Raw genomic sequence first — 71,832 nt, 5'->3', positions numbered from 1 at the left:
TATCCATAAATTTTACTCCACCCGTCATATTTTGCTGTTTATCAGAAGCCCAACATTCCAATTCATGTAAGTCTACAATTATCAACCCAATATACACTAGAGAAATTGAATTATGATATTCCATGGCCCTGAAAAAAAAATGGCTTTGTATTACCGTAAATAAATATATGAAAACTATGCAAATGCTCTGGAAGTTTGAGAGGGAGTGAGAGAGATGTGACCATCCCTCCCTCCGCCACAGTATGGAGTTACTGCCTGCATTGTTACGGGGCAGCTGCCATAAAATTTAGAATATTTATAGAAGTACAGTGTAAAACAAATTATTGTGAGAAGGATTATAATTTTTAAAGCTATTATTTTAAATTTTATATATAGAATGTGAATTGATTTCATAATCCAATCGATAAATTCATAAAAAACGGTTTAATAAGTCGAATGGATTCAACCCGACCATCAGACCGAAATATTGTTGTATTGTATAAAATAATAATATAACGTAGTAATTAATATATTTTAAAATTTTTAAAACCTTAAATATAAATATATAATAATAATAATAATAATATATACTTACCAAAGTTTAAAATCTAAACAAATATATATATATATATATATATGTGATCAAAATATGAAGTATAATTATTATATATTTTATAAACAAAAAATAAAGCAAAACAAGCTCAAATACTATTAATCAAGAAATAATTTTCATTTAAGTTGTTATTCTTGTGTCGGAGTACAATCTTGACATCTATTTTGACTTCGGATACATGATCAATTTTTTTAATATCACATTAATGTTTTACCATGTTGGATGAGTGAGTCTAATGAAATATGATTAAAACTCAATAAAAATTATAAGAATAAAACACAACATAATAATTAAGAGGGGAAAAATATCCAATTTAAAGGACAATCGGTGTCACAACGATGTGGTGAAATATAATAAATAAAATCAATGAAAAGAAAATTTAGATGAACTAAAACACAACACAAATAATTTGGACGAAATTAATGGGTTGCTCATGCATGTATTGGCATCTAAAACTTTGTATAGTGGTTGTTCTTTTGTGTTTTTTGATTTTTGCCCACCGTTTTTGGATAGACTTGTAATATGTGACCAGAACAAATATATATATATATATATATGTTTCCGAATTTTTTTTATAAAAAGATAACCGATGCTATATATTTCGATAAAATATGATTAAATTCAAAAAGAAAAAAAAAACAAAATTCCATGAATAAAACACAACATAGATAATTTTTAGCAAGGATGGAAATGAACCAACCCAGAAGAGGATTATAGCTATATCGGCGCGCTTGCTAAGGATGTGAATGATCTAATGACTTCTCGTCATTTTATTAAGTTAAATCATTGTCGTCGATCGGCTAATATCATAACGCATACACTAGCTTCTTTTATTATTTCATCTCCCTCCTCTTTTGTGTGAGAGTCGGGATGTTACGGACTTAGTAGATCTTGTAATAGAAAACTTAAACCCTTCTTAATAATATTACAAAATTTACAGTAAAAAGAAAAAGAAAATGAACCAACCCAATCGTAAACTTAAACCCTTCTTAATAATATACAAAATTTACTGTCAAAAAAAAAAAAGAAAATGAACCAACCCAATCGTAAACTATTCGATAAATACTCGGTTGGCAACCCGAATTGACATCTTATTCAAGATTCGACTTCCCTTCTCAATCCCTCGCAAAAAAAAAAAAAAAAAAGACTTCCATTCTCAATCACCTCCATCCTCGTGCGATTCTCTGGTGTGCTTAATCTCCAGCCAATTTTCTATCTGGGAAGTGGGTTCTTTATCTTATCCCAATTTTATTTTTCTTTGATATTCAAACGAATGGTATTGTGAAATCAGAAATCGACTTCAAGAAACACGTTCTTCTCGTCGCCCTTGTATTTTTTGAGGTAATTAATATCTGTAATCTTGTTCGGCATATGGGAATTTTTGTTTTGGCCTGAAAACCCCTCGCCCTCTCTCTGGCGGAGTGCCTGGCATCTGTTTGATGCACTGTGTGCATGAATCTTTTATTTGCATAATGGCGCCGATTTTATCCAATATAATCAAGATCAACAGATAGTGTAAGCATATGATAGTACTATGCAGAACACCGATTGGTAAAGTATCGGAGAAAGTAGTTGCCTTTAAATGACACGCAATACGTTCGTCATTTTGTAGCTTCCACGTTTCTTTTTGTGATATTCCAACATGATGTTTTTTGTCCACCATGTGTTTGTTCAATAGAAGCTCCATATGCTTGGTAGCTTATGATTTTCCTATCTTTAAGTTTTGTTCTAATTTTCAGTTTGTATGTTTTAAGGGACAGTTTTCTGACTGTACTCAAAGTTTTGCTTTTATTTGTATCTGTATGCTTATCAGTAGGTGAGCAAAATGAATCCGTTTGAACTGAATGCTCCTTGTACTTTTATGTTTGTGCTAAAGCTAAAATTTATTGAGATGGTTTGGAACTGGCACCAAAGCATGAAAAATTAGCTTGTTTTGAGCTCGAGTTTAGTTTGAAATTGAGCTCGATTTTTTGGGTTCATATTTATTAATCAAGAAATATGAATAATGTCTCAAATGTTTACCTAAGCTCGTGGATTGCTTTAGTTTCAAGTATATTTAGTTATCAAAAAGTATAGAGTACTTATAGCTTGGGTGCGATTCTAGAATTATCAAACAATTTGACCTCGCACACAGTTCAATAAATATTTGAATGTGTTTAGCTTGGGGTGATATTTTTTATACTTTTGATTACGAATTGAATAATATTCAAGTCGACTTAAAATGTTAGCAAAGTGATTTGATTCATTTGCACTCTTACTTATGAAACACATAAATACTTGTGAACCTTTGTTTTCTGATAGGGCTATATGAACTGTTACTTAGCCGGATCTATTATATATCAATATAGATCTAATGAATGTTATTGGCTCTTGGCAGTGTATGGAGAGGGAACATATCTCTGAGAAGATTAATGGTGAAGAAGAGGGAAAGGGCAATAATTCTGTGGAGATCAAGGTTTTATTCTTTGCGCGAGCAAGAGATCTAACTGGAGTGTCTGAGATGCAGCTGGCCGTTTCAGCTGGTAGCACTGCTCATGATTGTTTGGACAAGCTTATTGTTAAATATCCAAGCCTGGAAGAAATTCGTAGCTGTATGGTCCTTGCATTGAATGAGGAATATACCCCTGAGTCCGCTGTTGTGAAAAACAGAGATGAATTGGCCATTATTCCTCCTATAAGTGGCGGGTAATGCCTGCTTGCTGAAAATGCAGATGCATTGAGAAACAAGATGCCGTCTATTTATCTATCTTAGTTACCTTGTTGAGCTGTTTGTCTCTAACGTTCGTGCCATATCATATCCAGTCATGTCCGCGACATTACGAAGTTTGTGATACCGTTAAATGAGGAGGTAGTGTGTCCCTTATGTAAGAACTTGATGATCAAGAAGATCAGGTTTATCTAAATTTGGCCATATATAGTTCCTTTTGAAATTTGAAGCTTCTGATTGGATTGGAACTGCAAAAGGGTTCGGAAGGAAGTGTGTGATTTTTACAACACTGTGAATATAGAAAACATAAAAATCATAAATTCAACTTAAGTTTTAAGATCTCGACTATGTATCTATTATCTAGTCTAGTCTATCTATTTCTATGTGAGTTTTATATGTGAATTTCATCATTACACAATTGATGTTCTTTTCTTTTTCAATTATTTATTTATTTATGTGACTTTTAAAAATTATATCAGACACTCGTTCAAATAAAAAAATAAAATACTATTAATATTTTTTAAATCTTTTTTACCATGTTTGGTAATTTATTTTATGTGTAGGTTTTTTGTGAGACGGTCTCAAGGATTTTTATCCTAGAGTTGAGTCAGCCAACCCACATTTACAATAGAAATTAATATTTTTGGCATAAAAAGTAATATTTTTTCATCGGTAACTCAAATAAAGATTCGTCTCACAAAATTAACCCGTAAAACCGTTCTACAAGAGTTTTTGTATTTATTTTATTCGATTTTATAATTCAAACATGAACAAGTACATGAAATACTAATAATAATCTTACAAGATAGTACATAGATACTTAAAATAAAAAGTCGCATAGGGATGTTAATTTTCCCAGTGGATTCTAGGCCCGGGGGAAATCCTATACGAGATAGATTCGGGGGAGTTTTTTTGAGTATGACTTCAGATTTTGAGATTTTTAAATCACATCAGGGAAGACATCAAGATGATATCCTTATCCATTAACTCGTCCTGATAACAACAACAACAATAATATTTAAGTGTAAAAATTTTGTATTTATCAAATTTTATTAAATCTTGTAATAAAGATATAAATTATATTAAACATTGCAATTAGAGTAATAGTATTCGCTAATTTGTTATATTTTTATGCATTATATATAATGCATCAACTTATAATAATATATTTTTTATAATATAAAATATTATTTGAATTATTTATATTACATAAACACAAATAAACTATTAAGATTAATCAAGTACATTTTATTATTTATTTTAAGAAATATTTTTTAAAAAATATATTATTGCTAAAATTTTGATATATAATATGTTTACTTTAAAATACAAGTTTTGATTTTCTTAAAACAAATTGATTGTTAAAAATATTTATTTTATTTTAGATATCCTGAATAATTTTACAATCAATTTTTTTAATATATAATTTATTTATAGAAACGAGGATGAGGACTATGTCCCAAAAATCCTCGATATATAAAAACGGGATTGAGACGAGTTTGCAATGAGAAAGACATCTCGCTTGTCTCATAGTGACGTGTATCCACAGACACAATGTTTTTTAAAAATGGATCGGACTGATCACGAGTTCGGTCCGAAATAATATCAAAAACCATTTTTCTCCATTAAATCACTCGAAATCAGTCAACCCTGGTCAAAAATCGGTCAGACCGGCCTTGAACCGGTGAAAGAGACCTAAATTGTGAAAGCACGACTTCGCCATTCCACCTTAGGTAGATCCCAAGCAATCCCAAATAAAAGAGGATTTTAAAAATGCTGCATGTAAGAAATTTAGAAGTATGGAGGATAAATTTGTAATGTTAAGACACTTTTATTAGTTAGATTAGATAACATGATATGCAACTGTTCTTTTTCTCTACTCCAACATTGTCACGGTTAGGTATTGAAGATGTGCTGAAAAGTTCCACCAAAAATCCATTCCAACTCAGAAGTTGTCAAGTGTGCTCGTTGGGCGAGATGGCAAACTGCTTCTTTTGCTTCCTTGTAACCACACTCAGAGACAACGAAAGGAAAGTCGCTGTAAATGGTTGAAGCCTGGAATGAGACTTTGATACGTCTGATGCATTATATCTTATACTACACAAGGAGTGTTTCTCTAGATATAACTTGTAAATGCATACCTTCCCCACATGACACGGTTGGCACCATATCCAGAAACGAGTTTGGATAACATATCTGACAGATCTTCATATGGGTGTGGGTTTCTTGATACTCTGAATAGGGCACTGAATTTCACATAAACCTGTGTCACGAGATATATGATCCTTATTTTTTTAGCAAAGGAGTGGAAGATTAATGAATTAGACTCGATAATCATCAAGTTACCTGCGGAAACCTGGAGAGGTTCAGCAATTTTGAGAAAAGTTGTGCTTCATTGTCGTTTCTGATTGAAGATAAAAAGGAGAGGATCAGTACATGGAATGGACAGATTCTTGAAATACTAAAATATATTACGTTGGGGGTTTACAGAAGGCGATATGGTCGAGCAACACAACAGTAGAAGGAAATTCGGTGCACAGTTGCTCGATTTCCATAAGATGGAGATCAAGACCCTGAGAATCAATATTAATATTATAAGCAACCAAATTGAAGAACAAACGAATGAATCATAAGCAGTATAGCATTTGCAGAACAACATCGCATTTCACCAATAAGATGAGAATTACCTTCATGCAGATGAAACCAACCGGCACACCAAGCTCTCCTGCTTTGGAGAACATGGCTTTCCCAACTTCATTTGTCATCTGCAAGGCCATGACAGGATCATTCATTTATTGTAATAGTTGAGACACATACACACACAAGATCAAGATGAAAGGACCGAGATACATCACAAGAACATCTTGAACAATTTCTTTGCATAGAATTTAGAGGCGTTGGTTACCAGTTGACCAGATGGCCACAAATATGGATTGAAGCGCACAGCACGATACCCATCCTATGGACCACGCATTACCAAAACATTACATCAACATCATTTCGATATACACATATTATAATGAGACAAATCGAGCATTGATAATGGCATTGTTTAATGAAAACCTCTGTAATCAGATTTTCGAGCTGTTTGATGCCCCCTCCATCTTCTGCTGGATTTGCAAGGCAACAACCAACAAATTTTGATGGATGTTTTTTCAAAACACTGCTCAAACATATATTCATCTGCATAAGCCATCTTAATTTCTAAACAGTTTGCAATTTGACTATGCATCGATACATTAAACTACTCGTCGTTTTTTTTTTTAGAAAAAAACACAAATCAGCACACTTTTGACATCTATCATGAACTTGAACTTGAACTTGAAAAGTTGCATTTATATGGATGAAAATTATGTCTTGAATCCCGCAAATAAAATTATGTTTTGAATCCCACAAGGATTGAAAATTGGTGAAACTGTGTTGAGAAACAAATTAAGGGTTCAATTTGACTATTAAGTTTTATGATTGAATTTAATAAGAAATTCATGGAATTGAACCTTCATCTTCCTACATTTGTCATGTTTACAACAGTAGAAAAGTGTAGTTAATCATCATTACTAAGAGAGTGTGCATAAATATTAAATCCATTAGCATGGAGTTAGGGGAAGTACTAATTCCTCATGTTTAAGCCTATAAATATGAAGTCGGTTTTCACAATTCACACTCCTAATTTTTTAGCATTCGTATTTTAATTATCTCTGAATTTGCTAAATTGCTTCTCTATTTCAGTTCTGTTCATTCTACAGTGATCGTATTCAGTACATATTTAATTGGTCTAAAGTTGCTGGGTTTCAAAACTCGTGTGAGTGGGCGAATTCATTTTATGGAAACCATGAGTCTCACATGTTTTAATGCTAACAACATGTTTTATAAAATTAAAATATATTTTGTCCTCTACCAAATTGGGTTTTTCATTTTTTCTGGAATGGATTTGGTAATATGAAACATGATTTTGTTCTCTCCTGAACCAAAGCTAAATTCTCTCCGGCAAGGAATGGATTTAGTTCTTTGCTGAATTTTCTTCTACCAGTTGATACTTAAGAAGTCCTTAACGACAAAGAGGAATTGTTTTTCCTGCTTGACTGAAACTCAATGGACCAACTTATTACTGGAAGAATCGATCCTACTGTCAGATTTGCTGACTCTTCGAGCTGATTACTTGGTATGCCAGTCGACCACCGGTTCACTTGGTCTACTGACATTAGTGGGATTTAGGTGCTGATCAGCTAATTACTGTTCTATTAATTCATTTGATTTGTACAATATTACCATACCTATAGTCCTAATAATTGTATCACAAATGTATGAACACTTAAAACAAACAACTACTCAAAAGAAAATCGCCAAAATCGTGCCCACAAAATCCATTCTTGGGCAGGGTATGGAAAACTTGAGACCATCCAACAACTGCCACTAAGCTGCGCAATCAAACTTGTGGTGCAGCTTCTAACTATTATGATTTTGTATGTGTGTTTCCATTGAGAGGAACAATTTATAATTATTATGCAAGAAGAGCGGTATTTAGTTAAAATAAATGATCCACTTAATTAACGAAATCAAGAAACTAACCTGCTCACATAAGAATGATCAAACTTGTGATTAATGGGCTGTACTATGAGTGCACCATCCACACCAGCTTCCGCCATGTTCTGTAGAAAACCAGATATGAAAGAATCAAGTACAAGATAAAGATTACGCTTTTATCCCACCCATCATTCGAGTCGATCACACATATATACCTCAAGCAAGAAATCCGCATGGCCAGTTAAAGTGGGCTCCTGCCCAGGAAAATATGGATACTTTTCTGCAGCCTGAAAGGGATCCAACGTAAATACAATCACCTACATTTCATCGACTGAAAAAGGGAAGGGAAGAAAAAAAAAAAAAGGGTCATAATTGGAAGATTCAAAACACCTGTTGAGGTGATGCCCAAACGTGCAAATGTGAGTCAATTACTTTGGGTGGACGTGGGGCATCGGCATCGGCATCGGCGGCACCAGTTTTCATTTGGGCTGCCGCAGAAACTCTAATTCTTGAATTGTAACGCGCGAAAGGAGCTGGTGAAGAACTTAGTTTAGCAGGTAAAGGTTTCAGAAAACTACATACTCTCCCTACCATCATTCACTCCTTAATTCTCAGACACGGCCCAATTCATTTTCAGTACTCTTCGAGTTGCCAAGAAAATGGAAATGCCGTGGTGTGATTGGTTACCACATCAATCACAGCGCAATCTCACCTTACCAGGCCCCCAAAGAGACGGACTCCTTTGGATTTGGTTGGGACCGACTGGACTGAAAACATCTTTTAGATCCATCCACCACTTAAATTTTATTTTTAATTTCAGTTACGATTTGAGTAGGTCGAGATATCATTTACCACCTTCATATCAAATGTTTTATATCCACCAGTAAAATGATTCACATGTCTTGCCTGTGTACAATAATCAACATGATTTTATAAGATAAGTTATATTTTAGATGAAAGAAGTTATAGTGGTGAGTGGCAAGTGAGAAGTGGAGAGTTAGACTACATGTAAAAGAAGAAATGGAAAAAGAGGGGTAAAATAGGAAAGAAAAAATGGTGTTTTCAAAAAATGGTTTTTCTATCATGCTTAAGTATTATATAATAGTAGAGATATAATAGTAGAGATAAACAATCCACCACTTAATTTTTTTTAACTATAAATAGATGAAGAGTTTTTTTTTAATCTATGTTTATTTTATAAGATATCAACCAAGGAAGCTACTTCGCCATCAATTTCAATATTTTTAAAACCGAATCGGACAGTTTGATCGCGAATCGGTCACGGGTTCGATTCGAAATAATCTATAAAATTATTTTTCTATTAAATCGCTCGGAACCGATCAAACCCGGTCAAAAACCGATCGGACCGGCCTTGAACCGATTCAAAACCGGTTTGACCGATAGCCTTTTTTTTTTTACAAAAATAATTGTTTAAAAAATGTAATTATTTTTTTTCCCATAAAAATATATTTTCCATATTTAAAATTTAAAAGTTTTATTTTTGGTTATATACAGGATTATTTTGAAAGAGTGGGTGCCCGGTTAGCCAACTTGTGGCTAAGGGCTTTTATGACTCTATGTATAAACAATCTTTTGTTTAATATAATTTACACTTTTTATAATGACATTTACTTTATCTTTTATCATGTTATTATGTTGTGACGTATTATACGATATTTGGATAAAGACCTTGAATATACTATAGTGTAAGTAAGATGAGATAGTGAATAAAGAGAGATCACTATCATGAGACACATCTTATGAACACTGTATATTCTAAACAGTTCCTAGTCAATTGAGCCGTCCGCAAATAAGGATAAGGATCGCTCGAGATTGAGACTAGCATTTGCGATGTCGAGTACCACGTTTCATTGGTATGAAACATAGAGATGTTCAAAGCATGCAAATGGATATTCATATGATAAATGATCGAACTACCCTATTCGCACTTTCCAAGTGGTTATTATTTATTGAGTGGATAAGTCCGCGGTTTTGGTTGTACACCATTAGTCCTTATTACTTGAAACATCATGGAGACTCTATATGCTAGTACTGTACTTTGACTCGTTTACCGACTCTATGAGGGTCATCAGGTGTCGGGATTGGGTACAGTTATGACACATATAGGAGTCGATGCTTTGTTGTAAAGATTCACCACACGCTTGCGAGTGTGGATATCCTAAGCGATCTGAGGAGATATTAGTGTGACAAATCTCTGGCCAGAGTACTCGATGTGATTTAGGTTACTAGGTTTCCTAGTAGCACATGCGATATCACTATTTGATCTTCAAGATGCATTTCATAGTTATCGAATCTCGAACGACTCTCGATGTACCAATGGTTGTTGATTCGATCGAGATATATGGATGAAGAGACCGTACTGTACGCTAATCAAAATCTACTGGTTCTTGCAGGCACTATCAGTGATACCTAGGGAATCATGGGGCGATGTTGCTAGGCGCTCTTACCATGATTCGATGGGTAAGTCGGAAATTGTCGTTCCGAGTCACAAGGAGTTGTGAGCCCACGGCTAGCTTTATCCCTGAACCATTGAGGGTCACACAAGTAATGGATTACTAATCCCCGTTGAGATAGTTAAATTTAAAGAGTTAAATTTAATGAAAGATAAGTTGGACTTCTTAACTAAAGGGAGTGGAATTTCCTAAAATGACATAGGGATAAGCATTTTTGAAAATCACTGAATTCGGATTCAGAAAAATTATCTTGACTTTAAAAGGTGCAGAAATGGTTTCTGTGCACATTGGTGAAATCAGTTTATCAATTGGAGTCATTATAAATTTTATATTAATTTCTATAATAACAGGCTTGGCTTGTTATGCTTAAGTTATGGATTATGGACCCTAAGAAGTTAGTGTCCTAATATACATATAACTTAATCCAGTCTAAAAATTATATATATATATATATATATATATTGTGTAATTTTCGAAAACAACACAATTCCATCTTGCAATTTTCGAAAATCACATCTAAATATTAAAAGGAATTTTCGAAAATTTGAGAGAGTGTCTCAAGAGAATTTTCGAAATCCCTTCTCCCTTTTTGAGAGAATTCAGTATGTGATTTTTATGAAAAATTACATTCTGAATTGACAGATCAAATCTGTTTAATCTCTTCGATAAACATCTGATTGATTTCTAGTGCAATCAATCAGAGGGTTTTAGTTTTCTGTTCGTGGACCTAATTCCGGAGATTGATCGAGCATGTCATCAGTTTCTGGGATTTACAACAAGAGCAGATTTAATCTGTTGGAGTCCATAATCAAGCCATATCTTGAAGAGGTAAAATATTAATTGTTATTATTATTTTACTTGCATAATTTAATCGTTAGGATTTGATACCCATGATATGAAATCGTTCCATATAAAAATTTTTAAACTTCCACTACACCGGGTATCAGATCTATGATCTGAAAACGTGTTCCAACAGTGGCGTCAGAGACAGGTTGCTCTCAGATCAAACGATTAAATTAATCGATTGTACAAAATTTTTAAGCCTCAAGTTTTAAAAACGAAAACTAAAATTTTTAAAATTAAATTTGATGGGCAAACCGGGGCAGCGATATGATCGCAGCGCTGGGCGCTGCCCAAGGGCAGCCCATCGCTGCCCGAGCCCATGCCCCACGTGGGGGCGGGGCTGCCCAGGAACGTCCCGGGCAGCCCGGAAAAATTAATAAATTTTAATTAGAATTTTAAATTTTTTTTTGAAATTTTAGTTTTTGGTCCGATCGAAAATTGTTTTTGATTGGTCCACGAGTCATCGGGTCAAATTGTTTGAGTCCAAAATTTTTAAAATTGATTTTTGGATAAATTTGAATTTTTGGAAAATTTATAAATTTTATCCGTTAAATTAAATTTTATAAAATTAATTATTTTGGTACAATTGATGATAAGATATGATCTTATGTATATATTAGATAAAATTTGATTTTATCTTTTAATTATGTTGATATTGCATGTTATCCAGTGATTTAATTATTCAATTAAATATTGGATAAAGGATGATCGATTGCCATGACCAATTTTATAGGTGTATGTTAGAAAATTTACATTTGGTTTTTATTATTGTTGTTGGGTTTTATTAATGGGCTTGTTTTATGGCCCAATTTGATTTGTCATTTGTAATAAAAAGTGGGCCTGGTTTATGGCCCGTTCCCACCCTTAAATATGTATCCCCTACTTGTCGTCAAAATTTATTGTAAATTTATTAGACTTAGTGGGAGATAAAGATTTGAAGACAAAAGTGGGCCCAACAGACAATAAAGACCGACGAAATGTAAATTGGAAGCTCAATGTAATAGGATTGCATTGCATACTTGCATATCACCTAGGATTGGACTTAGACTCGTGATTGGCAACCACGGGTCGATTAGTTTTGGGGTCGATCATCCTAAATATAATATATGATATTATTGTTGTATGCATGTTTAGACTAAATTGCATGAATCCCGCAAGCATACAAATATGATATGATGAGACAATTTTTTAAAATTAAAAATCCCTCATTTTAAATATGATTTAAAATTAATATCAAAATAAATAAAAGGGAATTTAAATATTATTTAAATGTTCCTACCTTCCATCAACGATTAATGTATGAGATGCTACCCGCAGCCGCAGGCACGGTCCGACTCATATTATTGGGGGGGCCCGTTCGTCAGCAAGCTGTACATTGGATCGACACATGTTGTAAGTTGGATGGAACTCCCATGGGATTGGCTCATATTATTGGGGATCCACATGGCGACCGTTCATCACAAGTTAATATTGATGGGTTATCTTGACATGTGACAATAAACGGCATCATATTATTGGGCCCTTATTGGGCATGAGGTAAAAACATGGGGGTTGCTTTGGAAGCAATTGGGTTATACTTTTTTAAAATTATGGTTGGCTGATATTATTCGAAACTATGATTTGTCAATTGGACTCCATGTTCCCACTAAGAAAATCGGTTTCTCGTTTTCACTAGAGGGTAGTGAAATCGTTAAAATAGTGGGAGTGAAATTTATAAAATTAAATCTCGCCATATTTTATGTCTTAGTAAATTAATTAAGCAATCACTGATTATTGTCTGTTTCTTTTCAGTATTTCATTACAATGAATTCACGCAATCCACTATTCTCAATTCTCAAACAAAACAAACTGACTGGCGCAAACTATACGGAATGGTTCCGTAAGTTAAGGATTATTCTTAGTTCGGAAAAGGTTTTCTACGTGTTAGAAAAGCCTCCTCCAAAAGAAGCCCCGGCTGATGTGAGTCCGGAAGAATTGGCCAAACTTGACAAATGGTGGGACCATGATATCAAGGCCAAATAATACATGCAGGCTTCGATGTCTGATGAACTTCAGAGGCGATTTGAGAATACAGTGAATGCTACTGACATTCACGATACTCTAAAGGAACTTTTTGGAGCTCAGTCAAGATCGGAGAGGTATGCCACCGTCAAAGAGCTCATGACATGCCGCATGCGAGATGGGACTTCGGTCCGTGAGCATGGGGTACACATGATTGGGCTCATTGAAAAGTTGGTAACACTCGATTTGACATTGGAACATGAACTCAACGCGGACTTGTTACTTCTTTCTCTTCCTTCGTCGTTTGACGGCTTTGTGATGAACAAGATAGAGGCCACCCTTAAAGAGATGGTCAATATGCTTGTGACTTATGAAGCCACATTAAAGAAGGATAAACCGGTACTTTTGGTTGGTTCCTCTTCTAACTCTAAGAAAGGGCCAAGTGGAAAGGGTAAGAAACGTTCTGCCCCACCCAAGAAAATTGTACCAAAGAAGAAGATCAAAACAAAGGCTTCAAACGTGAACGGATCTGAAGACGTTTGCCATCACTGCAAGAAACTCGGTCATTAGAAACGTAACTGCAAAATATATCTCGAGCAGTTGCGAACTGCAAAGGGTATGTTTTACATTGAAATAAATGTTTCACTTAATACTACTTCTTGGGTATTGGATACCGGATGTGGATCTCACATTTGCAATGATTTGCAGGTGATGACAAGAAGTCGTAAGCTTAGGATGGGTGAGACCCAGCTAAGGCTCGAAAATGGTTCTAGAGTTGAAGCTAAAGCTGTGGGAGACGTTTATTTAGTTTTGCAGAACAATTTTAAGTTACTTTTGAGAGATGTTTTATTTGTGCCAGATTTGGTTAAAAACATTATTTTTGTTTCTATGCTTGATAGAGATGATTTTTCTTGCAATTTTGTGAATGAGATTTGCAATATTTACAAGAATGAATGTTTGATTGGATGTGGACAACTTGAAAACGATCTATATAACTTAAAATTAAAAGACGTACCAATTAATTATGTTGATAAACCGACAACAACAAATAAAAGGAAAAATGATAGTCAAAACCCGGCAAACCTTTGGCATGCTAGGCTAGGTCATATTTCCTCAAGGAGGATGAACAAGCTAGTGGGAGAGGGCATGTTTGATATGTCTGATATTAATTCTCTACCTACTTGTGAGTCCTGCCTAAAAGGAAAAATGACTAAATCTCCTTTCAAAGAAAAACCTGAGCGTAGTCAAAATCTGTTGGATTTGATCCATACAGATGTTTGCGGTCCATTTAGTGTTGGTACTAAATTTGGTCACACCTACTTCATTACCTTTACTGATGATTATTTTAGGTATGGGTATTTATATTTCATGAAATATAAGTTTGAATCATTTGAAAAGTTCAAAGAATTCAAGGCTGAAGTAGAAAATAAACTAGGTAAAAGTATTAAAGCACTTTGATCGGATCGAGGTGGAGAATATTTAAGTACCGAGTTTTTGGACTATCTAAAAGAGAATGAGATTCTCTCTCAGTGGACTCCTCCTATGACATCTCAGCTTAATGGTGTTTCAGAGCGTCGCAATCGAACTTTTTTGGACATGGTTCGATCCATGATGAGCTTCACTGAGCTCCTACCTTCGTTTTTGGGCTATGCGCTTGAAACGGCAGTATTGTTGTTGAACAATGTCCATACTAAAGCAGTGGATAAAACTCCATACGAGTTATGGAATGGCAAAACTCCTAAGTATTCGTACTTAAGGATTTGGGGATGTCCTGCTTACGTGAAGCGGATAGTGGGAGATAAGTTGGATAGTCGATCCACCTTATGTTATTTTGTAGGGTATCCGAAGAATTCAATCGGATATTATTTCTATCATCCTACTGAAACAAAAGTGTTTGTTTCGAGGAATGCCACCTTCATGGAGAAGGAGTTCTTACTTGATAAGAAGGCAAGATGATGGAACTCGAAGAAATTCGAGAAGAACCCGAGATACAAAATAACGATCCCACACCTCAGGAACCATTAAATGACACGCCTCTTTCTAGAAGATCCGAGAGGACTTCTAGACCTCCTATTCGATATGGTCTAATTCTTGAAGGGGATCAAAATGAACCCGACATTGGATGTGATCCAAGAAACTTCAAGGAAGCAATTTCTTATGCGGATTCGAATTTATGGCTTGAAGCTATGCAGTCGAAAATAGACTCGATGCATACAAACCAAGTTTGGTCTTTAGTAGATCCTCCCGATGGAATTGTTCCAATAGAGTGTAAATGGATCTACAAGAGAAAACTTGGGTCTGATGGTAAGGTACTGACCTACAAGACACGATTGGTCGCAAAAGTTTATACTCAAAGACAAGGAGTTGACTATGATAAAACCTTTTCACCAGTCGCAATGTTCAAGTCCATAAGAATCCTTATTGCCATAGCAGCTTGGTATGACTATGAGATATGTCAAATGGATGTGAAGACTGCATTTCTTAATGGAAACATTAAGGAAGAAATCTATATGATGCAGCCCGAGGGATTCACATCCATGGGAAGCGAGCATAAGGTATGCAAGCTTCAGAGATCAATTTATGGTCTCAAACAGGCATCAAGAAGTTGGAACCAGAAATTTGATGAAACAATAAAGGATTTTGGTTTCATCAAGAACCCGGAGGAACCATGCGTGTAAAAGAAAGTAGTTAAGAATGCTGTGACATTCTTAGTACTTTATGTTGATGACATCCTACTCATTGGAAATGATGTAGGGATGTTGCAGTCAACAAAGATATGGTTATCAGGTAGATTCTCGATGAAGGATTTGGGTGAGGCGTCCTATATTCTAGGAATACAGATCTATAGAGATAGATCTAAGAGAATGATAGGACTCACTCAAGCAACCTACATCGACACCATATTAAAAAGGTTTTCTATGGATGAGTCCAAGAGAGGACATCTACCTATGTGTCATGGAGTTTCTCTATCCAAGTCTATGTCTCCCAAGACTGACGAAGAGATAGAGAAAATGACACACATACCATATGCATCAGCCATAGGTAGTATCATGTATGGGATGATATCTACCAGACCGGATGTAGCCTTTGCTCTGAGTGTCACGAGCAGATATCAGGTCAATACCGGTCAAATGCATTGGAAAGCTGTGAAGGATATTCTAAAATACTTGAGAAGGACTAAGAATATATTCATGGTTTATGGAGGAAGAGAATTGAAATTGGAAGGCTATACCGACTTTAGCTTCCAAAGTGACGTGGATGACTCAAAGTCAACCTCTTGATTTATATTCATGCTCAATGGCGGTGCTGTCTCTTGGAAGAGTTCCAAGCAGGACACCACAACGGATTCCACCACTGAGGCAGAATACATTGCAGCATCAGCTGCTGCTAAAGAGGCCGTTTGGATGAAAAATTTCGTCCATGAGTTGGGCGTAATTCCTGAAGCTATTGGTCCAGTCCCGGTGTACTGTGACAATACTGGTGCCGTTGCTCAGGCAAAGGAACCAAGTTCTCATCAAAGATCCAAACACATACTGAGGAAATACCACATCATCCGAGAGATCGTGGAAATAGGAGACATCACTGTCGAGAGAGTGGCCTCTACAGACAATATCGCTGATCCACTTACTAAGCCCTTGCCAGGACCATTGTTTGACAAACATCGCAAAGCAATGAGATTACGTAGTATGACTAGTTGACTTTAGGGCAAGTGGGAGATTGAAAGAGTGGGTGTCCGGTTAGCCAACTTGTGGCTAATGGCTTTTATGACTCTATGTATAAATAATCTTTTGTTTAATATAATTTACACTTTTTATAATGACATTTACTTTATCTTTTATCATGTTATTATGTTGTGATGTATTATACGATATTTGAATAAAGATCTTGAATATACTATAGTGTAAGTAAGATGAGATAGTGAATAAAGAGAGATCACTATCATGAGACACATCTTATGAGCACTGTATATTCTAAACAGTTCCTAGTCAATTGAGCCGTCCGCAAATAAGGATAAGGATCGCTCGAGATTGAAACTAGCATTTGCGATGTCGAGTACCACGTTTCATTGGTATGGAACATAGAGATGTTCAAAGCATGCAAATGGATATTCATATGATGAATGATCGAACTACCCTATTAGGACTTTCCAAGTGGTTATTATTAATTGAGTGGATAAGTCCGCGGTTTTGGTTGTACACCATTAGTCCTTATTACTTGAAACATCATGGAGACTCTATATGCTAGTACTTTACTTTGACTCATTTACCGACTCTATGAGGGTCATCAGGTGTCGGGATTGGGTACAGTTACGACACATATAGGAGTCGATGCCTTGTTGTCAAGGATTCACCACACGCTTGTGAGTGTAGATATCCTATGCGATCTGAGGAGATATTAGTGTGACAAATCTCTGGCCAGAGTACTCGATTTGATTTAGGTTACTAGGTTTCCTAGTAGCACATGCAATGTCACTATTTGATCTTCAAGATGCATTGCATAGTTATCGAATCTCGAACGACTCTCGATGTACCAATGGTTGTTGATTCGATCGGAATATATGGATGAAGAGACCGTACTGTACGCTAACCAAAACCTACTGGTTCTTGCAGGCACTATCAGTGATACCTAGGGAATCATGGGGCGATGTTGCTAGGCGCTCTTACCATGATTCGATGGGTAAGTCAGAAATTGTTGTTCCGAGTCACAAGGATTTGTGAGCCCATGGCTAGCTGTATCCCTGAACCATTGAGGCTCACACAAGTAATGGATTACTAATCCCCGTTGAGATAGTTAAATTTAAAGAGTTAAATTTAATGAAAGAGAAGTTGGACTTCTTAACTAAAGGGAGTGAAATTTCCTAAAATGACATAGGGATGGACATTTTTGGAAATCACTGAATTCGGATTCAGAAAAATTATCTTGACTTTAAAAGGTGTAGAAATGGTTTCTGTGCACATTGGTGAAATCAGTTATCAATCGGAGTCATGATGAATTTTATATTAATTTCTATAATAACAGGCTTGGCTTGTTGTGCTTAAGTTATGGATTATGGGCCCTAAGGAGTTAGTGTCCTAATAGACATATAACTTAATCCAGTCTAGAAATTATATATATATATATATATATATATATATATTTGTAATTTTCGAAAACAACACAATTCCATCTTGAAATTTTCGAAAATCACATCTAAATATTAAAAGGAATTTTCGAAAATTTGAGAGAGTGTCTCAAGAGAATTTTCGAAATCCCTTCTCCCTTTTTGAGAATTCAGTCTGTGATTTTTATGAAAAATTACATTCTGAATTGACAGATCAAATCTGTTTAATCTCTTCGATAAACATCTGATTGATTTCTAGTGCAATCAATCAGAGGGTTTTAGTTTTCTGTTCGTTGACCTAATTCCGGAGATTGATCGAGCAAGTAATCAGTTCCTGGGATTTACAACAAGAGCAGATTTAATCTGTTGGAGTTCATAATCAAGCTATAGAATGAAGAGGTAAAATATTAATTGTTATTATTATTTTACTTGCATAATTTAATCGTTAGGATTTGATACCCATGATATGGAATCGTTCCATATAAAAAATTTTAAACTTCCGCTGCACCGGGTATCAGATCTATGATCTGAAAACGTGTTCCAACATATTTGAGTTTAAACTTTTTAAAAACGCTATTTTAATAGTTAATGTGACTCGAGAAAATTGGGTAGGCTAGGGTGGGGAACCTTCCTGGTAAAATGTGTCTTTTCGTATGAGTACTATTGCTTTTGTGTATGTATCATGGGTAAATTTGACGGGGTAGTATGAGCATGGGTACCTTTGGCGGGGTAGTGTGAGCATGGATACCCTTGACGGTCGTGGTAGTATGAGTTTGGGTACTTTTGACAGGATGGTGTGAGCATGGGTACCATTGACATGGTAGGATGAGCACGGGCACCTTTGACGGAGTAGTGTGAGCATAAGTACCATTGACAGGGTAGGATGAGCACGTGTAACACCCGGTATTTTTAAATACGTAAATCCGCATGCATAATTAGGATATTTAATTATTTAAATTTTAGATTTATGGGTTAAATAATTATGTGAATTACTTGTGCATGATTTAATTTATTTTTAAGCATTTAACCCATAATTAGTATGACAACTTTCTATCCAATTTATTTCATGAGCCTTTTTAGAGCCCTAAAATATTATTTTGAGTTTTATTATCTCAAAATTTTAAGTATTTAATTTTACATAATTTTAGGAGTCCATTTTATCCAAAATTAGCCAAGATAATGACTTTTAATCACTTTTAAAAATTCCCTATTTTAATATTTCGGAATTTATATTTTTGTATAAGATTATAATTATTATTTGGACTTTTAAAAAATAAAGTTAGTTGATATATTATCTTTATATTGATTATTAGTAATTATTAAACCATTATCCACTAAACAAATTTAAACCCTAAACCTATTCTACCCAAACCCTCCCAACCGAGCACGTAGCCGCCTCCATCAGTTCCCACCCTCCTTCTTCATCTTCTTCGTTGATCATCAGCCAAGGAGGAACACCATAGCCACGTTTTGAAGGTCCAAAGCTCGTCGTCGTCGCCCCGTCGTCCCGGAATCGTTATCTACGCCTACGTCTTTCCATTTTTCGGTGCAAGGCATGTTTTTTTTTCATTTTTAATATGCCATATTAGTGATTATGTGAGTGTGTGCGTGAGCAGTAGGATTTGTTTCAAGAATTTTCAGAAAATCGGTGGTTTTTGTTGGATTGAAGCATGTGTGTTCGTTGCTAATGCATCTCACGTTTTGTTCTTCATGGATCGTTCCTAGCTGCTGGTTACTGTCATTAAGTGGTCTAGGTTGGGTCTAGGCTCGAGTGGCTCGGGTGGCTCGAGCCAAACGAGCCCAGAAATCTGCCAAGGAGGGTTCGGCCAAGGAGATGCGCAGGATAGGGCTCTTGGGAAGGGCTCGGTTTCGTGAGAGGCTGGGCTGCATGGACGGGGTTCGAGGGCTAGGCTTGGACCGCCCAGACGTGGGCCACGTCTGGGCGGCAGCGCTCCGGCCAGGAGCGGCCGGAGCTGGCCGGCAGCAGGCCAAGAAGGCCTGCTGCTCACGGCCGCAGCCGAGAAGAGGTAAGGGGGTTCGGGTTAGGGTTTAGTCTGGACCTGGGTCGGGTCGGGTCAATAGGTTAGTGGGTCGGGTTAAGTGAGTCCGGGTCTGGGTTTGGTGGGCCGGGCTCGAGTCTTTTTATTTTTAAAATATTTAATAAATTAATGGGTTTTTGAGTGAATTTGTTTGAAATAAAATTATTTGGACCCCCAAATAATTTTATTTGGACTTTTAAAATTTTAATTAGGTTAGTCCATTAATTTTATGGGCTTTTGAGCCCATAAAAGTTATTAGGCCAGTCTTTGAGTTTTTGGAAGTGGTTATTGGGCCTAGAATATGTTAATGGGCCTTAAATATTTAATTGGGCTTAGAATAATTTTTATTGGGCTTAAGTATGTTATTGGGCCAGTCTCAGTGTTAATGGGCCAGATTTAAGTAAATGGGCTTGAGTGTTAGGGCCTGCAGTCCAAGACCATCCATGAGAAAATTGCATGTGTCCTGAATATATATTTAATTATTTTTATGCATTGAAGTAATTTAATATTTATATGTTAGTAAGAACTTTAAATTAAATATATATGAAGGACACACAATTTACTTAAAGTACATGCATTCATGAAATCAAATTTTTTTTTATGCTATGATTGAAATTCTATGGTTGAGCAAATAAAATATTTTAGGTGGAAATTGAAGTAGTGTGGCCATTTATGTATGGGCAGTTTCTGCCATTTATGTATGGGTGGTTCGCCACCAGCCTCGTACGATGGTTTCTTAGACTGATCAGTCGCACTATAAGTATGGGTCACACTTACGGATAAGACCATTCGATGTTAAGAAAATAAGTGCTCAACAACTCAAGTATGTATGATATTATGTATGTTATGTATAATTCAGTGATTTCTTTAAGCAACATTTATGTTATTATTTTTGAAGCATGCTCATGCATTTATAGGTTAAGTATTATGTATGAAAGTGTATTAAATTATTTTAAACCCTTGTTAGTATGCATGTTGGGCCTCTAGGCTCACTACACTGATATGGTGCAGGTGAGTACGTAGAGGAGCAGGTTACCCCTACCGGTGGTGAGGACGTATGAGCGGAGCTGCAGTGGCCCCGTGACCGTAGTCTGCATCGTGCTAGTGGTCTATGCATGAATATTTTAAACACTATTTTATTTGAAGATTTTATTCCAGTGTTGAGATTTAAGTATTATTTTTATGCAACTTTTTAGGGTATGCACTGTTGATTAAATTGTTTTGAATTATTTTAAGTATTGCATGATTCAGACGCTTTAGTAATTATTTTTATGTTGCATGATTATTTATTAAATTTTTAAATCTCTTTTATGGTTGTACATATATGTATGGGCATATATGTATATATATATATATAAATATTTTACTTAGTATTTATTTTAAAATTAAAAGAAAAAGAAATTTTTTTTTTAAATTTTCCGCATTTTAGAAATTTATAAGTCTAGGATGTTTCAGTTGGTATCAGAGCACGGTCCTTGGAGGGGTCATTACTGCTATGCTAGCTCAGAAATCCACGCTACCGGTCTGTAAGTTTTAAGTGTTTATAGCATGATTTAATTCTTTGAATTTAAGTTAGCATTACTTTTAAACCACTTAGTTATGCATGGCGATTTACGTAAAATAATATGTGGTGGTGCAGAATGCCTCCCAGGCCAGTGAACCGACGTGGGGGACCTCCGCCTCCACCGCCACCTCCGCAGAATCCTTTATCAGCATTGGAGCAGGCCAATGCTAATATGATGGCGGGTATTACTGCTCTGTTGGAGCAGCAGGCTGCACGTCCCAGACTGTCCCATGAGGAGGACGTTGCTGAGAGGTTCCAGAAGAAGGGGCCCAAGGAGTTTGTTGGTACCACCGATCCTTTGGTGGCTGAGGGATGGATTCGCTCTCTTGAGTCCATCTTTGATTATATGGGGATCACAGACACCGACAGGGTGAGCTGTGCGACGTACATGATGAGAGGAGATGCAGCCCTTTGGTGGGAGGGTGCAGTTAGAGGAGTCCATCTACCTACACTGACATGGGCAGAGTTCAGGCGTATCTTCTACGCCAAGTACTTCACTGAGGATGTGCGCAGTCGCATGATCCGGGAGTTTATGAGTCTCCATCAGGGGGACAAGACAGTGGTCGAGTATGTGAGACAGTTCGAGAGGGGCTGTCGCTTTGTGCCTATGATTTCTGATAGCCCACCAGAGAAGTTGAGGCAGTTTGTGGAAGGTTTGAAGGCGGATATCAAGCATGATGTTCGCATGGCAGACGTACTTACTTATGAGTCTGCAGTCAGTAGGGCCTTGCGTTCCGAGGAGGGTCGGAGAGAGATCCAGAGAGAGCAGCAGGGTAAGAGGCAGTTTCAGCAGACGGGATATCAGCGACCATCTTCGCAGCCTCCTGCGAAGAAGCAGTTTACAGGGCCATCTAAGGGCCCGAATCAGCAGAGGCCTCAGGGGAAGCCACAGCAGCAGACTAGGGGCGGGGCCCCTACTCCAGGGAGATATCCAGTATGTCCGAAGTGTCAGAAGATGCATTCCGGGCAGTGTCTTATGGGAGCAGGAGTCTGCTATCGTTGCAAAGAGCCGGGGCATCAGATTGCCAACTGCCCGCAGAGGCAGAACGTCAGTGGGCGAGTATATGTGATGCAGGCAGAGGAGGCTGACCCAGATACCTCCTTGATCACCGGTATACCTAACCCCTAGAACTTTTTCAATCCTTTGCTTTTGTTTATTGCGATTATATCTGAATGCCTGTTACTTGAGTTTAACTATAAGCATGCTAGAATAAGAATTTTGTTTCTTTGTGATTAGAATTAAGGATTTTAGTGTTTTAACCTTGGGAGCGTAGTGGTATGAATTGTTGGGAATCTTCTGCGTGCAGGAAGAATTCTAGTTGGAGGCAACTCCACGTTTGCGTTGCTAGATTCAGGAGCCACGCATTCGTTTATCTCCCGAGATTTTATCAGACGGATAGGCATTACACCGGAGGTTGTCGACTGTGGTTACGATGTTACCATGCCATCCGGACAGACTATCACTACCACTAGTGTCATCAGGGATCTGGAATTGGAGTTGCAGGGACACTCCATTCGAGCAGATCTAGTGGTTCTTCCATTGACTGGGTTTGACTTGATTTTGGGTATGGACTGGCTATCAGTTAATGGAGCTTCGATTGATTTCCGACGTAGGACAGTGTCAGTGAAGCCAGCAGAAGGTGAGATGTTTACTTTCTTTGCATCTCAGTCTAGCAGTATTCCTCAGATGATATCACTTGTTCGTGCGAGGAAATTATTGCGCCATGGATGTCAGGGCTTTCTTGCTAGTGTGGTCACTACCTCAGACGTTTCTAGCAGATCTTTATCAGATATAGAGGTGGTATGTGACTATCCAGATGTTTTTCCTGACGATGTTGCAGGAGTTCCACCAGTGAGAGAGGTGGAGTTCAGTATTGAGTTGTTGCCAGATACTATGCTTATCTCTAAGGCACCGTATCAACTTGCTCCTACAGAGATGAGAGAGTTGAAGGAGCAGATTCAGGAGCTGTTGGAGAAGGGCTTTGTTCGTCCTAGCTTTTCTCCATGGGGAGCTCCAGTGTTGTTTGTGAAGAAGAAGGACGGCAGCATGAGATTGTGCATCGACTACCGAGAGCTCAACAGAGTCACAGTGAAGAATAAGTATCCACTACCGAGGATAGAGGATTTATTCGATCAGTTGCAGGGAGCTTCGGTATTCTCCAAGATCGATCTGCGATCTGGTTACCATCAGCTGAGAGTCAGAGATTCGGACGTGTCTAAGACTGCCTTTAGGACACGATATGGGCACTATGAGTTCTTGGTGATGCCCTTTGGGTTGACCAATGCTCCAGCAGTTTTTATGGATCTCATGCATCGTGTCTTCCAGCCGTATCTAGATCAGTTTGTCATTGTATTCATTGATGACATATTGATCTACTCGAGGAGCATTGGGGAGCATATACAACATCTGCATACAGCCTTGCAGACTTTGAGGGAGCATCGGCTGTTTGCAAAGTTCAGTAAGTGTGAGTTTTGGTTGGAGCAGGTGGCGTTTCTAGGCCACATTATTTCTAGGGATGGGATTGCAGTGGATCAGTCCAAGGTGCAGGCAGTGAGGGATTGGGGGATTCCAAAGAATGCTTCGGAGATTCGCAGCTTCTTGGGTTTAGCAGGATACTATAGGAAGTTCATCAAGGGTTTTTCCTCTATTGCAGTACCCTTGACTTCCTTAACCAAGAAGAACGCGAAGTATATTTGGAGTCAAGATTGTCAAAGGAGCTTTGATCAACTGAAGGATGCACTTACTTCAGCACCTGTGTTAGCTATGACAGTGCCACATGAGGAGTTAGTGGTGTACACCGACGCGTCCAAGCTTGGTTTGGGCGCAGTACTTATGCAGAGTGGCAGAGTTATCGCATATGCGTCGCGACAGTTGAAGATTCATGAGCAGAACTATCCGACGCATGATTTGGAGCTTGCACGAGAAGTGCAAGATTTTCACCGATCACAAGAGCCTCAAGTACTTCTTCACCCAGAAGGAGTTGAACATGAGGCAGCGCAGATGGCTTGAGCTTGTTAAGGATTATGATTGTGACATTAGCTACCATCCGGGTAAGGCTAATGTAGTGGCCGATGCTTTGAGTCGGAAGTCGTCAGTGGTATCATGTTTGACCGTACAGTTACCACTACAGAGCGAGATTCAGAGGTTTGGCTTGGAGTGTTATCCGAGTGGCCATGCACCGAGAATGTCAGTGTTGACGGTGCAGCCAGTTCTGCGAGATCGGATTAGAGAGGGACAGTTTACTGATGAGGAGTTACAGCGATGGAGACAGAGAGATGAGGCTAGAGGTAATCTCTTGTATACAGTGGAGGATGGTATTGTTCAGTACCGTGGTAGGATATGGGTACCGAACGTCGACCAGTTGAGAGCTGAGATTTTAGCAGAGGCTCACACATCTCCGTACTCCATTCACCCCGGAAGTACGAAGATGTACAAAGATTTGCAGCTATTGTATTGGTGGCCCGGGATGAAGAGTGACATCGGGAGAGTGGTGTCAGAGTGCTTGACTTGTCAGCAAGTCAAGACAGAGCATCAGCGTCCAGCAGGACTTCTTAGACCTCTTCCCATTCCGGAATGGAAATGGGAGAATATTACGATGGACTTTGTGGTTGGCTTACCGAGGAGTGCCAGAGGTTGTACAGCGATTTGGGTGATTGTGGATAGACTCACCAAGTCAGCTCATTTCTTGCCGGTGAGGACTACTTATACTTTGACACAGTATGCAGAGCTTTACATTAGAGAGATTGTTAGATTGCATGGCATACCAGTGTCTATTGTGTCAAACAGAGATCCGAGATTCACATCTGCGTTTTGGAAGAGTCTGCACACGGCTATGGGGACTAGGCTTCTGTTCAGTACAACATTTCATCCCCAGACAGATGGTCAGTCTGAGAGAGTGATCCAGGTTCTCGAGGATCTTCTGAGAGCTTGTGTCATTGATTTTCGGGGCTCTTGGGAGACTAGACTGCCATTAGTGGAGTTTACCTATAACAACAGTTTCCAGTCGTCTATAGGTATGGCTCCTTATGTAGCATTGTATGGGAGGAGATGTAGATCTCCTGTGCATTGGGATGAGGTTGGTGAGCGGATTTTACTGGGTCCAGAGATTGTGCAGCAGACAGCTGACATAGTGACTCAGATTCGAGATCGGATGAGGACAGCTCAGAGTCGGCAGAAGAGTTATGCAGATGCCAGACGACGAGATTTGGAGTTCGCTGTAGGTGATCACGTATTCCTGAAGGTGTCACCTATGAAGGGAGTAGTGCGTTTTGGCCGGAGAGGCAAGCTTAATCCGAGGTATATAGGGCCATTTGAGATCTTGGAGAGGGTTGGCACGTTGGCCTACCGTCTAGCTCTACCTCCAGGGCTAGCGGCAGTACACAACGTTTTCCATGTATCCATGCTTCGGAGATATGTCTCCAACCCGTCGCATGTGTTGGACTTCGAGCCCTTACAGTTGCCACCGGATCTAGTGTATGAGAAGAGACCAGTACGGATCTTGGCTAGGGAGGAGCGGAGGCTTAGGACGCGGGTCATACCGATGGTCAGAGTCCAGTGGCTGAATCACTCAGAGGAGGAAGCTACATGGGAGACCGAGGCAGACATGAGGACTCGCTACCCGGAGTTGTTCGGGTAAGTACTTTAATTTCGAGGACGAAATTCAATTTAAGGGGGGGAGAATTGTAACACCCGGTATTTTTAAATACGTAAATCCGCATGCATAATTAGGATATTTAATTATTTAAATTTTAGATTTATGGGTTAAATAATTATGTGAATTACTTGTGCATGATTTAATTTATTTTTAAGCATTTAACCCATAATTAGTAATTTTTATGATTTTCAATATTTTAATTATTTGATCGCGTAGACGGGACCGGGGACGGACGAGATGACAACTTTCTATCCAATTTATTTCATGAGCCTTTTTAGAGCCCTAAAATATTATTTTGAGTTTTATTATCTCAAAATTTGAAGTATTTAATTTTACATAATTTTAGGAGTCCATTTTATCCAAAATTAGCCAAGATAATGACTTTTAATCACTTTTAAAAATTCCCTATTTTAATATTTCGGAATTTATATTTTTGTATCAGATTATAATTATTATTTGGACTTTTAAAAAATAAAGTTAGTTGATATATTATCTTTATATTGATTATTAGTAATTATTAAACCATTATCCACTAAACAAATTTAAACCCTAAACCTATTCTACCCAAACCCTCCCAACCGAGCACGTAGCCGCCTCCATCAGTTCCCACCCTCCTTCTTCATCTTCTTCGTTGATCATCAGCCAAGGAGGAACACCATAGCCACGTTTTGAAGGTCCAAAGCTCGTCGTCGTCGCCCCGTCGTCCCGGAATCGTCATCTACGCCTACGTCTTTCCATTTTTCGGTGCAAGGCATGTTTTTTTTCATTTTTAATATGCCATATTAGTGATTATGTGAGTGTGTGCGTGAGCAGTAGGATTTGTTTCAAGAATTTTCAGAAAATCGGTGGTTTTTGTTGGATTGAAGCATGTGTGTTCGTTGCTAATGCATCTCACGTTTTGTTCTTCATGGATCGTTCCTAGCTGCTGGTTACTGTCATTAAGTGGTCTAGGTTGGGTCTAGGCTCGAGTGGCTCGGGTGGCTCGAGCCAAACGAGCCCAGAAATCTGCCAAGGAGGGTTCGGCCAAGGAGATGCGCAGGATAGGGCTCTTGGGAAGGGCTCGGTTTCGTGAGAGGCTGGGCTGCATGGACGGGGTTCGAGGGCTAGGCTTGGACCGCCCAGACGTGGGTCACGTCTGGGCGGCAGCGCTCCGGCCAGGAGCGGCCGGAGCTGGCCGGCAGCAGGCCAAGAAGGCCTGCTGCTCACGGCCGCAGCCGAGAAGAGGTAAGGGGGTTCGGGTTAGGGTTTAGTCTGGACCTGGGTCGGGTCGGAGTGTCCGGGTCGGGTCAATAGGTTAGTGGGTCGGGTTAAGTGAGTCCGGGTCCGGGTTTGGTGGGCCGGGCTCGAGTCTTTTTATTTTTAAAATATTTAATAAATTAATGGGTTTGGACTTTTAAAATTTTAATTAGGTTAGTCCATTAATTTTATGGGCTTTTGAGCCCATAAAAGTTATTGGGCCAGTCTTTGAGTTTTTGGGCCCATTGGGCCAGTTTAAGTGGTTATTGGGCCTAGAATGTGTTAATGGGCCTTAAATATTTAATTGGGCTTAGAATAATTTTTATTGGGCTTAAGTATGTTATTGGGCCAGTCTCAGTGTTAATGGGCCAGATTTAAGTAAATGGGCTTGAGTGTTAGGGCCAGCAGTCCAAGACCATCCATGAGAAAATTGCATGTGTCCTGAATATATATTTAATTATTTTTATGCATTGAAGTAATTTAATATTTATATGTTAGTAAGAACTTTAAATTAAATATATATGAAGGACACACAATTTACTTAAAGTACATGCATTCATGAAATCAAATTTTTTTTTATGCTTTGATTGAAATTCTATGGTTGAGCAAATAAAATATTTTAGGTGGAAATTGAAGTAGTGTGGCCATTTATGTATGGGCAGTTTCTGCCATTTATGTATGGGTGGTTCGCCACCAGCCTCGTACGATGGTTTCTTAGACTGATCAGTCGCACTATAAGTATGGGTCACACTTACGGATAAGACCATTCGATGTTAAGAAAATAAGTGCTCAACAACTCAAGTATGTATGATATTATGTATGTTATGTATAATTCAGTGATTTCTTTAAGCAACATTTATGTTATTATTTTTGAAGCATGCTCATGCATTTATAGGTTAAGTATTATGTATGAAAGTGTATTAAATTATTTTAAACCCTTGTTAGTATGCATGTTGGGCCTCTAGGCTCACTACACTGATATGGTGCAGGTGAGTACGTAGAGGAGCAGGTTACCCCTACCGGTGGTGAGGACGTATGAGCGGAGCTGCAGTGGCCCCGTGACCGTAGTCTGTATCGTGCTAGTGGTCTATGCATGAATATTTTAAACACTATTTTATTTGAAGATTTTATTCCAGTGTTGAGATTTAAGTATTATTTTTATGCAACTTTTTAGGGTATGCACTGTTGATTAAATTGTTTTGAATTATTTTAAGTATTGCATGATTCAGACGCTTTAGTAATTATTTTTATGTTGCATGATTATTTATTAAATTTTTAAATCTCTTTTATGGTTGTACATATATGTATGGGCATATATGTATATATATATATATATAAATATTTTACTTAGTATTTATTTTAAAATTAAAAGAAAAAGAAATTTTTTTTTTAAATTTTCCGCATTTTAGAAATTTATAAGTCTAGGATGTTTCAGCACGAGTATCTTTGACGTGGGTAGTGTGAGCATGGATACCCTTGACAGGAATGAGCCCGGGTACCCTAGAAAGGGTAGTATGAGCATATGAACCCTTGACATGGAAGGATGAGCCCGAGTACCTTTGACAAGTAGGGTGAGCCTGGATACTTTTGACATAGGGCCAAAGTACCTTTGATGGGGTAGGATGAATTTGGGTACCTTTGACAGGGTAGGGTGATCCTGAGTACCTTTGACAGGGTAAGACCCGAGTAGGATGATGTACACACACTCAAACAAGAAAGGACAGTGGGGCGTCAGAAATATTTGAGGCGTGGCCACTCCGATGCTCAAATCAATGAAATATTCACGCAAAGAAAAGAAAGATACTTAATAAAATAAGAATATAAAGGGTTGGAGAGAATGACTTTATCCCCTCAGTGTTTTTACCTCTGCTGGGGATATTTATAGGACACCAAGTTGGTGACCATCTCGGTAGTGGCTATTTTGTAGGGATGTGTGCATGTGTGTGTATATCTCTATCTATTTATCATATGTATAAAGCAAGACCACTTTAGTGGTATCTTGGTATGTAAATCTTTGATTTTTTTTTTTTTAAAAAAACTCATAAAATTATCAAATTAAAAAAAGTATTAAAACCAAACACTTTTAAAAATAAATATATTATACACACAAAACATAATATTTATTTATCACGATACATATTTAATGCGTGTTCGCCACTGCTAGTTAACATCTATCATTCTTTGATGTCTATTTATTTACATAAATGACATTTTTCAAAATAGTTCTCTATCTTCTAATTCTAGACTTTTGCATTTTCCCCCTCAATTAACCATTTATTTTTTCATTTTTTTTATTTTTCATTATAAAAAACAGATTGTATAAACAATCAACACATGCACACGACTACTACACTTAGATATTGTTTGGTTTGATGTATTATTAATTTATGTATAACTTATCTCAATCAATCTCGTATTATTCTCGTCATATTATTTATCAATCTATTAATTATTAATTTTATATCAGTCAAATCAAATAAACTATGATCTATCCATCAAATAAAATAATATATTAACTATTATTTCTTATTTATTTTTAATTATATTATATTACTTATCTATGTATTATTTATTCTATCGCTTAAACCAAACGATGCTTATATTATTTTGTATAAGGTTAAACCTAAGAGAGACAAACAAGCGTCTTGATACGTACTTAGAATTCCAAAATAACCCCTTTTTGTTTCTTTTAGCATAAATTTATTAAAAATAAAAAATTTTAATTTTTGAATTTAATTTTTAATATATAATAGTTGATATTGAATACAACAATGGACCCGTTTAGGGAACCAATCACATAATATTTAAATATTATATGTTTATATTTGAAATTTCTTTTTTTTTTTAATACATAAACTTCAAAATAGTATTTTGTAAAAAAAAAACAATAAAATAATTTATTTGACAAAATTCCGAACATGAAAAAAAATATCAGGATATCTGTCGGGATCCCGAATATTTGAATTGTGACATTTTTCGGGTACGTGATTGAGAGAAAAAAATAGGTTTTTGATTCTTATCGAGACAAGAATTAAACAGATGAGTTACGGGACGGGTCTTTACTCAATCCCAACCCTAGCTATGACCTCATTTTTTTCCTCATTCGATGGCTTATTTATGAAAATAACCCATTTGTAAAATTGATGTAAATTTATTACTCTTCGATGACAATTTATTTACAAAGACGACATTTTTCAAAATTGTTCTTTATCTTCTATTTTTACATCAAGGCTTTTGCATTTTTGCCCCTCATTATTCTTTTTGGTTTTCATTATATAAACCGAATTTTACAAGTACGCAGCACATATACGCAAATACTAATCTAATATTATTTTGTATATTAAGGTTAAACCTAAGAGAGACAAACAAGTGGCTTCGTATGCATTTAGAATCCCAAAATAGCAAGTTTTTGTTTTTTTCAGCATAAAATTTGTTAAAAGTCAGAAATTTTTAAATTTGATTTTTAAATTTTTTATAAACGAGAATATTTATACAAACACGTGTCGTGTGACGCCGGTTCCAAACATCCAAGATAAGTTTTGTCATTTGGTTGAGATTGAGTACAAAATGGACCCCCCAATCACATAATGTGGGGGAGCCGTCGAGAGGTGGCGGGCGGCCCAACGTCTTCGTTTATCTTGGGATTCGATCATTTTCTGGAATCTGCCTTAGTGACATCACCATTTCATCTCATGCTATAATAATGTCAACAGCAGATTTTCTGGAATCTGCCATGGTGAGATGGAGTCAACAGATAAGGTGGAGATAGCAAAGCAAGCGATTAAAGATATGATGGAGGAGCATCGGGTCTCCGACCAAAAACCCACTGCCAAACACCTTCTCGCCAAGCTGCTTTCTCAGGTGCCCACTCTGTTATTATCTTTGCAAGAATTTTTTGGGTTTCTTGAGTTCGAATCTTAGCTTAATTGTATTGGTATTCCAAGAACTTGAATCGTGTACATGGGAATGACATCGGTGTTCTGCGGCTTTGTTAAAGATTGATTCTTTTTATGAATTTTTTGTTATTGAAAAAACAGTTGGCTTCATTGCAAGAAGAAGATGTTGAGAAGTTGTGTCAGGAAGTGGATGGAACAGAAGAGAAGCCGAAAGAACAGTGGGATTCATTGCAAGAAGAAGAAGATGTTGAGTGGGATCCATTGCAAGAAGAAGGTTTTGAGAAATTGTGTCCGGAAGCGGATGGAACAGAAGAGAAGCCGAAAGAACAGTTGGATTCATTGCAAGAAGAAGATGTTGAGAGATTGAGTCCAGAAGTGGATAGAACAGAAGAGGAGCCAAAAGAACAGTTGAATTCTTTGCAAGAAGAAGATGCGGAAGTGGATAGATCAGAAGAGATAATCAAAGAGATGAGGAATGTAAAGAGGCAGAATCTGATCACTCACTGCCTTTTGTCGACCATGATACTGCTCACTGCAGCTTGGCAAATATCAGAGGTGTCTCTGTTACTGAAACTCAGGAGTGGATTGAAAAACCCTTTTAGTTTCTTTGGTGGAATCCTAAAAAATATAATCTTGAAAGGGGCCAGATCCGAAGACGACGACCAACAGTCGTCTGCCAAGCAAAAACCTGTTAGCAATCCACCCTTGATCAAGCTTCCTGATCTTCACCTCATGGATTGGCCAATCTTCGATTCTAGTGATGGAGAATGAGGCCATTTCCGCTGTTACCCAACCACAAGTATACAACACAAACATAAGAGGAACCAAAAAGTCTTCCATGGGTTCGAGAGACCGGTTTCGTTGAGCTGGATTGGCCAATCTTCGAATCATCATCAGAAGGATATCGGAAGATTTGTTGGGCGATTTCTTTAATGAAGTTTGTTCAAGATAAAATCTTATTGCTTTTGGGAAAGAATTTGCTTGATTTTCGCGTTCTTTGGTGTCTTCTTTCAGAATAAGAGAACATATTGCAAACCAGATAATTGGATTTGAAGTATAGCTTATAGAAGAACATTTGCAAAATAAAGATTGGATTTGGAAAATATTACAAATCAAGCGACTAGAATTGCAGTGAAATTTTTCAAGATATAGGATTTGAATTTTATTTATTGCCACTGGTTCGAGCATTTACAGAATTATTAACATACTGTAGAGGAGTTCCGTTTCAGAGGGTATTTTGATTAGATTTGGGGATTTCAGAGTCAAATCTTGGCAGATTCTGTTTGCATTGAACAAAGTTGCAGAATCTGCGAACAAGAACTCAACCCAGAATTGACCCTTGAATCTCTTTAAAAAAAGAAAATTGCTGTCTTTACATTGTAGAATTTTTAGTGTAGAGCTGTCGGGGATATTCAATGCCATTAGGTACTTACTCCATCTATATATTTTTTTTTGGAGAAGCAAAGTAATTTTTCGGAACAGGACGATCCACGAACCAAAGGGATATTGAGAAAATGGGTTTGAAGACGACTAATGCTCGCCGTGGGAAGATCAAGATCTACTTACCGTGTTAATCCTGGATGTGCAAAGGGTTGAGAAGTCGTCAATGTGACAATGTCCAAGTCCGTTCATGATTGTAAGTTGTAGAGCCTAAATATTGTCATAAAATGCTTAGAAATAAAACTTTAATTATGGTACTAATGCAGACAGCACACTCAAACACACTCAAAAGGGTAACTGCTGGGCTTAGTAATTCAGATGAAGCAAAATGGTGGCGGCACCTTTCAATGGATAGTATTGTCAAATACTAAAGTCACCAGCATGGCAAATAAAAGCTACTTCAGTAAAAATCATAAGCTACTTCGGCAGATGAACAATCTTGTAATTTACATATTTCTAAATAATTTTTTCATAAACTTGATATAGAGGAAGACGTTAAACTCTCCAGAAGTTCCAACACAGAGCAACTCAAATCTGGCATCCTCGATGGATCTTCTTGCAGTCATAATTCCACCCACACCAGCAACATAACCCTTCGTGGCATCATCGCATTGCACTCGAAGTAAGAAAAAGATTGGTATTTTCAACTCTTCTAATGGCTAATATAGGAGACAGTTGCCTTCTGTTGCACAGATATAACAAGGTTTCTGGAAAACTTGTAGCACTGAAATTTCAAGAGATCAAGAATATAGTTTATAAGCACCGCTAGCAAATCATTTCACCATATTGAATAGAAACAATAGTCAAGATAATATCAGCTGTCCATCGTGTCGTTTTTCAATGGGATTCACAAGACGCTAGAACACAAGGAATTGCTTCTTCATTCATTGTTCACTAGTCATTTGAACGGAAGGAATCACTTCTTCATTGTTCACAATGCTGCTCAGACAAGATGGTTTGGCCGCTCCAAAATAGAAGAATGCCATTATCTTTGATAACTCATCAGCTGTTCGAATTGCTATAGCAAAAGATAGAAGATTAACGTTCAGGTTCATAGCAAAAAGCAACCAAGTGCTTCAATATGGAAGATTTACCTTTCTCCCGGTACAAAATTTTTCCTGATTTAGTGAAAATGAGTTCTGGGAAGATAGAGACTTGTAATGCAGAGACCAAATTAAGTTCCACAACAGCATCGATTGCAACACACTGTTTTTCTATTGCTGATTAGTAGCTGGCAGAGAGGAAGATGCAAGTGTTGATCAGTGGAAAAGTGTGCTTACTCTAGGTGATGGTAGCTGGCAGTTCCATATGATGTGCACTGCCTTTTCTAATTCATTTCGGATCCTTTCATTATCCTTCGGTCTGCAGACATTTTTTTACAAGAATTAGTGAAAATATAGAATTGCACACGGATGATGCAATCTGTCATATAAGAAACACAAAGATTTAAATTTACATCCCACGTGCATCATTAATTGTCACATTTTTAAAGTGTCATTGTTGACTTAAACTAACATAAATTGACATCCAACTAGTAGTTAGCTAAATGGGATCCCTTTAGGCCATTTTTTCATAAATGGTCTGGAAAAGTGGATTTCAATTCAAACCTCATATTCAATGAGTATATTTGGGCACAGAGTTCCCATAGGCATTTCAAATTCATTTCTTTGTCAGTCATATTGCATGTACTTTAAAATATCAAAATTACTCAACTACATGTCATTTCAAATCAAGTGATTTTCAAATATATTAATTTCAAAATTTCTTTCAAATCCAACATACATGCTTCCAAATACAGCTTAATGGTATTTGCCTTGTTGTCAGACTGCGAGTCTGAAACTCAAGACTTTGTATCGTCTCATGGTTGCATTTACTTCCTCCTTTCCTTTGAAGATGTTTTCTTCCTCCTTTCCAAGCTGCAGCTTTCAAATTTTTCTAATTCTCTCTTATTCAGTTTCTGTAAATTTACATTTTTTGCGTCACTCACCACGAAAGCCATATTCAATACAAATATTTTTTTGGATGAATATCCGTTACAAAATATCTTAAAATTACTACTGCATGACATTTAACTTAACTTTTGCGAATAAAGATTCACTTCACCCAACTAATTTTGGATATCAGCTTTTCTAGCGCATCCTTAAAATCAATTCTACTAAAAAGTCCAAAACAAGAGTGCAAGACCAAACATTTGCTAGGAAAAGTGTAAGAGAGTTTGAGAGCAAACCTTTTGTACCGATTATGCACAAGAACGACTAATGGACTGATGTCCTTGAAAACAGCTTCTTCCCATTCTGCAGTGGTAATGTCTTTTATAGGACGAATATAATCATCATCTTGCCATACTGTTTCTTTTTCATTATCAATATTCTCATCATCATCCTTCTTGACATTCTTGATGCTGATCTTGTTGAAGAACTGATTCAGATTAAAGCCCCACCCATCAGCGTCCTCTGGCCAGTCTGGATCATCCTCTTCAACAACAAGAGGATATTCAGCCAAAAGTTTCTGCATCTTTCTCCTCTTCTCGACAAGATCCGTCTCTTCTTCCACATCAGGAATCTTACCAATGACTTCCCTAATCTTTCGCCTCCATTCTTTCCGCTCGTCTTCATCCATAGCAAAGGAATCATCATTTCCGTCCTCCTCGCTCCCACTAGATTCATCTCCTTCCTCTTCCTCCCCTCCACCGAGCCTAAGCAATTGTTCTATTTTCGAAACTTCAATGCCACTTCTTTTTCTGCCATCACCCTGTCTTAACAATCCAAAACAGAGTCCATGTATGCTAATAGGTAGAATAAGGGGAAACAAAGGAGTAAAAGGGAGATGAAAAAAGATACCCTTCGAGGTGAACCCATAAGCTTTTTTGTAAATAAGCCTCCAAAAGGCTTCATTCTATGGTAGGAAACTACATTGTTTATTTGCCTCTTCCTCGACCTAAGAGGTGCACGGAAAACCGAACGAGAATCCATCTCATGCACTTCTTTCACAGAAGTGAAGAGAGCTTGTGGCCTTGAAGCATATGGAAGCAATTCCATTTCCTAGATATTCAATCAAACTGAAACTCTAAGGTCCCCGTACTTCATGAATTATAACTAGAAAAGAATTGTATTAAGTGTGAATCCAATCTAAGGAAAAAAAACTAAAAAGATATGACCTTTTCAGCAAAAAAATTACCTCAGCAGTCAGGACTCCAACTATATTTCTACAATTTCCAATTTCCAATTCATTCGTGAGGACCCTTTTAGTAACAGAATAGTCAATGATGCTCCGTCACTCAATAGAAATTACTCTTTATCACAAGAGTAACAGCCAACTCAAGCATAAAAGACAAGCAATAATATCACAAGTGGCATCAGTTACACAAAAGTTTATGGTTAAAACGAGATACCCAATTCAGAATTTAACAGAAAGAAACAATAAAAAATTCTCAAACATGAAAGATGCATTAGCAACAAGACCCATCGAACGAATCAGTGCACACACACACATCAAATATAGCTCTTGCCTAAAGCGGTTAGATTACGGACCCGCCGACGTCGCGCTAGAACTCCGCCTCCAAGGCCGCCGATAAATCAACACCTGATACTAGCCATTTCTGACTTAGAACCACCTCCCTACCGCCAGTAGCTTCAGAACGCGGCGAAGTTGTGTAGAAGAACGAGGCAGCGTGGGACTGGATAAGGCTTCAATCAGCAACATAATTAATTACATGATTAACCCTCAAGGGCAGAGGTGTCACAATGGGCAATGTCAGCTGGGTTGGCCCGCTTTGCCATACAAAATATGTTTCCGTAATGATAGGTTGTTGTGGGTTGTGAGTTGGTCTGTCAAAACCCGTCAAATTACACATAGACCGACTAGATTGGCCTGTCTTGCCACCTAAAATAGGTGTGTTAAGTTGATATTTTCCCAACCCGTCTGAAAGATGGGCCGATCCGTCTAATGGTGGGTTGCAATGGGTTATGGATAACCCGCTACACTGGCCCGTTTTGAAAAATTTACTTAGGCCCAAATAAGTTAATTAAATGACATTGCAAATATCCTTTTTTTTCTCATTAATAACAATATTTAGTTAAAATATAAACCAAATATATAAATTTATTTCTAAAATAAAAAGGAAATAATGGAAGCATGCTTTCTTTTAAAGTTGTACATATGTTTGGTGCACATACATTTTTAAATAAACTTACTCAATCATTCATTTTTGGAATAAAGTGTGAGAAAATAAACCCTGCTCAATCCTTAGTATTAATAATCCATCTTTTAAACATTTCTATTTTATCCAAAATTGACATTTAGCCTAGACACCAAAAGCCCAAAGAAAAGATGGTTAATATTGTAATTATAATTTGTTAGAAGGATAATTTAGGCAAAGATGAAAAGATTCTTAATTTATCCCACCCACAAAATTTATGCCAAAAACAATACTATTTTATTACCCCACATTATATTTCTCCATCAATCATTTTTTTTATCTTTTATTTATTAACTATTTAATGATCTCATCGTCCGAATCAAACGCACCGTGCGCATCTTCGTCATCCTCCCAAAGAGTTGTTTGTTAGAAAGTTAAGTTTTGGTGATGTCCTGAAATTTGGCCTAAAGAAACTCAATAGATATTAGAAAATAAAAGACTTTAGCTCACTCGATCGATAACTTTAATAGAAGCTAAGATGTTAAAATCAGCATTCAAAATAAAATTCAGCAGATACCCACAAAAACAGTAGAAATGTCAAGTTACATATTTCAAAAGACGCCTTAAATTACAATAGACTTTCTATTACCTAGTTTTCAGCAAACACTAAAACCAGTAGAACCTATGGTACAAATTTCAGTAGACAACTAGTTGACAATTCGAATATGATTTTATCATCTTTTGATCAGAGAATTTTTTTCTAACTTTCAAAGATTTATAGTAGTTCTTTGCTATAAGTACAAGTCATTTAATAAAATATACTATATTAATTAATGCACTTACAATGTTTTAGTACAAGATAAATTACTAGCCATGCGAATTGAAGACAGTTTATAAAAGACTCATTCCTGAACAAGAAGACTACTAAATCCGTGAACAATTTGTTAAGCAATTCACAAAGCATTACAACATATTCAACACACGCCTAAAAACTATCTAGATCGAGAGGAGCGTTTGTGTTTTACATTATTCACCATACACTTTGTATTGTTTCTATTGTTCAAGTATGAGTATACTTGTAATATGTGTAAAGAGTCTATCCTATATATAACTTTTAGTTTTGTTTATTGTATTGAAGTTTGAGAGCTATGAGTTTCAATAGGTAAGAGTAAGTCCTGTTGAGTAGCGTTTGTTCAAATAGTTGTATGAATAAAGTCTTGCAGGGATATCTTCTGAAAACAGAAGAAGAGTAGACACGTACAAAAAGGATTTTTTTTTTTGAACTTCTATAAACAAGACTTGTGTTCTTATATTTTATATGTTGCAACTGCTTTTCGTTTCATTGAGTTTCTGTGGATCATATTACGTACTTACTTTTAAGTGTTTTGCTACACTCAGAAGCTCAAGATCATTTATTAACTACTAAGGGAGTGTTTTGGAGAGCTTTTGCTTATTTAAAAGTGCTTCTTGTAGAGCTTATTTAAAAGTTGATGAGAAGCTAAAACATGTAGTGTTTGAAAATAGAAGTTTAAAGGTGCTACAAGCTTAAATTTAGTATTTGGTGAATAATTGTTTCTAAACTTAATTTTTTACTTAAATGGCAATCATACCCTTTTTAATTAATAATTTAATTTTTGATTCTCACATCATAAAAAATATGTTTATATACTATTATTACATTATTTTTGTATCAAAAATATTTTATTTTTTATAACATTAATGCTTTACAAAATATATAATATTAATAAAAATAAAAATATAAAAAATTATAATATTTGTATAAATATAAAAGATATCTATAGAAAATCCAAGGAAATGCAAATATAAAAATATACAAGATATCTACAAAAAAACTCCAAGGAAATGCAATATTTTTTGGAAAAAATAACAATGTAAAATTTTGAAAAAAACCTAAATTAGTTAAACAACATTTTATAATTAAAAAAACTGAATATTCAAAACTAGAAGAAACCAAACTAGAAGAAATTTCTCATTTTGCCCTTATTTAATGAACTTTTAATAAAATAAAATAATTATATAATTAGTTAATAATATGAATTTAATATGGATAAATTGTTAAAATAGTAGGATATATGATATTTAATATGAAAACTAGACTTGTAATTGAGATAAATAAAAAAATTAATGTAATTTAATTAATAAGTGAGACATAGAGAGTGTTGGGATCGGTTCAGAGGGTAGAGGGGGGGTGAATACACTCTGAAACTTTTCTTCTTCTTCTTTAAAATGATCAAGTGAGGTTTAGTTCACTTAATCTGTTTTCTCAACTTCTAAAACGGTTTGAACAACTTAAATAGTGCGAAAATAGTTCAGAGGTTTTAGTGATGCAAAGTTAATAATGCAATGTATGAGCAGAATGTAAGATAAATAGCAGTAAAGACTAAGGCACGATTTATGGAAGTTCGAAAGCTTAATCCTTCTACGTCTCCCCTTCTTCCACTTAGGAAGGAATTCACTAGAAGACTTTGGTTATTACAACGTCTTGTAATACACCCACTTCAGACTTAGGACTTATCCAATGCCTAATCCGAAACTCCTAGATTTACACAGATAAGATTCTCAGTTCTTATCAGACTGGTGGAAGCTTTCAGAGTAGCTTCAATTCTCTTCAACAATGAGTATAGTTGAGTTGAGCTTCTCAAACTGCAGAGCGGTCGAGAGGCTTGAAAACCCTAGGATGATCCTTGACGATCAGATATGTGAACTGTAGGCGAGGGTTTATTTGAGCAGCAAAACGAATGATCTTGTAAGTGTGCTCAAGTATATCAGATGAGGACTTCTGATATTATTCAAGTGATTGAGTTGATTTGAGATTTTTCTGAATTGCTTGTCTCTCTTTTGTTTTTTGTTTCGTTGTTGTCACTTCTTGAGCAATCTTCCCTTTATATAGGTCAATCATCAACGTCTTTATTTTGAACGTTCTGATGCTGCATTGAATGCACATTTAATGCTCATAAATGCATTGATGATTCTGCATGAAGATCGTACACTGCAGACAACTTCCAGGGTCCAAAACTGGAATAAACGGTCGAATGCTTTATCTGTAGTCATTCTGTGTTTTTGCCATTTTGGTGCAACCTGTTGTCTTGATTGCAGGAGTCAACATATCTTCTGACACGCCGGTTCTGCTTTTAATAAAAGATCTTGCAAAGAACATCTTGTCACAGGTACTTGTCTTGAGATATCCTGAAAAGCAGTTGGCATTCTACCTGTAGAGATATTTGTCCTCTGCTGGTTTGAATAACCAGTCGATAAGCTTGTGACTTCAACCGGTCGAGAGACAAAGGCGGTTGACAAGCTTCTGGTAGATAGATTTATCCTCTGCTGGTTTTGATAGCCAGTCGATAGGCTTGTGACTTCAGCCGGTCGAGAGCAAAGGCGGTTGACAAGCTTCCGGTAGAAGTTATAGTAGATTCCTGAAATACAATGGTTGGCAGCACATTCTTATACAATGAGTTGTTGTTTGTTATCACCAAAATATCGGATTCAACAATTTCCCCCTTTTTGGTGATGACAAAACTTAAGTGCTCCAAGAACAATATGAAAGCATTAAAATGAACTTCATTGAGAGAATGAATTTCATTAAGTACAATAAGCATTTTTATTACACCTACAGAAAAAAAATGCAGCTGCGATAAGTAAAGAAGAGATAAGTTGTTCATCTTTTGAACCAACTGGCTCCTCCTGACCTATCGCCTTCTCTTCTTCTTCTGTCGGCTTCTTCTTTTCTTCTGGACTCTTCTTCACGTCTTCTTGCCTCTGCTGCTCTACGTTGCTCTTCTTCCCCCTTTTTGGCATCACCTTGGTTGAGTCGAAGGATGACCTCAGTGAGTTGAGTGCCAAGGCAGGCTTGCATAGTGTCTATTTTTGCATCGATTTGAGCAAGTAGAGTGGCTTGCATAGTGTCCATCCGATCATTCAACTGCTTATGAAGGCGGTTTTCGGATCGGATAACTTGTTCGGAGACGGTAGAGAGCGTGTTGATTTGAGTGCGATGATGATTAGTGATCTCTGTGGACAGACGAGCAAGGTCTCGAGACACGGTCTCGAAATGCCGAATCATCGTTTGGCGTGAATTATCGACTGATAAGGATGAGTTTGTTATGTCTTGAGAGAAGGACCTAACCGTTTGCATGAGCTCATGAAGTCGATTTATCAAGGTATGATCTAGAGCTGCGGCCATGGCTTCAATTAAAGAATCATCAGTCTGAAGCATTTGCCCTTCTGGGTCATTTCTTGGTGAAACCGGGCTAGACTCACGATGATGTGGTGCGGGTGAACTGGCTGGAGAGCTACCCGATGGACCTTCCAATAATGGTACAGTTGGAGATGTAATAGTTTCGACTGCAGCCAATATGGTTGGTGGAGTACCAGGATCAGCACTTGGTTCATCCATAATGAGATCTTCCATAAACTTTTCAGTAGATGGAGACGGTTGAAGTGCTGGATCAACATCAGTCACTTGCTGTTCTGGAGATGCAGGTGATACAATAGTGCTTGATATCTCTGTTGGGGGCACTGTTGCTTCACTACTGCAAGGAGCCTCTGTCACAGAGGTGACAGGTATCTCTTGTGCAACCACTTCTAAAACATCTTGTGAATGACCGGGAGAAGTGTGAGCGGTCGTCACTGGAGAGGAGTGAGCAATCACAACTGCTTCCGGTTGAGTAACTGCTTGGACTACGATTGAGGAGGGGTCGACCGATGAAGATGCTGCCACACTCGATCTTAGAGCAGATGATTGAAAGAGGTCAGCAGTGATGAGATCGGTCAGAATCCCATCTGAAGAGGGGAGAGCATAGACGTCTTCTTCACCCTGATCTTGAGTGAGAAAGGTTTTCATCATCACTTGTGCTTCCAGCACATAAGCTTGTAAACAGGCTGCTGAAGCTGGTGTTTTGACATTGTTGAGAGCTTGAAAGTGCTGAAGTAGTTGAGTGATTTGACGTAGACTATCCTGTAGTCCAGTCAAAATCACAAAGTCATCGGCAGCGGTAGGACTCTTGGATTTGAAATTCTTGACACGCTCATTAATTAGCAGAGATAGCAGGCTTCCTCGAAGCTTCAAGTCTATGAGATGTCTTCTTCCCAGAGCCTCCACGATGTCTTCAGTATCAGCAAATAGAAGCATCTTCTGCTCAATGACGTTTAGAGATTTCCATTTAGGAAATATTTGAGCGAGTGTCAAGTGAGTGCGGGAGTGATGCCATCTGTCAAAACGTTGTAGATGACGCTTGACAGTACGGAGCACGTGAGAGATGATCATATTGAGTTCTATCGTAGCTGCTGGTTGAGCCTTGGGTGTGTAGATCATCACACCTTTCCCTTTGTCTTTGGGATCAGCTAGAGTGACCTCAGGAGCTGATGAGGCACCTTCCCGGATTATCACACCCTTTGTAGGACGAGGAGCAGTAGAAGCAACAACGGTAGTAGTCTCGACCGTTGGCAGGGTAGGAGCAAGTCCAGAAAGAGACTTTAGCTTCTTGTGCTGCCTCTTCTTCTCGCCTGCAGGCGTGGATGACACAACTGCTTTGGAGACTGAAGGGGATGACTTGCTGAAAGCTTGAATCAGTGGAACATTCTCACGTGATTCATCTTCAGAGTCAGATTCGATGATCAGTTGACGCTTGGCAGACTTTTTGGTATGGACTGGTTTGGCCACGATCGGAACCGTTGAAAGCGGTTGAGGGATAGCAATAACCTTTGCGGTTGAGGGCAAGGTGTCGACCGCAGTCTCTTTCTTGTTCAGGAATTTGAGAATCGTAGACTTGTTGAGCCATTTGGTGGGATGCAGAGGCTCAGTCTTGGAAAAGTCCACTCCAAGGACGCCCAAGATGTGGCAGATTTGCAAAGCAAATCCCTCGGATTGCCCTTTGCCCCTGATCATTTCACATAGAATATTGAACAGAATGTCTGACCAGTTTATGTTGATCTTGGAGGCAATACAAGCCATGTATTGAAATTTCTCCAGCGTCACCTTGTCGTAAGATCCAGCCTTGGCCAGAAGATTCTTGGCCACGATATTAGTCAGTAGCCTGAATGGAGCTTTGAGAGATGTCTTCTGGGCCGGCAGTTTGATCGGAGCATCAGTAGTTGAGAACTCCTTCAACCAATAAGAGCAGTTACCATCTGGAAGATCCGTGCATTTTGTCAAACCCCTGGAGGGCAGATCAAATGTGCTGGCGAAGAACTTCTGATTGAAGGAGTAGACCTCTGTCTTGATCAAGCATTTGATAGTCCCATGCTCGATTTGAGCGGTTGCGAAGAACTCCTTCAAAACAGGCAAATCGCAGATGGCGCTGCATTCCAGAAATTTCTTCAGTCCAGAGGCTTCAAGCATGGTGAAGACCTCAGAAATTCCTGCGTTGTTTGCCTTAACAACGGAATCAAAGTTGATTGCGAGGCAAGTCTTCTGGATCGACATAATAGCTGTAGATAAGAACTCGAGCAGAGAGTAAGCAAAATCTAGAGAGTAATTCGATGATGCGTTTAATACAATATGAAAGATTTTAGCAAAGGTGAAAGATTGATATACGAGTGTAAAGAAGTATATATAGGAACCTATGGGCCATAGGGTGACGTCATGAAAAGTATTTTTGAAATTCAAAAAGTTTTGAAGAGCATAATCACGGCGCCCAATTAATGTCATTTGGTTCAAAGCACCAAGCTGCTAGTACGAAGCCTGTCAGAGACTAGTTAAAGGCGGATGATATGCCAATATTTATGGCAACATAACAGCTAATCTATTAATGTCATATTGACAATCATTCCCCCTAAACACATGCATACTAACTTAAATCTACTAAGCCAAGAATATTTCGAAAATATGAAAACTTAGCATCCGGTAGAGGCTTGGTGAATATGTCTGCTGCTTGCTGATCGGTAGAGATGTATTCCAGCCTGATTTCCTTCTTTAAGACATGATCTCGGATAAAGTGATGCCTGACATCAATGTGCTTTGTCCTAGAGTGCATCACTGGATTGTGAGTGATGGCTATGGCACTTGTATTGTCACAGTAGATTGGAGCTTCACTCGATCGAATCCCATAATCATTAAGCTGCTGTTGAATCCAGAGTATTTGAGCACAACAGCTGCCAGCAGCAAGGTATTCTGCTTCGGCGGTTGAGGTAGCAATTGATGTCTGCTTCTTACTTGACCACGAAATTAGTCTATCTCCAAGGAATTGACATGTGCCACTTGTACTTTTGCGATCAATTCTACAACCTGCATAATCTGCATCTGAATAGCCAATAAGATTAAGATTTGAATCTTTGGGATACCAAAGACCCACATTAGTAGTTCCTTTAATATATTTAATTATTCGTTTGGCGGCAATGAAATGAGATTGCTTAGGTGCTGCTTGAAATCTAGCACATAAACAAACTGAATACATGATATCCGGTCGACTGGCAGTCAAATAAAGCAATGAGCCAATAAGGCCTCGATACATTGTTACCTCGACCGGGATTCCCCCTTCATCTTTATCAAGCTTGATTGATGTACTCATGGGGGTAGATACAGTTGAGCACTGTTCCATTCCAAACTTCTTTACCAATTCCTTGGCATACTTGGATTGATTGATAAATATTCCAGTTTCAAGTTGCTTCACTTGCAATCCAAGAAAGAAATTTAGCTCGCCCATCATGCTCATTTCAAACTTCTCTTGCATCAGTTTAGAGAACTTTGAGCACAACTTGGGGTTAGTTGACCCAAATATAATGTCATCAACATAAATTTGTACTAGTAACACATGATCACCTTTTAAAAATTTAAACAGGGTCTTGTCGACCGTTCCAATTTGGAAATCATGTTCCAGTAAAAATTTTAGTAATGTGTCATACCAAGCACGCGGTGCTTGTTTTAATCCATAGAGAGCTTTGTCAAGTTTATAGATATATTGAGGATGAGTAAGATTGACAAAACCTGGTGGTTGTTCAACGTACACCTCTTCTTGAAGTAGACCATTGAGGAATGCAGACTTCACATCCATTTGATAAACTTTAAAATTCTTGAAGGCTGCATAAGCAAGAAAGATGCGGATTGCTTCTAGTCTTGCAACTGGCGCAAAGGATTCCTCAAAGTCTATGCCTTCTTCCTGTCTGAATCCTTGAGCAACAAGTCGAGCTTTGTTACGCACAACAGTGCCATGTTCATCGAGCTTGTTACGAAACACCCATCTAGTTCCAATCACATTTTGTTTTTTCGGTCGAGGAACTAGATGCCAAACATTGTTGCGGGTGAATTGATTCAACTCTTCTTGCATAGCTTCAATCCAGCTGGCATCTGATAGAGCTTCATCTATTTTCTTGGGCTCTACCTGAGATATGAAAGCTGCATTCAAGAATTCATTAATCATTTGACCACGTGTTTTTCGAGGAGCAGAAGGGTCACCTATGACCAACCCAGGTGGATGATCTTTGTTCCACCTAAAATAATTCCCTAAAGGGTTGTCATCAATTGGTTGATGAACGTCCTCGTTTACTGGATCATCATTGGCTGGAGGATTGTTATCAACCGGTTGATCCACTTCTGGCCTTGTTTGATCACACCCGGTAGAGGGAACTGGATCATCCTTCTTTGGAGGATATAGATCACTGTCACTCTCTTCCTGTAGATTTGTGCTTTCCAGTCTATGACTCAGATCATTTATGCTCCCTTGAGTTTGTTCTGTACAAAGAGTAGATTCATCAAAAACAACATGAATGGTTTCCTCGACCGTTAGTGATCTTTGATTGAACACTCGATAAGCTCTGTTAACGGCTGAGTAACCAATAAAAGTTCCTTCGTCTGCTTTGGCATCGAAGGCTGTCAAATGGTTTTTGCCATTGTTGTGGATAAAGCATTTGCACCCAAAATTTTGAAGTATGAAATATCAGGTTTTGTGCCATTCCAGATCTCATATGGAGTTTTGTTAAATCGTTTATTAATCATAGATCTGTTTTGAGTATAGCAAGCTGTGTTAACTGCTTCTGCCCAAAGCCTTTGAGAAACATTTGAATCAGCAATCATAGTTCTGGCTGCTTCTTTTAAAGTACGGTTCCTTCTTTCAGCCACCCCATTTTGCTGTGGGGATCTAGCAGCTGACAACTCATGCTTGATTCCCTGATCATCTAGATAAGTCATAAGAGTGGTGTTTAAAAATTCAGTCCCTCTATCACTCCTGATTCTATCTATCACAGTAGATTGTTCATTTTGCAAGCGTTTAAAAAGCTTAATCAGGTGAGGTGCAGTTTGATCTTTTGAAGAGAGAAAGATGACCCAAGTAAATCGAGAAAAGTCATCTATAACAACAAGAGCATATCTCATTTCCCCTATGCTTCTTACTGGTATAGGACCAAATAGGTCCATGTGAAGTAAGTCTAAACATTTGGAAGAAGACATACACCCTTTATTTTTAAAGGTTGCTCTCACCTGCTTTCCTAGTTGACAAGCAGGACAAACTTTGTCTTTTATAAAATCTCCTTCGGCAGACCAGAAACCAAATCATGCTTCCTCAAGTTAAGAATGGACTTAAAATTTAGATGATTTAACCGCTTATGCCACAACCACTGTTTATCATGATGAGCAGTAAGACAAGTAGGTGAAGAAATATGTGAGCAAGACCAGTTTACCTTGTAGGTGTTTAGGTCTCGTACACCGGTCATAATAGTCTCACCTTTGTCATTTTTTATGAGGCAAGTGTGTTTGTGAAACTCGACCGAATGATCATTGTCACATAGTTGACTAATACTTATCAAATTATAGCATAGTTTGTCAACAAGTAACACATCTTTAATAATGATGTTACCATGGATAATCTTACCCTTACCCACGGTTTTACCTTTGGAGTTGTCTCCAAAGCTGATCTTTGGTCCTTTGCACAACACCACTTCTGTTAGAAGTTCTGGATTCCCTGTCATGTGTCGTGAGCAACCGCTATCTAAATACCAGGTAGTGTCCTTGATAGAAGTGGTTTTCTCGCCCGTTTGGACTTTTAGTACCTGCAAAGAGTGAAGAACTTTTGGTACCCATATTTAGTAGGGTCCAGGTCGGATTAGCCCTTTCGGGACCCACACCTGGAACACCCTTACAGGTTTGCCCGTGTGTGTGTCCAGAAATCTGTGCGGTCGATATGCAGTAAATGTGTGTGCTTGTGAGGTTGCTGTGTGCTGCTTGCCTTTTTGATTTTCATCAGTTAGCCTGTACCTCTTTTGAACTGGCCTGCAATTAAAGTACTGGTAAGGCTTCTCCTTTGACCATCTTTTCTTAGAGTAGTTAGACTCATTCCATGGCCTTTTGAAATTAGATTGGTTTCCCTTTCTTCTTTCATTAGGTTTTGGTTTGATCCAAGTTCCTCTTTGATTAGAGGTCTGGAGATCCACATATCCCAGCCCTCTATGCTTAGAGCTTCGTTCGTTAGATACTTTCTGATTTTTGTCAAAGCTGCACTTATCGTGTTCATATATCGTGCTGGACCTGACAAATCTTATTTTGTTAAGATTGCCTTTGTCCAGGCTTGACTGAATACAGGATTCCATAGACTGTTCATTTGTTCCAAACCCTAGACCGGTTTTATCATGTATCGGTCTTTGGATTTCTTGAATCTTGTCAATGGTTACAGAAGATTTATTCCAAGCCTTGATGGTTTCAAGTAGTTTTTTATTCTCAATCAAGGTAGCTTGGAATACTCTTTTCAAGGTGTCGTTCTCAGTAGCCAGCAGACTTAGCTTGACCTTAAGACCATCAAGCTCTTTTTGCTGCATGCAGCTTGATTTGCTTGACTTATCTTTTAGGTCAGCTCTTTCTGCCTTTACTTCCTCGAACTCCTTGGATAATGCTTTGTATTCATTAGCCATTTCGTGTAAAGCAGTAACTAAATCACTGTGAGTAAATTCAGGTGAGCCAAAGTCAAATACCTCCTCAGCTTCTTCTTCGATGTCGGCCATAAGGCATTCCACTTTTTCATCATCGCTGTCATCTGAAGAGCTTCCGGTATTGGAGTTGTCAGAGTCAGACTCAGCCCACTTGCTTTTGCTTTCGTCTGCTACTAGAACCCTTTGGTCTCTTCCTTTTCTAAACGTCCTTTTATCCTCTTTACCCCTTCTTCTTTCGGAAAATTGCTTCTGATCATTGTTCTTAGGCTTGGTGCAGTCTGCAATGAAGTGGCCTGACTTGCCACAGTTAAAACAAGTAGGACCATCCTTTGTATGGTCCACTTTATGATAATTTTTAAATTTAGAATTGTTTTTACGCATAAATCTACCAAATTTCTTGACAAAGAGTGTCATGGCTTCATTGCTGATTTGCTCAGCTGATATCTTTGGAGCTTCCTCGACCGGTGGATATATCACGGTTGAGGTTAAGGCCTTGGTTGGTTGAGAAGTAGATGGTTCATCTTCTGTTCTCATGTTGAGCTCGAACTCGTAGGCTTTGAGATCTGCAAAGAGATCATGCAGTTCAACCTTGCTTAAGTCTTTTGACTCTCTCATGGCCACTGTCTTGATCTCCCATTCTTTGGGTAAAGCTCTCATAACCTTCACAGCAATTTCACGGTTAGTATAAGTTTTACCTAAAGCAATAAGATCACAGATGATACTACTGAACCGTTCATCAAATTCAGCCATGGTTTCCCCTGGCTTCATTTTGGCGTTGTCATATTTTTGAATGGCCAAAGTGAGCTTGTTTTCCTTTGTCTGGTCATTCCCTTCACATAGCTGAGTGAGCTTCTCCCAAATCTCCTTTGCTGTGGAACATGACTTGATTTTGCTGAACATATTCTTGTCCAGTGTTTTGTATAGGATGTCCCGGGACACATTGTCAAGATTGGCCTTCTTTTTGTCCTCAGTGGTCCACTCAGCTCTTGGTTTCTCAATCATTTGTCCTGCACCATCGGCTAGAGCTGGGTTGACCTTCATAATTTTGATAGGACCGTCTGTTATGACATATAGCATGTCATCATCCTGTGCTGCAAGATGTGCCTGCATGCGAATTTTCCAATCATCATACTCTTATTTAGAAAACATAGGAATTCTGTTGAAAGAAGTCATGATTTTAAAACTTCAGATCAGCAGTTGAGAAAGGAACCCGCTCTGATACCACTTGTTGGGATCGGTTCAGAGGGTAGAGGGGGGGGGGGGTGAATACACTCTGAAACTTTTCTTCTTCTTCTTTAAAATGATCAAGTGAGGTTTAGTTCCCTTAATCTGTTTTCTCAACTTCTAAAACGGTTTGAACAACTTAAATAGTGCGGAAATAGTTCAGAGGTTTTAGTGATGCAAAGTTAATAATGCAATGTATGAGCAGAATGTAAGATAAATAGCAGTAAAGACTAAGGCACGATTTATGGAAGTTCGAAGGCTTAATCCTTCTACGTCTCCCCTTCTTCCACTTAGGAAGGAATTCACTAGAAGACTTTGGTTATTACAACGTCTTGTAATACACCCACTTCAGACTTAGGACTTATCCAATGCCTAATCCGAAACTCCTAGATTTACACAGATAAGATTCTCAGTTCTTATCAGACTGGTGGAAGCTTTCAGAGTAGCTTCAATTCTCTTCAACAATGAGTATAGTTGAGTTGAGCTTCTCAAACTGCAGAGCGGTCGAGAGGCTTGAAAACCCTAGGATGATCCTTGACGATCAGATATGTGAACTGTAGGCGAGGGTTTATTTGAGCAGCAAAACGAATGATCTTGTAAGTGTGCTCAAGTATATCAGATGAGGACTTCTGATTATTCAAGTGATTGAGTTGATTTGAGATTTTTCTGAATTGCTTGTCTCTCTTTTGTTTTTTGTTTCGTTGTTGTCACTTCTTGAGCAATCTTCCCTTTATATAGGTCAATCATCAACGTCTTTATTTTGAACGTTCTGATGCTGCATTGAATGCACATTTAATGCTCATAAATGCATTGATGATTCTGCATGAAGATCGTACACTGCAGACAACTTCCAGGGTCCAAAACTGGAATAAACGGTCGAATGCTTTATCTGTAGTCATTCTGTGTTTTTGCCATTTTGGTGCAACCTGTTGTCTTGATTGCAGGAGTCAACATATCTTCTGACACGCCGGTTCTGCTTTTAATAAAAGATCTTGCAAAGAACATCTTGTCACAGGTACTTGTCTTGAGATATCCTGAAAAGCAGTTGGCATTCTACCTGTAGAGATATTTGTCCTCTGCTGGTTTGAATAACCAGTCGATAAGCTTGTGACTTCAACCGGTCGAGAGACAAAGGCGGTTGACAAGCTTCTGGTAGATAGATTTATCCTCTGATGGTTTTGATAGCCAGTCGATAGGCTTGTGACTTCAGCCGGTCGAGAGCAAAGGCGGTTGACAAGCTTCCGGTAGAAGTTGTAGTAGATTCCTGAAATACAATGGTTGGCAGCACATTCCTATACAATGAGTTGTTGTTTGTTATCACCAAAATATCGGATTCAACAGAGAGTATGATTATAACTAAGTTTTATGTTCATATTTGTATTACAATATAATATTTGGCTAATAGAATCAATTAATACTAATAAAATAAAATAATTATACAAGTTGTTAATAATATGAATTTAATAGGGATAAATCGGTAAAAGAATATGAAAATTTAAAAGAATTAATAAACCATAAATATTTTCTTGTTCAAGGTAAAAAAAAATATATTCATTTCGTCCCATTTATTTAGGCTTATGTGTATTTTCACACACACACACACACACACACACACACATATATATATATATATATATATATATATATATATATTAAAAAAGTGTTTGTAAAAATAAATTTTGTAAAAGAATTTATTATTTTGCCGTTATTTAATAAAATTTAAATAAAATAAAATAATTATACAAGTAGTTAATAATATGAATTTAATAGGGATAAATTGTTAAAAGTGTAGGACATATGATATTTAATATAAGAACTAAACTATATAATTGATACAAATAAAAAATAAATGTAGTTTAAATAAGTGAGACATAGAGAATATGATTATAACTAAATTTCATGTTGATATTTGTATTACAATATAATACTTGACTAATAAAATTAATTAATGTTAATTCTTATGACATCGTAAAAAATTACGTGATAAAAAGTAGAAAATCACACTACATTCAAATCGATTTTAAGTCAGACAAGTTATTCTTATATAATCTATCATTTCTAGGATTTAAGTAACATAAATATAAGAATAACTTGTCTGACTTAAAATATATGCAATCTATAATAATAAAAATTAGGCCATACGAAGTCTGGGGTAATTACGTAATATTATAAGTAGGGGTGCAAACGAACCGAATCAAGCCGAATAATAGTAAAATTTTAAGGTTCGAATTCGGCTCGATAAAAGTATATTCGAGTTCGAGCTCGATTCGAAGTTCAATAATTTCAAATATTTTGGCTCGAGTTCGGCTCGAAATATTCGAACCTATTCGTGAACTATTCGGATATTATGGTTCGAAAGCTCGAAATGTATATATATTATTATATAATTATATTATATTAATTAAATATTAAGGCTCGCGAACTATTCGCGAACTATCGAACAGAGTAATTTCGGCTCGAGCTCGGCTCGAAAAAAAGTTCGAACATGTTCGAATTCGGCTCGAGTTCGATAAGCTCGAATACGAATCAAATATTTATCGAGCGGACTTGTAAAGCTCACGAACAGGTTCGGTTCGTTTGCACCCCTAATTATAAGTTTGTTAAGAGTATAAATGACAACTTATAATTTTAGACCTTAAACAAAAAATCAGAACCTAAAAAAACATCAAATTTGAGCTTATTACTTTTGGCTAAAAATTGTAGAAGCTACAACATAATTTAATATTCCCAAACACTCAAAATCACTTTTATGTAGCTATAAGCTGAGAATCACTTTGCAAAAGCTCTACCAAACACTCCATAATTACACTTGAGAACAAGTACTGCGAATTTTCAAAAGAAGCAAAAATATTTAGTGACATGTTTATTCATTCTCTCTGCTTACCTACAGTTAATGTGTGCATTTGTAATGGTTTCACATCAGCTAATTAGGATATTTATTGGTGGCGTAAGTATATGCAAGTACAATATTAACCACGTCTCTCGAAGATTTTCCACAATAGGTGCATGTTGACCAGGGCGGAACCATGATTTTGATTCAGTTAAACGACAATATGATATAATTAATAAAGTAAAAAAGAGCATTGGTTAATCGACAACAATGTGTCATGAGTTTTGAACAAAAGATATATACACATGACCAGAAGCACATGTTAGTTGATGAGATAACAACGAAAAAATGACGAAGAACAACATTTAGAGAACAATCAAAATAAACTTTTGATGCGATTATCATAAAATGACTACCCGGGGGCGAGTAAATTCTCGGGCGGAAAAGATAGATGAAGATATTTGAGAGAGTGAGTCTGTATTGAATCATCCAACTTGCCCTTTACGAAATTATCCCTTAGCTTTTATAATGGCCGGCTCGGGCCTTCAATGATTACTGAGTATGGGTTAACTGACGGCTTTTAGGGTGATGGGATGACTATCACGTGTGATTTAGACACCCCGTAGTTTAAGGAAAGAGCCCACTCCGTTGGGGCATGGTCCACAATGATTTGGTTGGGGATTTGATCCTGACACACTCTAAGCCGACGTGGCTATTTCCTGGCCTTGAGAATAAAGAAACTTGGACCCCACCAGCTTTGCTTCCTTTTGCTTTTACCCGGGTTCTCCCCAGACCTCCAGGGATCTCCCGAGTGCTTAGACTCTCTGGGTTATATCATCACCCGAGATACTCCTGGCATCCGGGGGTATAGCCACCCGGGGTATCTTACTAGGATATCACCACACTCCCTAAAGATAGTCGGGCTAGGACCTGCTCCGCTGTCCCGACCACCCGGGCTGTAGGGTATCACCCGGGGGGTATAGCCACCCGGGATATTTCACTAGGATATCACCACACTCCCTAAAGATAGTCGGGCTAGGACCTGCTCCGCTGTCCCGACCACCCGGGTTGTATCACCCGGGGGGTATAGCCACCCGGGGTATCCTACTAGGATATCACCACAGTCCCTAAAGATAGTCGGGCTAGGACCTGCTCCGCTGTCCCGACCACCCGGGTTGCAGGGTATCCCCGGGCTAGGATCTGCTTCGCTATCCCGACCACCCGGGTAGTAGGGTATCCCCCCGGGGTATCCTACTAGGATATCACCACACTTCCTAAAGATAGTCGGGCTAGGACCTGCTCCGCTGTCCCGACCACCCGGGTCCTAGACACCCGGGATCCGAAACCCCCCCGGGTGGTGACACTAGCCTTACGTCAGCCCTAACCGCTCCGTAGCGCGTATGTCAGAGATTCTGTCAGAGGTCGCTTCAGCTTCTGGAGCACGCTTTGCGTATCTCTGCCTTCCAATTTAAAATACACGGCTCAGATTGCTTTGGTCTTTTCGAGTATTTAATCCATGTGACCTTTCATTCTTTTACTCACCGTCTTCCTCCTTGCATGATTGCCTTCTGGTTTCCTGCACCTTTCTCCTGCTTCCATCACTAGTTCCTTTGCACTCTCTTATTTGCTCTTTAACCTATAAGTTCCTCCTTCCCTTATGTCTACAGGTACATCTTCCACCTCTGGGGTGAATGCCAAAGGCTCGCCTAGAGACGAAGTGCCAAGCGGTAGCTCGAGCGATGCTCGCTCCGCCTCTGCTCTTCCTTCCCACCCCCGTTTTTCTAGAAAAACTTCTCGTCCTAAAACTTCCGCGGCTTCGTCTTCCCATGTGAAGGGAAAAGGAAAAAGGAAAGTGAAGAACCCCACACCCCTCGCCTCTGCTCCTCCAGCCCTAGGTTGGTATACCTATTGTAACGCCCTATTTTTATCTTAAATGAGTTTATTTGAGTTAATCGGAGATTGCAGGGTTCACGAGCCGACTTGATTTTGATCAGGGTCCTTTTTGCAAATTTTGGAAATTTCAGGGACTAAAACGCAAATATTGATTTTTATATATTATCTACACTTGGAATGGATTGGGAAAAGTCTTCTTCTCCTTCCCCCTAACCGAGATCCTCCATTGAAACGCTTCCAACGTTTCTTCAAGCTTTCAAAATCCAGTCCGAGCTCGATCCGTCCGTTAGAAATTATTTCTGAAGGCAGATTAGCGATCACTGCAGCGAGAGCTCTGTTATACCGTAAGTATTTCTCCGATCGGATATGTTTTGTTTTTCGGAGGTTGTTAGAATCGATTTAGATTCTAGTATGTTGTTCTCGACAGAGTTCTGATCGTTTATTATTTGTCGGTTTTGAAATAGAGCGACGTTCGGATTTGTTATGATTTTTGGAAGCCTTTTTTGAAAATTATGGTTTTGAGATTTTTTGGGTTTGCCTTGTTTTGGTTGTTTTGGCTTTGATATGAGTTGATATCAGTATTGAACTGCTGTCTGCATTTCCGATTTGTTCAGTTTATAGCCGTTATGCCGTCGGTTTGAGTTTTGGGGATTTCGAACCGTTTTTGAGTTGTGATCTTGACTTGTAAGTTGATCGTGGTTATTGATCATTTATTGGTATCTGAACAGATTCGTTTGGAGCTTGTCAAGCCTAAGATTAACAACATTTGTTCGTTTCAGAGATTTGGATGAAGAACGGTATAGAGAATTACCTTGAGCCTTGCTGTTGTTTAGATTGGTTAGACTTTGATACAATCTTTTGTTGTAGCTTTCCAGAAGTTGGAACTACTGCCTTGAAAGGTAAAAGCAGTCATCGTAGCGGGATAGTATACTCGGACTATTGGTTCTCGAGTTTCCCTTTTTAAATCACATATTGCATCGATACTTGTTCTAGCATGTGGAACTTGTATTTTGTTGATTGATTGAGTTTTGTTATGTGGCTTATGTTTATGTTTTTGATATGCATTCATCTTGAGCCTACTTTGATTTCAGCGGGCAGAACCGCCCTTTTTGTTTAGACGTTTGGGAACTATGATTGAGTGGCCTAGGTTGTAGTATTTCGCCTAGTGCTAGCATACTCATTATGGTTGCTCAAATTCTAGAGGAGTGGGATACGTGGCACCACCTCGATTGGGAGAGTCGGTGAGTCATTACGTGATCTCATCCTCGGGATCCCAAAAGCAGAGCAGCACTCCCTTGTTTATCAGAATTGATATCCTGGTTTTAAAGACATGCATATCATTAGCTTCGACTTGAATATGTTGTTTTGATAGCATGTTGTATATTCATTACTTGTTATGTTGTTTTTACTGGGAATGTTATTCTCACCGGTTTATCCGGCTGTTGCTTTGTTTTGTATGTGTACTTGGCAACAGGTGGGGCAGGACCAAGTCAGCGAAGGCCTGGTTAGCAACAAGAGGGAGAGCTAGTAGTGAGACTCGGTTTAGAAGTCGTGTCAGCATGTCTAACTAGTTGTATTGAAACATGTTTAGATATCGAACTTTGTTTTGTTGTTGTATTGATTATGCGAGCCTTGTCGACATGTTATCATCACATATTCTATATTTGGAACGGTTGTATGACTCCAGTACTTCATGTATTAGTTGGAGAACTTGTGATTGCAATGCATGATATTATTTTGTGGGTTTTGGACTCAAGTTTCTAGCATGAATTCTGCTGTTTTTGGCTATGTTTCTGTCGCCGCTCGATCGGCAATATGTTGCGGATCGAGCGAGGGCAAGCTGTGCATTCCTCTGTTTCAAATTTTTGTGGCTCGCTCGATCTGCAAGATCTTGCGGATCGAACGAGGGCTGGGTTTTTCGGGCAGTAGCTTTGGCATAAGTTGCTCGCTCGATCCGCAAGATCATGCGGATCGAGCGAGGCACTATTTTCAAATTTTTTTTTTAATTTCTTTAACCTTTGGTTATTGTTTGTCTTAGTGTTGTTTAATCCCAAGATTAGATGTTTAGAATCGAGGTCTCACATTAAGTGGTATCAGAGAGTTATGATTCTTGGTTGAACTAGAGTGAGCGGGGTAGATCGAGTCTGCGTGTATTGGCTCCTCGCATGTGTTTGAATTATTTTAACTGTGTACTTAATTCCATGCGAGCATGCTTTATTATTGAGAATTATTGAATTACATGGTTATGTGATTTAATTTATAAAGCATGATCTACTTGAGATATAACTATTTCTGTTATCGACTGGTATCCGGTATTCCAAGCGGTTGTAAGGGCACTGACAGTAGCGATTGAGATATCTTGTGTCCTAACCTTTGATTATCAGATGGGTCCTTGTCGAGTGATAAACAGAAACACACCGCCAGTTATCCCTGCGACTGAGCAAGCTAGCACTGAAGTTGATCAGTTGGATGCTTCAGCAATGCCTATGGAAACCTTGCTGAAGAGGTTTCAATCGTTCAATCCGCCGTTGTTGATGGGTTCAGAAAATCCAGTTGACTGTGAAAGTTGGTTGGATGATATTGATCAGTTGTTTGATTCCATTGACTACACCGATGACCGCCGAATCAGGTTAGTAATTCATTAGCTGCGTGGTGGTGCTAAGAGCTGGTGGATCATGGCAAAGAAAGCATTTGAGAGTAGAGGTACGGAAGTTACTTGGACTCTTTTTAAATCTGAGTTTTATAAGCGGTTTTTTCATATCTCGTATCGTAAGGATAAGGGAGCAGAGTTTGCAAATTTGAAGCAAGGGAATCTGAACATCGAAGAGTACGTCGCCAAGTTTGATAGTCTGTTGCATTTTGCACCACTAATTGCCGGAGATGAAGAAGCTAAGGCAGATCAGTTCATAAATGGGTTGAACCCCGACGTCTTCACGCTGGTTAACACCAAAAGGCCTAACAACTTTGCGGATGCCATGAATCACGCAAAGGGAGCAGAAGCAGGCTTGTGGAGGCAAAGAAGTAATCAGGTGGCACCTCAGCAGCAGAGGCAGTATCAGAACCAACCGTCTCAGTATCAGAATCAACCATCTCAGCATCAGTACCAGCAGCAGAGGTATGAAGGTGGTAGAAGTGGGGGAAACAGAAAGGATCAGTACAAAGCAAGAGGTAAACAGTTCAAGAGGCAGGGGAACAGTTCTTTTAGTTCTAGTGGTTCGAAGCAATTCGGTTCAGGACAGAGTTCTGGATCTTCAGCCATGTACTGCAGCAAGTGTGGAGGAAGACACTCACCGGATCAGTGTGTGGGAGTCTTCGGTAATTGTAACACCTGTCAGCAACCGGGACACTTCTCTAAGGTGTGCCCTCAGCGTAACAGAGATAGAGCTCAGAGTGGAAGTTCATCTCGACCTGCAGCTCAACCCGAGAGGCAGTCTTCTGCAGTGCACTCTTTCCAGCCTCAGCAGCAGAACAGACAGTGCGAACCAGCCTCCGAGACAGCAGGCACGAGTCTTTGCTTTGACAGAGGATCAGGCTCAGGCAGCACCTGACGATGTTATAGCAGGTAACTGTTTGATTTTCGGTTATTCTGCTCATGTTTTGATAGATACAGGTGCTTCCCATTCCTTTATCTCTGAGAAATTTGTGTTATTGCATGCTTTGCCAACCGAATTGTTGCCTACAGTAGTAGCTGTTACTTCACCTTTGGGTGGAGGAATTGTTTCTGTCAGACTAGTCAGAAACTGTGAACTTTGTTTTGAGGGAAATTTGTTAGAATTCGACTGTATTGTGCTTGGGTTGTCAGATTTTGATTGTATTGTCGGTATAGATGCTTTGACCAAGTACAGGGCAACAGTTGATTATTTTCTGAAGGTTGTCAGGTTCAAACCTGAAATGGCAGACGAGTGGAAATTCTTTGGTAAGGGTTCTCGATCTAGAATTCCTTTGATTTCAGTGTTATCTATGACTCGTTTGTTACAGAGAGGTGCAGAAGGATTTTTGGTTTATGCGGTTGATGTACTGAAATCTAGCCCAGCTTTGGTTGACTTACCAGTGGTTAGAGATTTTTCTGATGTGTTTCCGGAAGATGTTCCTGGATTGCCACTTATTCGAGAGATCGAATTCAGCATCGATTTGGGGCCAAGTACTCAACCTATTTCAAAAGCTCCTTATCGTATGTCACTTATTGAATTGAGAGAGTTGAAGGAGCAGCTTGAGGATTTGATTGTCAAGGGATACATCAGACCTAGTGTATCGCCTTGGTGTGCTCCTATGCTTTTTGTTCGGAAGAAGGATGGTTTTATGCGGCTCTGTATCGACTACCGCCAATTGAATCAGGCTACAGTTAAGAACAGGTATCCTTTACCCCGAATAGATGACCTTTTTGATCAACTGCAGGGTTCTTCTGTCTACTCTAAGATTGATCTGAGGTCAGGTTATCACCAGTTGAGAGTGCGAGAGGAAGACGTTCCTAAAACCGCATTCAGAATGAGGTATGGTCACTTTGAGTTTATAGTCATGCCATTCGGTTTGACTAATGCTCCCGCGGTTTTTATGGGATTGATGAACCGTATCTTTCAACGCTATCTAGATGAGTTCGTCATTATCTTCATCGATGATATTCTTATCTATTCAAAGAACCGTACTGACCATGCAGAGCATTTGAGGACCGTATTGCAGATTTTGCGAGTTGAGCAGTTGTTTGCCAAGCTGTCTAAGTGTGAATTCTGGTTAGATCGAGTTGTCTTTCTCGGTCACATTATTTCTGAAGATGGGATTTCTGTCGATCCCAGCAAGATTGAAGCAGTTATGAATTGGCCTAGACCTACTTCAGTGCCGGAGATCCGAAGCTTCATGGGTTTAGCTGGTTATTACCGTCGTTTCATCGAGGGTTTCTCGTCTATTGCCAAGCCAATTACCCAGCTGACTCAGAAGAATGCGCCTTTTGTCTGGACTGCAGATTGTGAGGCTAGCTTTGTTGATCTGAAGAGGAGACTGTCCAGTGCTCCGATTCTTTCTATTCCGAAGGGTACTGGAGGTTTCACAGTCTATTGTGATGCTTCTAACCGAGGCTTGGGTTGTGTTCTTATGCAGCATAAGCATGTGATAGCGTATGCATCGAGGCAGATGAAACTGCATGAGACTCGTTATCCGGTTCATGATCTCGAACTAGCTGCGATCGTCTTTGCTCTGAAGATCTGGCGTCACTATCTTAATGGTGAGTCTTTCGAGATCTTCTCTGACCATAAGAGCCTTAAGTACTTGTTTTCACAGGAAGAACTGAATATGAGGCAGAGAAGATGGTTAGATCTGTTGAAGGATTTCGACTGTGAAATCAAGTATTATCCGGGAAAGTCAAATGCAGTTGCAGATGCTTTGAGCCGAAAGCTATGTTCTTTATCTCTTTCTACTATTGGTGTTTCTCAGTTGATCGATGATTGTTGCACTTCTGGTTTAGAGTTTGAAACAGATAGGGAGACTATCAGAGTGTTTGCTATTCAAGCCGAGCCGGAGTTGTTTGTTGCAATCAGAGAAGCACAGAAGTCTGAGCCGAGCATTCAGGTTTCAGTAGAGAAAGTCAGATCGGGACATCAGTTTGAATTCCAGGTTAGAGATGATGTTTTGTTTGTGAATAACCGTGTTGTTGTGCCTGATATTTCGGATTTGAGACAGCGTATTCTCCGAGAGGCTCATTGCAGTCGGTTTAGTATTCATCCCGGAGGTCGTAAGATGTACAACGACCTGAAGATTCAGTTTTGGTGGAAGAGAATGAAGAGCGACGTAGCGAGGTTTGTATCTCGGTGTTTGAATTGTCAGCAGGTGAAAGCAGAGCGGAAGCGACCAGGAGGTCTGTTGTACAGTCTATCTGTTCCTGAATGGAAATGAGATCACATTTCTATGGATTTTGTCACGAAGCTACCACGATCCGTTCGAGGATGCGATGCTATTTGGGTAGTGATCGACCGATTGACGAAGTCTGCTTGTTTTATTCCATACAGGATGACGTATCGTCATGATCAGATGGATGAGTTGTATGTTAGCAATGTTGTGAGATTGCATGGTGTGCCGAAGTCGATCATTTCAGACAGAGATCCTAGATTCACTTCGCACTTCTGGCTTAGTCTTCAGGAGGCACTTGGTACTCGATTGCATCTGAGTACAACTTATCATCCTCAGACGGATGGACAGTCAGAGCGGACTATCCAGACGTTAGAGGATATGCTGCGAGCGGTAGTTCTAGACTTTGGTACTAGTTGGCAGGATTCTTTGCCTCTTGTCGAGTTTTCTTACAACAACAGCTTCCAAGCGAGTATCGGTATGGCGCCTTTTGAGGCATTGTATGGTAAGAAATGCCGATCTCCATTTTTTTGGGATGACTTGTCCGAGTCACCAGATTTGGGACCAGATATGCTTAGAGATATGGCAGAGCAGGTTAAGATCATTCAGACCAGAATGAAGTCAGCTCAAGATAGACAGGCGAAGTATGCGAACGTCAGACGTAGACCTCTGAGTTTCGAGCAGAGAGACCGCATTTTCCTTAAGATTTCTCCGTTCAGAGGCACCGTTAGATTCGGTAAGAGAGGGAAGTTATCTCCGAGATTCATCGGGCCATATGAGATTCTCGAGAAGATAGGCGATCTTGCCTACAGGCTTGCACTTCCTCCGTCTTTATCTGGTATTCACGACGTTTTTCACGTCTCTATGCTGCGAAAGTATCATCCAGATCCTTCTCATATCCTTCAGCCTGACGAAGCCGAGTTAGACGAGGCTCTGAGCTATTTTGAACGACCGATTCAGATCCTTGATCGGAAAGGAAAGCAACTCAGAACCAAGTTGATTCCGTTGGTGAAAGTGCAGTGGAGCCGTCACGGAGTCGAGGAAGCGACTTGGGAAACAGATTCTGACATGAGACAGCATTTTCCAGAGTTATTCGGATGACGTGAGTTCTTCTTACTGTCTTTAGTTCTTTATTCTATCTTATGAGTTGTGGTTCTCGTTGATTTCGAGAACGAAATCTCTTCTTAGTAGGGGAGAATTGTAACGCCCTGTTTTTTATCTTAAATGAGTTTATTTGAGTTAATCGGAGATTGCAGAGTTCACGAGCCGACTTGATTTTGATCAGGGTCCTTTTTGCAAATTTTGGAAATTTCAGGGACTAAAACGCAAATATTAATTTTTATATATTATCTACACTTGGAATGGATTGGGAAAAGTCTTCTTCTCATTCCCCCTAACCGAGATCCTCCATTGAAACGCTTCCAACGTTTCTTCAAGCTTTCAAAATCTAGTCCGAGCTCGATCCGTCCGTTAGAAATTATTTCTGAAGGCAGATTAACGATCACTGCAGCGAGAGCTCTGTTATACCGTAAGTATTTCTACGATCGGATATGTTTTGTTTTTCAGAGGTTGTTAGAATCGATTTAGATTCTAGTATGTTGTTCTTGACAGAGTTTTGATCGTTTATTATCTGTCGATTTTGAAATAGAGCGACGTTCGGATTTATTATGATTTTTGGAAGCCTTTTTCGAAAATTATGAGATTTGTTGGGTTTGCCTTGTTTTGGTTGTTTTGGCTTTGATATGAGTTGATATCAGTATTGAACTGCTGTCTGCATTTTTGGTTTGTTCAGTTTATAGCCGTTATGCCGTCGGTTTGAGTTTTGGGGATTTCGAACCGTTTTTGAGTTGTGATCTTGACTTGTAAGTTGATCGTGGTTATTGATCATTTATTGGTATCTGAACAGATTCGTTTGGAGCTTGTCAAGCCCAAGATTAACAGCATTTGTTCGTTTCAGAGATTTGGACGAAGAACGGTATAGAGAATTACCTTGAGCCTTGTTGTTGTTTAGATTGGTTAGACTTTGATACAATCTTTTGTTGTAGCTTTCTAGAAGTTGGAACTACTGCCTTGAAAGGTAAAAGCAGTCATCGTAGCGGGATAGCATACTCGGACTGTTGGTTCTCGAGTTTCCCTTTTTAAATCACATATTGCATCGATACTTGTTCTAGCATGTGGAACTTGTATTTTGTTGATTGATTGAGTTTTCTTATGTGGCTTATGTTTATGTTTCTGTTATGCATTCATCTTGAGCCTACTTTGATTTCAACGGGCAGAACCGCCCTTTTTGTTTAGACGTTTGGGAACTATGATTGAGTGGCCTAGGTTGTAGTATTTCGCCTAGTGCTAGCATACTCATTATGGTTGCTCAAAGTCTAGAGAAGTGGGATACGTGGCACCACATCGATTGGGAGAGTCGGTGAGTTGTTACGTGATCTCATCCTCGGGATCCCAAAAGCAGAGCAGCACTCCCTTGTTTATCAGAATTGATATCCTGGTTTTAAAGACATGCATATCATTAGCTTCGACTTGAATATGTTGTTTTGATAGCATGTTGTATATTCATTACTTGTTATGTTGTTTTTACTGGGAATGTCATTCTCACCGGTTTATCCGGTTGTTGCTTTATTTTGTATGTGTACTTGGCAACAGGTGGGGCAGAACCAAGTCAGCGAAGTCCTGGTTAGAAACAAGAGGGAGAGCTAGTAGTGAGACTCGGTTTAGAAGTCGTGTCAGCATGTCTACCTAGTTGTATTGAAACATGTTTAGATATCGAACTTCATTTTGTTGTTGTATTGATTATGCGAGCCTTGTCGACATGTTATCATCACATATTCTATATTTGGAACGGTTGTATGACTCCAGTACTTCATGTATTAGTTGGAGAACTTGTGATTGCAATGCATGATATTATTTTGTGGGTTTTGGACTCAAGTTTCTAGCATGAATTCTGCTGTTTTTTGCTCTGTTTTTGGCACCACTCGATCGGCAATATGTTGCGGATCGAGCGAGGGCAAGCTGTGCAGTCCTCTGTTTCAAATTTTTGTGGCTCGCTCGATCTGCAAGATCTTGTGGATCGAGCGAGGGCTGGGTTTTTTGGGCAGTAGCTTTGGCATAAGTTGCTCGCTCGATCCGCAAGATCATGCAGATCGAGCGAGGCACTATTTTCAAAAAAAAAATTTCTTTTAATTGCTTTAACCTTTGGTTATTGTTTGTCTTAGTGTTGTTTAATTCCAAGATTAGATGTTTAGAATCGAGGTCTCACACCTATCTTCCCAGCACCCTATCCCAAGGTGCTGCGGAGGAACTGCGCGGTTCAGGGGAAATCCCTTTGTCGTACTCTTTATTCCGCCCTTTACCAGGGAGCACCCCCGACACCCCTCCGGCAGGTTGTTATACCTTTTTTCGAGACCAAATCCGCAGTGGTCTTCGATTTCCTATTCCTCCCTTCTACCTGGCAGTTGCCGATTTCTTTAGAGTTCCTGTTAACCAGTTCCACCCAAACTCTTTCCGAATTATGGCCTCCACTTACATTTTTTTTAAAATGCACAATTTAGCTATCACACCTCTCGTGCTTCACTATTTTTTTACCTGTCGATTTAACGAAGGGGCCTTTTCCTTAGCTGCCCGGCTGAACACCCGCTTTCTTTCTGATATCCCCTCTTCCTTGAAGGGGTGGAAAGAAAGGTATTGTTTCATCCATCCCCCGGCCCCTTTTACTTTTAGGACCGGGTTCTTGTCTAGTCTCCCGCCTCAACCTGAGCTCCCCGACCATTATAAAGTCGAGGAGCCTTATGTTCGCAGCCTGGACTTAGTTGGCAATAAAAAATTTTCTTCTCCTGTCCTTTTAACAAACGAGAATAGCTTACGGGTTGAGTACCCGGGTGGAAGATCCCCTTAACCAGGTGATCGACGCATACGGTGCCCCGGGAGCTCAACCTGGTAACTTGTGATTCTCCTACTCCTATTTCTTTTGATCCCTTTCTAGATATCTTGATATTGATATGCTTCTTTTGCTGCAGATTCGTCTGATATGATGATGGAGGAGTTTGCTTGCCGGGCTGCGGAGAGGCAAGCTGCTAAAGAGAAAACCCAGGCCCTGGCTGAAAAGAGGAAAAAGGCCAGGGAGGAAGAGGAGAGCCGCGCTATCCTCCCCGGTCCCCAGCGTCCGCCGACCCCTGCAACCCTTCTTCCGGTCCAAACCACCCTTCCTGCTGCTCTGCCTTTACTTACGGCCAAAGGAGTCTCAGAAGGCCGAGCTATGGCATTGACTCCCCCCCAGCTGGAATCCCAATCTCAGCTGTCTTTTTCCGCAGAAGACTTGGAGGACGAGATACCCCTTTCCCAGCGCAAGAGGAAAGATACCCGGGAGCCAGATATGGTCATTTTAAGTGATCCGGAAGACGCTGTCGCCCCCGTGTCTTTCTCTCTAACTCTCCCAGCCAAGCAAGACATGTAGTGACCCGTACCGCGATCACCTACTAATCAGAAGCTTAAGCATGCATTTAATTTAATTAAATATAATCAGAGAAATAACAGGGGAAAATCTTAAAGATAAACAATTCCAAGATAAATAAATCTTGATATAATGATACAACCAAATCGAATATACCGAATAAAATCTTAATCTAAAACTCTTCTGAAGACTCCTGCTACCAAGACCTGGTCACCGACCAACTACAACTCTCGCTCCTGATCCACCTGCAAACCTGCCCCGTCGAATGGGTGTCCGAGATAAAAGCCGGGACGTGAGCGCTAATGCCCAGTACGTAAAGTATTGAATATACAGGTCTATATGATGCATGCAACATGAACTATGAATGCTCTGGGTAACTGGGATCATATCTGGAAAATCATGCTCAGTACACAGGCGCCTCCAATATGTGCACGCTGCTCCAAAGATCCAGTGGGTGCCACACATACTAAACCCGATCTTGGACTATCACCGTCCTGGGTAAAACCACACATGCTGCCTCGTCGGTATAGTGGGTGTCACACGGCATCCGATCGTATAATAACAACAACCCTAGGGCTGAGCGACCCTAGAACAACTGGCTATCTCAAAAGGATAACAGGCTCAACATGGTATTCAAATGCCGCATAAATATCATGAACAGTAAATCATGCATATCATGACAGATAATAATGCAACACATAATAATGCAATACATAAACATGTATATTCAGCTGGCTATCTCAGTCTGTACTTACGTACCTTAGTTCTACTAGGCAAGCTATACCAGCTCTAAAGTCCAAGCCTATAATCCGCACTACAATGCAAAATACTTATGCATTATAACCTTATTCTTAAAGCCTTAACTAATATATAGCATACTCCCTATTTACTATAAAGAGCCAGAGCTATACCTGCGTCCGTCGTCAGCCCGCTGATGACGACTGCCCCAGAACTTGGGCACCGCTCCGCCGCAACTCCGGAGCACCTGGTCAACCTCCGGACCAAGCCTAGGAAGGCTGTAAACACCCCAAAACCCCTAGAAAAGCCTAAGAACCGAGAGAGGAAATGAAATTTGGTGTGAAAATGAGGCTCTCGGATGGCCTATTTATAGGCGGAGTTTGGACGATCCGAACTGGGGTTCGGACGGTCCAAACTGCCACTTATCCGAGCCTTTAAGACATATATCTTTGCTGAGTTCGGACGGTCCGAACTCGGGTTCGGAGGGCCCGAACTGTTCGGAGGGCCCAAAGTGGTTCGGAGAGCCCAAACTGGTCCGTATGCTTCGAACTGTTTTGGTCCTTCCGAAGTCATTTTTGGACCCCCGGGACCTACCCCACAATTTTCGGACGTTTCGGATCTGATTTTCCACTTATTTTCACCAAATAAGGACTCCTTAAACATGTTTTGACATTTTTAAAATTATATGTCATCTTCTAACATGTTTTAAAATCCCTTAATCTTGTAAAATGGAACCGGACTACTACATTCTCCCCCACTTAAGATAATTTCGTCCTCGAAATACATCTTAAGTACCAACATGGACTTGAATAATAACAACGAGTTCATTATTCTCTAATATCATTTTACAAGACCTCACTGAATCCAAATAATCCTTACAATCACTTAATAAGAAACTCAAATCATCATACTGATCATGTCCCTGATCACTATCTGTAACTCCGATAATGCCAGACAATACTGATCGAATTTCCTGGTTCTCCCCCAGTACCACCAACAAAAACTATCAATCCAGAATGTACACTTGTCAAGGAATTCTTTCCAAGACTATTCTGTCAATGAAAACTAAAATCTGTATCTCTGATAAAGTCAGATGATAGCGTTCAAATCTCTTGGCACTAATCCAGTACCAATATCAAATTCATAAAAACATTCCTTTTGATAATTATACCCCTTGCTATAACTGTGCAAAATATCAAGACTCAAGTAGCCTCCCCCAATAGCCTATCTGGAATAAAGTTCCCAGAAAACACCGGCGTAGGTCATGCTTCCTATCCCGTCTTGAACAACCCTGCACAATCCTCAGCACCTGGTATAATCTACCACTGAATCTATGATGAAAATCCATCATCAATAACCAATGACCCTAACACTGAGTCATCTCAGACACTATGTCAAACCACTAACTTTCTGAATCATTACAGGAGAAAGCCTAGAACTGATCACCAGCACAACTCTAACCCCTTGTTATGCAAATATCTATTAATTCATCACCGTTGAAAATTAATCATAAAATACTTGGAATTAACTCCAGAGAATCCCAAATCATAATTCCACATAATTTTCAAATTACAACTTATTGTCATTCTGTTATCACAAAACAGAACTATCAAACCAACTCAATTACATCATCCGTCAAAATCATTATGAGTGTCATCATTATTTTCTGACTGCATCTGAGCTCCCTATAAAGCATATATCTGACCCTGCATCCGAGACTGCTGACCATCTCCATGATTCCTACCCTGGGTCCTCTACTGCACTGATGCCTCAGACTGTCTACTAACCTGAGATCCCATCCTAGATGCTTGTCCACTCTGTCCACTACGCTTGGGACAATCTTTCTTGAAGTGATCAACACTTCCACAGATGAAACAAGCTCCAACAGCTGCTCTACAATTCTCAGTAGAATGATTTCTCCCACAATGATCACAATGTAACTTATTCTTGCTCAATTGACGAGTCTCACCAGATCCTGTAGATGAAGAAGATTCGTATTTCTTAAATGACTGATTGCGTGGACCCAAAGAACTCGTGGGTCTAGACGAGAGGAAAGATCTATTACGGTGAATACTGTCCTCAGCCTGATGACATCGACTCACAAGTCACTCGTAAGTCATGTCATCTCCTACAGCAACTCGGTCATGAATCTCCGGATTAAGGCCTTGAAGAAACAGATTATACTTCGCCTCCGTGCTATCAGAAATCTGGGGGCAATAGGGCAGTAACTCAAAGAACTTCAACTGGTATTCCTCGATCGACATCGATCCCTGCCGCAAACCCAGCAACTCACTTGTCTTCGTCTGTCGGAGAGCAGGAGGAAAATACAGCTTATGAAAAGCCATGCGGAACTCATCCCAAGTAGCAACTCCTCGGGCTGCAATAAAAGGCGCAGAAGTAGAATCCCACCACTTTCGAGCTCGTCCTTCGACCAGGAAATCAAGATTCTCCATCCGCTGCTCCTTAGTGCATCGAAACTCTCGGAAACAAATTTCCATACGTCTTATCCAGTTTCCCGCATCCTCCGGTGACTCTCCTCTGATTAAAGGTTTCGGACCAATCTGCATAAACCTATGCATGCTGAAACGCCTGCGATCATCATGGATATGGTGATGACGGCCCCGAAGATGCTCTCGATCGTCCTGATCACCCCAGCATCCACCTATGCTGCCGTGGCTACTCTCGTCACCATGAACCGCCATCTACACGATTATTAGAGGTCAATTCCAATTTCAACAATCTAGTTCCCAAGATTACTATGCATGCTCTGATACCATAAATGTAGTGACCCGCGTCGTGATCACCTACTAATCAGAAGCTTAAGCATGCATTTAACTTAATTAAACATAATCAGAGAAATAACAGCGGAAAATCTTAAAGATAAACAATACCAAGATAAATAAATCTTGATATAATGATACAACCAAATCGAATATGCCGAATAAAATCTTAATCTAAAACTCTTCTGAAGACTACTGCTACCAAGACCTGGTCACCGACCAACTACAACTCTCGCTCCTAATCCACCTGCAAACCTGCCCCGTCGAATGGGGTGTCCGAGATAAAAGCAGGGACGTGAGCGCTAATGCCCAGTACGTAAAATATTGAATATACAGGTCTATATGATGCATGCAACATGAACTATGAATGCTCTGGGTAACTGGGATCATATCTGGAAAATCATGCTCAGTACACAGGCGCCTCCAATATGTGCACGCTACTCCAAAGATCCAGTGGGTGTCACACATACTGAACCCGATCTTGGACTATCACCGTCCTGGGTAAAACCGCACACGCTGCCCCTTCGATACAGTGGGTTTCACATGGTATCCGATCGTATAATAACAACAACCCTAGGGCTGAGCGACCCTAGAACAACTGGCTATCTCAAAAGGATAACAGTCTCAACATGGTATGCAAATGCCGCATACAAATCATGAACAGTAAATCATGCATATCATGACAGATAATAATGCAACACATAATAATGCAACACATAAACATGTATATTAAGCTGGCTATCTCAGTCTGTACTTACGTACCTTAGTTCTATTAGGCAAGCTATACCAGCTCTAAAGTCCAAGCCTATAATCCACACTACAATGCAAAATACTCATGCATTATAATCTTATTCTAAAAGCCTTATCTAATCTATAGCATACTCCCTATTTACTATAAGGAGCCAGAGCTATACCTGCGTCCGTCGTTAGCTCGCTGATGACGACTGCCCCAGAACTTGGGCACCGCTCCGCCGCAACTCTGGAGCACCTGGCCAACCTCCGGACCAAGCCTAGGAAGGCTGGAAACACCCCAAAACCCCTAGAAAATCCTAAGAACCGAGAGAGGAAATGAAATTTGGTGTGAAAATGAGGCTCTCGGATGGCCTATTTATAGGCGGAGTTCGGACGATCTGAACTGGGGTTCGGACGGTCCGAACTGCCACTTGTCCGAGCCTTTAAGACATCTGTCTCTGCTGAGTTCGGATGGTCCGAACTCGGATTTGGAGGGCCTGAAGTGGTTCGGAGGGCCCGAACTGGTCCGTATGCTCCGAACTGTTTTGGTCCTTCCGAAGTCATTTTTGGACCTCCGGGACCTACCCCACCATTTTCGGACGTTCCGGATCTAATTTTCTTCTTATTTTTACCAAATAAGGACTTCTTAAACATGTTTTGACATTTTTAAAATTATATGTAATCTTCTAACATGTTTTAAAATCTCTTAATCTTGTAAAATGGAACCGGGCTACTACAAGACAGGCCCCTGGTAACGAACTGGGATACCCAATTGACCAGTATGGAGCACTTGGGCTGTGCTTGGGGAAACCAAATAGAGCCTTCTACCTGGAATTCCCGGTTTCCCCTATTCCTGACAGGGACCACCTCCTCCAAGGCTGCTGCGGTCCAAAGTTTGCTTTCCTCAGATGAACGAACGTCCCTTTTGGTGAGGGGCGTTACCTCCAAGTTCTCGGAAGGCATCTCCCATGCCTATACGGTGAGTCCAGGTCTCGTGCTTTATTACCACCCTTCTTTTCCTTTGGTTTTTAATTTTATTCTTTTCTACAGGGTTTATGCATGATGGCCAGCGCCCTAGAGGAGACGAACTCCACCCTCAACCGGGAAAGAGAAAAAACTTATGCTTTCAAGGAGCACATGGCCCAACTCTGCCTTCGAGCTGCTAGCATACAGGAGATGCATGAAGCAGAAATGCGCTCTGCTTTAGAGAGCTCCCAGGCGGAGGCTACCCAGGTGCAGGAGGAGTGGAAGAAAAAGCTAGTTGATGCCCAGGACCGCTACTCGAAGGAAATTCAATCCCTTCGGTCCCAACTAGAGGAGACTTCGGGAGATCTACGCCGGGCCCGAGAAGAAAAAGGCGTGGCTCAAAAAAGGGCGGAAAGACTCCAACTCTCCGCAGAGAAGATGTAGGATAAGCTAACAGTGGCTCGCACAGAGGCGGATCTTTATCATTCTCTGGCCTCGGACACTATTCAAGCTTTGGAGGAACGCTCGAGTTCTGAGGCTGAGCGGAAAGAGTCCTTCCTGTCTTCTAAAGATTTGGAGAAAATAGTGATAGATAGGTCTTTTGAATTTTTTGCACAAGGCTTTGATCTTTGTTCGGCTCAATACAAAGAGGCCGGGCTAGCTCAGGAGGGGGTTCCTGATCTTAACCGGGTCATTGCCTCTCTACCCTTCGGGTCAGTGGACGAGGGAGAGGAACCTCGGGAGAGAGCAGCCTTGCCCTAGATCTTAGGCTTTAGGATTTTATTTTTCTTTTCCAGTGTATGCTTTTTGTAAGTTGCCTTTGTAAGCACTATTTTATTTAAGGAATGACAGATTTTTCTTTTTTGTATTTTTGCATTCTTCCTTTTTTATGGGCTTGTAATGCTTTGGAAAGCCTTTTGTCTTTTAGCCTAGAACTATCACCAGTTCTCGAGTTCCAGGGTAGTGGATCATCTTGATTTATATTGCTCGTGAATTACCACGGGGGTTTGAGTACCAGGGTGGTAGATCACCTGGGTTTTTTGGGGTGCCAGGGTGGCGGATCACCTGGACTTATATTGCTCGTGAATTACCACGGGCATTTGAGTACCAGGTTGGTAGATCACCTGAGTTTTTTGGGGTGCCAGGGTGGCGCATCACCTGGACTTATATTGCTCGTGAATTACCACGGGCGTTTGAGTACCAGGGTGGTAGATCACCTGGGTGTTTTGGGGTGCCAGGGTGGCGGATCACCTGGACTTATATTGCTCGTGAATTACCATGGGCGTTTGAGTACCAGGGTGGTAGATCACCTGGGTTTTTTAGGGTGCCAGGGTGGCGGATCACCTGGACTCATATTGCTCGTGAATTACCACAGGCGTTTGAGTACCAGGGTGGTAGATCACCTGGGTTTTTTGGGGTTCCAGGGTGGCGGATCACCTGGACTTATATTGCTCGTGAATTACCACGGACGTTTGAGTAACAGGGTGGTAGATCATCTGGGTTTTTTTGGGGTGCCAGGGTGGCGGATCACCTGGACTTATACTGCTCGTGAATTACCACGGGCATTTGAGTACCAGGGTGGTAGATCACCTAGGTTTTTTTGGGGTGCCAGGGTGGCGGATCACCTGGACTTATATTGCTCGTGAATTACCACGGGCATTTGAGTACCAGGGTGGTAGATCACCTGGGTTTTTTTTGGGGTGCCATGGTGGCGGATCTCCTGGACTTATATTGCTCGTGAATTACAACGGGCGTTTGAGTACCAGGGTGGTAGATCACCTGGGTTTTTGGGGTGCCAGATTGGCGGATCTCCTGGACTTATATTGCTCGTGAATTACCATGGGCGTTTGAGTACCAGGGTGGTAGATCACCTGGGTTTTTTGGGGTTCCAGGGTGGCGGATCACCTGGACTTATATTGCTCATGAATTACCATGGGCGTTTGAGTACCAGGGTGGTAGATCACCTGGGTTTTTTTGGGGTGCCAGGGTGGCGGATCACCTGGACTTATATTGCTCGTGAATTACCACGGACGTTTGAGTACCAGGGTGGTAGATCACCTGAGTTTTTTTTGGGGTGCCAGGGTGGCGGATCACCTGGACTTATATTGCTCGTGAATTACCACGGGGGTTTGAGTACCAGGGTGGTAGATCACCTGGGTTTTTTTGAGGTGCCAGGGTGGCGGATCACCTGGACTTATATTCGGTGTTTACAATAGATACAAACATACTTTTTATTTATACAACTGGCAGAAACATAATTTACAGGTGAGCTTGCACTTTCAAGAATAATACG

General features: G+C 39.3%; 4 protein-coding genes and 1 long non-coding RNA gene across 10 annotated transcripts in view; 2 read left to right on the top strand and 3 right to left on the bottom strand.

The window, feature by feature from the left end:
- LOC140893030 (uncharacterized) overlaps positions 1-121 on the bottom strand; it is a 1,702-nt gene extending 1,581 nt beyond the window's left edge. For both annotated transcript variants that reach the window (XR_012152981.1, XR_012152980.1), the window contains exon 1: positions 1-121. This exon is cut by the window's left edge and continues 6 nt beyond it. This is a non-coding gene — a long non-coding RNA (uncharacterized lncRNA).
- The window catches only part of LOC140891638 (uncharacterized), a 14,506-nt gene extending 5,869 nt beyond the window's left edge, over positions 1-8,637 (bottom strand). Inside the window, exons 1-10 of one of the 2 annotated variants that reach the window (XM_073300230.1) lie at positions 8,214-8,637; positions 8,039-8,110; positions 7,869-7,948; positions 6,363-6,462; positions 6,205-6,258; positions 5,987-6,064; positions 5,775-5,872; positions 5,646-5,703; positions 5,441-5,562; positions 5,068-5,337 (exon numbers count right to left, since the gene is read on the bottom strand). In XM_073300230.1, coding sequence (XP_073156331.1) covers positions 5,196-5,337; positions 5,441-5,562; positions 5,646-5,703; positions 5,775-5,872; positions 5,987-6,064; positions 6,205-6,258; positions 6,363-6,462; positions 7,869-7,948; positions 8,039-8,110; positions 8,214-8,420 — 1,011 coding nt within the window. In that variant the 5' untranslated portion in view covers positions 8,421-8,637 and the 3' untranslated portion in view covers positions 5,068-5,195. Of the gene's footprint in view, positions 1-5,067; positions 5,338-5,440; positions 5,563-5,645; positions 5,704-5,774; positions 5,873-5,986; positions 6,065-6,204; positions 6,259-6,362; positions 6,463-7,868; positions 7,949-8,038; positions 8,111-8,213 lie in introns of those variants that run through there. The other variant, XM_073300231.1, reaches the window with a different exon arrangement.
- On the top strand, positions 1,683-3,524 carry LOC140892689 (molybdopterin synthase sulfur carrier subunit). The gene is made up of 2 exons (XM_073301648.1): positions 1,683-1,933; positions 2,970-3,524. The coding sequence occupies exon 2, from the start codon at positions 2,973-2,975 to the stop codon at positions 3,279-3,281; it is 309 nt and encodes a 102-aa protein (XP_073157749.1). The 5' UTR covers positions 1,683-1,933; positions 2,970-2,972; the 3' UTR covers positions 3,282-3,524.
- Positions 8,638-31,313: 22,676 nt separating the features above from the next.
- On the top strand, positions 31,314-32,626 carry LOC140892536 (uncharacterized). The gene is made up of 2 exons (XM_073301459.1): positions 31,314-31,597; positions 31,774-32,626. Exons 1-2 carry the CDS (start codon positions 31,478-31,480, stop codon positions 32,401-32,403), a joined length of 750 nt encoding a protein of 249 aa, XP_073157560.1. The 5' UTR covers positions 31,314-31,477; the 3' UTR covers positions 32,404-32,626.
- Positions 32,627-33,391: 765 nt separating this feature from the next.
- On the bottom strand, positions 33,392-36,794 carry LOC140890489 (thioredoxin-like fold domain-containing protein MRL7L, chloroplastic). Of its 4 annotated transcripts, none has more exons than XM_073298322.1 (7): positions 36,561-36,794; positions 36,250-36,340; positions 35,913-36,113; positions 35,300-35,823; positions 34,353-34,434; positions 34,167-34,278; positions 33,392-34,090 (listed from the first exon to the last, which is right to left on the bottom strand). In XM_073298322.1, the coding sequence occupies exons 3-7, from the start codon at positions 36,108-36,110 to the stop codon at positions 33,957-33,959; spliced, it is 1,050 nt and encodes a 349-aa protein (XP_073154423.1). In that variant the 5' UTR covers positions 36,111-36,113; positions 36,250-36,340; positions 36,561-36,794; the 3' UTR covers positions 33,392-33,956. The 4 variants fall into 4 exon arrangements, with proteins under 4 accessions (XP_073154423.1, XP_073154426.1, XP_073154427.1 ...); XM_073298325.1 differs by having other exon boundaries at positions 36,250-36,348; positions 36,563-36,794; XM_073298326.1 differs by lacking the exon at positions 36,250-36,340 and having other exon boundaries at positions 36,581-36,794.
- Between the last annotated feature and the right edge of the window lie 35,038 nt (positions 36,795-71,832).

The sequence above is a fragment of the Henckelia pumila genome, chromosome 3 (assembly GCF_033568475.1).
Source record: "Henckelia pumila isolate YLH828 chromosome 3, ASM3356847v2, whole genome shotgun sequence".
NCBI classification, from domain to species: domain Eukaryota; kingdom Viridiplantae; phylum Streptophyta; class Magnoliopsida; order Lamiales; family Gesneriaceae; genus Henckelia; species Henckelia pumila.
The sequence above is the reverse complement of the archived record's forward strand: the minus strand, read 5'-3'. Positions and strand labels throughout refer to the sequence as shown.

Bases quoted from the DNA above. Each gene is read 5' to 3' on its own strand.
- LOC140892536 (XM_073301459.1), top strand. From the start codon at position 31,478: ATGGAGTCAACAGATAAGGTGGAGATAGCAAAGCAAGCGATTAAAGAT. The intron at 31,598-31,773 runs GTGCCCACTCTG...TTGAAAAAACAG, and splicing joins TCGCCAAGCTGCTTTCTCAG to TTGGCTTCATTGCAAGAAGA.
- LOC140892689 (XM_073301648.1), top strand. From the start codon at position 2,973: ATGGAGAGGGAACATATCTCTGAGAAGATTAATGGTGAAGAAGAGGGA.
- LOC140890489 (XM_073298322.1), bottom strand. From the start codon at position 36,110: ATGGAATTGCTTCCATATGCTTCAAGGCCACAAGCTCTCTTCACTTCT. The intron at 34,279-34,352 runs GTAAGCACACTT...ATAGAAAAACAG, and splicing joins GCCAGCTACCATCACCTAGA to TGTGTTGCAATCGATGCTGT. The intron at 34,091-34,166 runs GTAAATCTTCCA...CTTTTGCTATAG, and splicing joins AATTTTGTACCGGGAGAAAG to CAATTCGAACAGCTGATGAG.